At 34.0% G+C, this 72,089-nt stretch overlaps 3 protein-coding genes, 2 long non-coding RNA genes and 1 pseudogene across 6 annotated transcripts in view; 1 reads left to right on the top strand and 5 right to left on the bottom strand.

Annotated features, from left to right (window-relative positions):
- LOC115989338 (receptor-like protein 56) overlaps positions 1-3,170 on the bottom strand; it is a 10,244-nt gene extending 7,074 nt beyond the window's left edge. Inside the window, exon 1 of the mRNA XM_031113006.1 lies at positions 2,702-3,170. Within this exon, the coding sequence (XP_030968866.1) occupies positions 2,702-3,089 (388 nt within the window). The 5' untranslated portion in view covers positions 3,090-3,170. The remainder of the gene's footprint in view (positions 1-2,701) is intronic.
- A 7,043-nt stretch (positions 3,171-10,213) lies between these two features.
- LOC115990009 lies at positions 10,214-10,672 on the bottom strand. The gene has a single exon (XM_031113872.1). It carries the CDS (start codon positions 10,670-10,672, stop codon positions 10,214-10,216), a length of 459 nt encoding a protein of 152 aa, XP_030969732.1.
- Positions 10,673-21,828: 11,156 nt separating this feature from the next.
- Positions 21,829-27,195, bottom strand: LOC115990008 (annotated as a pseudogene).
- Positions 27,196-28,636: 1,441 nt separating this feature from the next.
- Positions 28,637-31,243, bottom strand: LOC115988757. The gene is made up of 3 exons (XR_004091635.1): positions 31,154-31,243; positions 30,790-30,953; positions 28,637-28,924 (listed from the first exon to the last, which is right to left on the bottom strand). It is a non-coding gene; the product is annotated as an uncharacterized LOC115988757 (long non-coding RNA).
- A 2,798-nt stretch (positions 31,244-34,041) lies between these two features.
- LOC115988657 (receptor-like protein 56) lies at positions 34,042-44,087 on the bottom strand. 2 transcript variants are annotated; one of them, XM_031112246.1, is made up of 5 exons: positions 43,712-44,087; positions 38,172-38,327; positions 37,848-37,922; positions 36,590-36,736; positions 34,042-36,325 (listed from the first exon to the last, which is right to left on the bottom strand). In XM_031112246.1, the coding sequence occupies exons 1-5, from the start codon at positions 44,085-44,087 to the stop codon at positions 34,128-34,130; spliced, it is 2,952 nt and encodes a 983-aa protein (XP_030968106.1). In that variant the 3' UTR covers positions 34,042-34,127. The 2 variants fall into 2 exon arrangements, with proteins under 2 accessions (XP_030968106.1, XP_030968107.1); XM_031112247.1 differs by lacking the exons at positions 37,848-37,922; positions 38,172-38,327; positions 43,712-44,087 and adding exons at positions 36,866-36,940; positions 37,189-37,316.
- Positions 44,088-69,614: 25,527 nt separating this feature from the next.
- On the top strand, positions 69,615-70,549 carry LOC115988660. Its single transcript, XR_004091607.1, has 3 exons — positions 69,615-69,788; positions 69,865-69,953; positions 70,189-70,549. It is a non-coding gene; the product is annotated as an uncharacterized LOC115988660 (long non-coding RNA).
- Positions 70,550-72,089: the final 1,540 nt, after the last annotated feature.

Here is a 72,089-nt window from a genome sequence, read left to right as displayed (position 1 = left end):
AAAAAAATAAAAATAAAACAAGATCGAGTTCGGAGTGGGTGGCTTCAGATCGGCTTCAAACCACCGCACGAGCCCCAGGCCGCGTTGGTGGGGTGAGCTCTTTCTCTCAATCTGATCTGAGTCTCTAGGATTGAGATTGACGTGTTTGGGATTTCTTAACTTCGTTTTTGAGTATTTCAGCTTATACATGAGACTTAAAATTTTTTTAAATTTTTTTGGTTTATAAATCGAGTTTTAGAGACTTAATTTCCAAGTAGAAAGAGAATGTCATATCAAACCATAGAAATTGAGTCTTTGAGACTCAATTTATAGGCCAAAATCAAGTCTCTTAGACTCGAAATGCTAGTAAATAATATAGTTTGGGAACCGAAACTGCTAACTATATAGTTGGAAAATTATGGTTAGTTACACATTTTCGCTGGTTAGTTTTGTTCAATGATATATCCTTTAAACCCAAAAAAAAAAAAAAAAAAAAAAAAAAAAAAAACCCAAAGTAGTATAACATGGTATTTTTTCGTAAGAATATTTCATTTAAAATTTATTAAACTTTTAATTTTAAAAAATTCATTTATCTTATCCTTTCCAAAACCGACCAAAAGAAAAGAGTTTTTTTTTTTTTTAATTATTTTTTTACATTCATATTGTATCTTTTTGTAACTAGTAAAAATGTTGTGTTCATTCGTTTCTGTTCAAGATTTTGATAATATGAAATTTTTTGTTCTCTATATATTATAACAAATAAAGAAGAAATTTCCTTTTTGTTTTTGGTTTTTGTTTTTTTTTGTTTTTAGTATTATAAACAAATATGCTATAGATAAAATATAATGGGATTTTTCCAACCATGATAGTTAAAAGAAGGTAAAGAAAAGTAGAGTTTTGATGTTATATTTAACCCCAAAACCACTGCATTTGGAATCATTCTCACTAATTCATATCCCCTAAATCTTCAATTAAAATCTGAATTTGGATCTATTTTTGAATTTCGAGGCTAATTTGTCAAAATATTTAATTAACATGTTCAAAAAAAGCAATACATATGAAAATGGTCTTAGTGGTAAGTTAATGGATTTTGTTTTGGAATTTAGTTAAAATCTTCAATCAAAGAATTTTTATTTGGTATTGAGTTGATTATTAAATTAAATAGTCTTAGCAATTAATTATTCTCTTGTGCACACCTAGTATCGAAACCATTGTTTTACAAATTTGACCGACCAACTGGTTTAATCGAGAATCAGATGTCAGTCCGGTCAGGTAAAAACCGAAAATAACCAAGGAATAACTAGGAAAATCAGTCAAAAACCGGGAACTGGAGGCAAATCCAGTTTTGCCTTTGGTCCGGCTTAACCATGATCGAAACAAAGAAATACAAATGGAAAAAAGCAATTACAATAAATATTAAATGTTAAATCAAGATGTTGGTGCAAGTATGATCACTAAAACTTCATAAAAACACCTCTTATGAAAGTTACATGCAATCATGTTCTAAATTATCTATAAAAATAAAAAATAAATAAAAAAGATGAAAAATGAAAATTTAGCATTAACACCGATACATTACTTGGCTTTGCATGTTTCAAACGTGGTATAAACATCCAAGAAAACAATAATAAGCGAATAGGATAGAGCGCTGTCCCAGTTGCACTGTCAATGCTGCAAAAATAGCTGACACAATGATGATTCATTACTTCGACTAAGGTCCAACAAAAACGATGTCCGACTCTAATTTTCAATTTGTTTTTTATTTGAGAATTTTATTTCATCAATATCTATATATATATATATATATATATAGCCAAAATCAAAGAAAATTCAATTAAATTTTAATTGGATTCTCAATTTTGAGACACGCATCTTATTTAACTTTTAATTTTGTATAGGTGAATTATTGTGCGTAAAAATTGAAGAGTCTAAATTTAATTATATTATAAATTAGAATTTAATTAGAGTCCAATTCTTCACCATATGTCTATCTAAGTTTTAAATTTTTATGATAAGTGAATTCTTGGATGCAAAAACTGAAAAGTTTAAAACTAATTGAATTCTAAATTTTTTATATATATATATATATATAATGAGAAACTATATATTTTAGAAATTTTATGGTTTAAAGAAAAAAGTGCAAGCTAATGTCATATATAACTTCAACTTCTAAAAAACAGTATAATTTGAACCGAATAATTATGATTATTTTTAATTATACGGTGCATAAACACGTAGCTACGTACACAGTAGTTAAATATAATGTGCAACTGCTAGAGCTTTGTAGGCTTGTAATGCTTTTTTATTAAGAGGACCAATTTATCAATTAAGAAAAATCTGTCATTACCATCTTAAATTTATAACTTCCAACTGCTAGCTAACGAATATTACAGTAGCTATTCCCATGCTCTAACAAAATCAGCCAAAATAATTTTTTGATAAGAAAAATGATTTCCTTAGTTTAAAATTTTGGTTCATAATCATTGTATCTATGAATGAGAATTTATATCTAATCTAATGATTAAAATGACTCCTCTAAAATAAATTCCATTAGTCAAATTGAGAGAAGTCGTCCAACTATAATATTTTTAATTTGATTTGGGATATGTAATCAAATCTAATTACCATGGTCCAAAGCCTTTCCTATATTAAGCATAAATGAGTGTGTGTGTGTGTGTTTTTGGAGTGGGTCGTATGATGGTAGAAGCAAAGGCTCACGTACCTTCATTTCCCAACCAACCAGCAATTCCGTTTTTAGATAAATCAAGAATTCTTAGCTCCTTAAAAGGCTGCAACAGGGACATGTTTAGGAACCAACTCTCCCCTTGGTTTATATCGGAGAGCGTGAGATTGATCATGTGACCAGTGGTGGTGCTACAGTTGACCCGCTCCCAACTACAACACTCACTCTTTGTCTCATAAACCCATGTTGGAAGAATGTCATAATTAGTGTGGGATTTTATAAATGCTTTCAATTCTAGGAGACTCATCCTCTCTTCCTCAATACAAGCTCTATGCTCATGAATTTGAACAAAGAGTAGTAAAGCCCACAGCAAAGACTTCACTAAAGGCCACCCCATTGAGAAATTTTGTGAAACACCTACTTTCATTTATAACTAAACCAACTTCTGTGTAAGTACCCAAGACAAGAAAGTTATAAGTCCATTGCCTTTATATAGAGAAGTTGGAAGTTTTTTTTTTTTTTTTTTTTTTTTTTTTTTGAGAATCGAGAAGTTGGAAATTTTTCATATTTAAATCCATAATTTATATGATAAACTTTTCGTTAAGTCTTTGGGCATAATAATCTCGTGGGCAGTATGTAGGCGTAATTGGCGTCTTTGAACTTTCATGTGGGCTCTACATCTTTTTTGGGTGAAGGCGGGCTCTACTCTTTGTTTATTCATAAATCACTAATCGGTACTTTCTATTTTATTATTTTCTGTTTTAATGGGCTCGCATTCAAACAAATCTCTGTTATACTTTTTATTTGATTAGCTTTATTTTTTTTTTTTTTTTTATTTAGAAGTATTAGCTTTATTTATTTTGGAAAATGATGCTAATGTAATTATTATTAAGCATAATGATGAAAGTAGCATATTTTCATACGTGTTTTAATAAGTATTATTATTTATTCAAAAAAAAGTAGGGATGTTTATCCCATATTGATTGTTTGTGTCTGGTGTTTGCTATTTATAATCCTAATTTACAATTACAAAAGTTAGGCCCTTTTGTAATTGTACTCTAATTATATAATGTAAGGACACGATTTCGTAACGAACCGTAACAGTGTTGGGTTCGCACGTAAAAAGACCCAAACAATATCATTTGTAGAGCGTGGGTTTGAAAGGCTAGGCCTTGGTCGCCAGGCGGTGGGTTTTTCGTGGTGTTCATACATGGTTCAGTTTTCTTCACCCCTAAAGTCTTTCTCCTGGAGGTGGGCTGGGAGGCTCTGGTTTTTGGCCTTTTTTCCCAGCCCACCTCCAGGAGAAAGACTCTAGGGGTGAAGAAAACTGAACCATGTATGAACACCACGAAAAACCCACCGCCTGGTGACCAAGGCCTAGCCTTTCAAACCCACGCTCTACAAATGATATTGTTTGGGCCTTTTTACGTGCGAACCCAACACTGTTACGGTTCGTTACGAAATCGTGTCCTTACATATAATATATTATAAATTTAGTTTAAAACACTAATATTACTATTTTCATGTGTATTTCTTTTTTCTCAAAAATTTCTCTTTAATTTATATTCATGAAAGAATATATGTTACCGATTAAAACTCTTAAAATACATATTGATAATCACAATGAAATACCATATTAAACCCTTAAAAAAAAAAAAAAAAAAACTATCATAAACTTTATCAAAAAACACATGCAATAAAGTCAATGCCTTACAAAGAATAAGAAAATTAAATACAAAAAATGTTAATTCAAGAACCTAATTTCAAATTATTGGGAAGACATCCTCTGGCCATATGTGTATATCGTTTTCATCTTTAGCAAATCTAGTTGGTTCATTTGCTGCCTCAAGAAGGTTCAGATCCTATTACCATACATATATATATAAATATATATATATATATATATATATATATATAAAACCTATGCAATTTTTCACATAAAGAAAAAAGAGATTGAAAGATTAAACTTGCTTAATTACCCAAGAAGATCAAATAACCAACCAGATGTAATAAAGACCAAATAAAATGTAACTCAAATGAAGTATCAAAAAGAAAAAATATATAAACTAATACATAAACTCAAAGTTACAGATAAGTTCCTATTAAAAAATAAAAAAGTTATGGAGAAAAATTAAAAATAACAGTTAAGGAAAAGAAATTGAGAGAATAAGGTTTAATACATGTGCAATGTTAACAAAAAGAGTGAAGGTATAACCAAAAAATTAACCACAACTAAATTTTTGTATTTACCTAAAAAATTGATAGAAATGTATAGAAAAAAGTCGATAAGAATAATTTTTGGAGGAAACTTTGTTCAAGATAAAATAGGTGTGTCTTTTTCCTACGCTGGGCCCACTGATCGAATAATATGTGACACGTGTACTGTCACTCTATGAGATAAGTACTAATCTTTTTGTTTTTTTTTTTTTTTTTTTTTTTTTGGGATGAGTACTATTCTTTTTGTTTTGCTTTTTGGGAGTCCTACTCCTGGGAGGTGATTTCTACGAAGTTTCTGGCTTTTCCTTCAGTCACATTTTTGCTATTTACCCCTCCCTTAGTCCCTTTTCTTATGCAATATTGTGATTTAGTCCCTTCAGTTTATTGTGATCGACAAAATGTAATGTTTGTTCACTACTAACCAACCAAACAAAACCCATTTAGTTTCCGCTAGCATGGTACCACTGCACTCACCCACCAACCAAAGTAGGCGTCCATTTATTTTTTGGTACCTTATTTGATTTTGATGGAGGGTTTTTCACACTAAGAGAAAGTAACTTTTTTTTTTTAATAACATATTTTTTTAATTATTATTTTTGTGTGTATTTTAATAAGTATTATTATTTATTGAAAAAAAAAAAACTCTATTTTGAAATAAAAAAATTTCAGTTAAAATGATCATTGAATATTGAAGGCATACTACTACTGTCATTTGTATCTATTAACCCGAAGAGAGTATATGTCAAGTAAATATTAGTCATAAGATTTCAGTTATATCTAAACTTTTTCATGGTATTTTTGATGAAGAAAATTCAGATTTGCAAGTGCCTTTGCTAGAAAGAGACAACATGTTATTGTAACTTAGATGCAGAGATTTAAGAATCTTAAAATTTTCTCGTCAAAGTTGTTCCCTTTTAAATTTATTGTAACTTAGATGCAGAGATTTAAGAATCTTAAAATTTTCTGGTCAAAGTTGTTCCCTATGGTAGCGTTTGAATTGGGCTAAAATGCGTCTGCGTTTTAGCCCTTTTTTTTTTTATTATTTTTTTTAAAGCTGGTTTTGTTGACTTTCAATGTGTGAACAGTGTATTCGTGTATTGTTTACGGATCCATAAATTTCATTTTTTAGTAACTTTTTCATTAAAAATGAGTCTCACGATACTATTTACACATTTAAAAATTATTTTGCTACAGTATTTTCAATTTCAATTTTCAATTTCAGCAAAAATAAACTCAATCTAAACGGAGCTTATGTGTTAGTTGTTGGGTGCGCTGCACAGCTGCACCATATATTTTTTTTTTTTGACATAAGTGATATATATTTTTTGAGAGGAAGATATAAGTGATATTAATTAATTGTTAAGTGTTAATATTAAGAAAATTTACAGGGTTTTATTAACCATATAGTGAATTCCATATCCAACCTCATTTCAATTTGATTAACAGAATGAAAAATGAAATATTTTAATAACAGCTCTGTCTCTGATATATATATATATATATATATATTAAAATTAGAACTCATCTAATTTATTAAGAATATGAATTCAAATCCATGTCACAGCCAAATATGTTGACCAATAATATATATATTGACTTTCTCAAAAAAAAAAAAAATATATATATATATATATATTTTTTGAGAATCTTGGCCAATAAAATATTGACCAACTGTAATCCTAATCAATCAACGTATCTAACACTTAAAAGAAAATTCACGTGAACGTGAAGGGAGAGAGAAGGAAATTGAAAGATCGTACAATGATACATTTACATAGCAACCAACCATTTGACATAGATGACAGAACACAGAGGAGAAAAATGAAGATCATGAGGGCGTTTGGGAGGCCGTTTGGATTCAGCGTTTTTCGCTGAATCCAAGCTGCGTTTTTTTTATTTTTTTTTTTTTTCCTCACTTCACGTGTTCCAGGGATAATAAGCACTGTAATGCACTGTAGTAACACTGTTTATCACTGTTTATATACTAAAAAATATTAAAAATAGGTCTTACGATACTATTCACACATTTAAAAATTATTTTATTACAGTATTTTCAGTTTTCAATTTCAAAAACAATAATCTCAATTCAAACGGAACCATGTGCATGGACAATGGGTCAAAGCAGAAAAAAGAAAAAGAGGAAAAGAACAGAAATAGAAGACTTGATTTTTGTCCTGCCACTCCAAACGCGCGGAATTGACTGGCAGAATTTGTTGAATGGCTCGAATTTTATCTGACGTGTTGTAGGGGAATTAATTGTATCATGACTTTTATGAAAATTTGCGTATCCATGAATCATGATGGTAAGAAATTAACAATTTTGATAACAGTGCCGGCTCAACAATTTTAAACGGAAATTTAAAATGGAGTCTTTTTATATTTAAATATTAATTAAATAATATATATATTAAATTTTTTTATTTAATGAGAAAATATATATAATGAGAAAATATTTATAAATAAATAAAACATAATTTATAATTAAAAATGATAATTTAACAAAAAAAATAAAATTTAAAGTATACAACAATAAAACCATGTTATTGCAATTTTTTTATAACTGTGACTATTTCAAAGTCTAAACTTACATAAATAAAAATTAATTTAATATATAATTCAATAAATTAGTGTCACTATAATACAAATAAGTGAATATAATACACAATAAATTATTAATTATTAATTGGTATTGTGAGTACACAACTCGCCATTAAGCAGTTATTGTCCGCTTTGGGGAGCCAGTCCCTCACGGTTTTGTCACGAAGGGGTGGGAGCCGAGGAGTATTGCCATGAAGTGATTTACACCTAGGCTCACCCAAGTCCCACATCGCCTAAGTAACCCTCCCACTCATGGTTTATAAGCTTCTGGAGCAACCATGAGTGTACCACTACTACACATGTGTAGTATAATATAAACCATGAGTGGGAGGGTTACTTAGGCGATGTGGGACTTGGGTGAGCCTAGGTGTAAATCACTTCATGGCAATACTCCTCGGCTCCCACCCCTTCGTGACAAAACCGTGAGGGACTGGCTCCCCAAAGCGGACAATAACTGCTTAATGGCGAGTTGTGTACTCACAGGTATAATAATGAATAAAGTGAGAAACCGCGTTCAGATTAAAAAAAAAAAAAAAAAAGAGTGAGAAACTGTGTTGTAGGGGTGTGCATGGGTCGGGTTGGGTCGGGTTGAAGGGATTTTTTGACCCAACCCACCATGGTGGGTCAAAAAAAATTCAACCCTACCCAACCCATCACATAAGTCCAACGCAACCCAACCCAACCCACATAGGTCGGGTTGGGTCGGGTTGAACCCATGGGTTTGACAAATTTTTATTATTATTATTATTAAATTGAGTAGAAAAAAAAATATATATATATATATATTAATATATTAAAAAAACCTAAAGGTTAGTATCAATATAACTCCTTAAAGGCAAACAACACTAATGATTAAACAATAACAGTAATTTATTAGGATTTGTATGAACTAATTGACTTTTATATAGGATAGGAAGAATTGTCTATTTGAAAAAATTTATTAATTATATAATATATTTTATATATATATTAAATTAGTATTAGTAGGAGAAACTGAGGAAATGCTGCTCTACAGCTGTTTTTTTTTATAAAATTATTAAATATAATATATATATATATATATATATATATATATATAAGTGCCCTACAATTGATTTAAAAAAATTATTAAATATAAAATATATTTTAAATATATATTAAATATGGGTGGGTCGGGTTGGGTTTGGCGGGTTTGTAATTTTATGACCCAAACCCAACCCGACCCGCCATCAAAAAAATTTTTGTAACCCAACCCAACCCACCAAGCCTTAAAAACCGACCCAACCCGGTGGGTCGGGTTGGGTTGGATCGGGTTTGATGGGTCGGTAGGTTTTCTGCACACCTCTACTGTGTTGTATAACTATGGGCTGCACTGTGCAGCCTGTGCTGCTGTGCGCCTCTGCAGCAGCGCAGATCAGCAGTCAGCAGATGTGAGATGTCCAGAGTCCAGCCTGTACTCTATCACCCTATGGCTAAATTTTAAGGCAAAAAACGTGTCCTACCATTGCAGAAAAGGGTCCATTTAAGAGAGGGGCAGAAAAGGATTCTATCATAGCAAAAAAACATGTCCCATGATGGGACTCTCATCAAACAATTATGCAGTGAAATAAACTAAAAAATAATATAACTTAGGCTAAATAAATAGAAGGGTAACGAAATTATTAGTATTTTATTACTGATTTAAAAAATATTTAGCACCCATAAAATATATATATATTTAGCAACGTGCCACATATATAACTTATTGTTTCAAATTCTTTCGGTACCTTTTTCACTATATTTTTCTGCGTGACCCTGACAAAAGAAAGAAAAAAAGAGAAATCCAAAGCCACAAATTGTGTGAGACAACCACAATTGATGACTACGTGAGTGCAAGCACACAGCTACAATTGTTGATTGTGTGAGTGCCGTGGAAGTGGGAATTGTTCTTACATAATACTTGAGTACCGTAAACTCAAGTAACACATTGCAATGACCTCAAGTACCACAGTTTGGTGCGGTATTTTTTATGGTACTCAATTTTCTTAAACTCGAGTTTCATGTCAAACTCAAACTACAGACACAAGCTATTTTTGCCTAAATGGAAAAGTCATCATTTTTATTTTCAGAAAGGCAGAAAGGGGAAGAAGATTACCTCTCGTAGCTGGGAATGGAAGGGAATCAACAAAGAAAAATTTCAGATTGACTAACTGAGTTTGTAGAAAAAGATCAAGAATCAAGATATGAAGATATAGAATATTACATTAGGGGTCCGTTTAAGCCATTCGGGGTAAAACACTTCTTTGATAGCCCCAGCAAGTTTAAGCTTCGCCACTTCATCTCTAATCGCGTTGGTATGCTCTTTTGACGGGCGACGGGGTGGTTGCTTCTTGGGAATGATGGTCGGGTTGACATTGAGGTGGTGGCAGATGAAGGCTGGGTCGATCCCGGGGGTGTTGCAGGCATCCCATGCAAACACGTTAATATTTCTTTTTAGGAACTCAATCAGTTTTTGTTTCTCCTGGAGGGGCAGCCGAGCCCCTACTCGGAGGAACTTCTTCCAGTCGTCATTAATGACCACCTCTTCCAGGTCCTCACATTTCGCCTCCCCGGTGGTTGTGTTAGGGGGCAAAACCGGAGTCTTTAGTTGCTATAAATTCTCTTCAGCGGAGGCCGAGGACCCCACGTCAAGCCGATGTGAGACAGCCGCTACCACGCATTGCCTCGCTGTGGGTTGGCAACCACGGATTTCCAAGACTTGGCCCCCTAACGGGAATTTCACTTTTGGTGCAACAAGGAAGTGACAGCCCCTAAGGTATGGAGCCAGGGCCTACCGACAATGGTTGTATAGGGAGAGTAGGTGTCCACCACGATGAAGTTCACCTCCACTATTTCCGAGCCGGTCTGGATAGGCAGCCTAATCATGCCCTTTGGAATGACAAGCTTCCCGTCGAAGCTCATCAGAGGGGAGTTGTAGGGCATCAAGTCCTCCAGCTTTAACCCCAGCCCCTTGTATAGGTCGGGATACATAACCTCAGTCGCACTGCCGCCATCCACCATTACCCTTTTCACATCGTAGTCCCCGATTCGGAGGGTGATTAGCAATGCATCATCGTGGGGTTGGATGGTCCTGATCTTATCTTCCTCTGAAAAGCTTATAACGGGACGAAAGCTCATCCTGGCCCTCTTCGGCCCTGGTTGGGATTCCTCGACAGGCAGTGGAGCCACCGATAACATTCATGCAAGGCGAGTGCCTGTTCTCCCTGGCGCGGCCACGATTACGCTGATCATTCCTGTGGGTGGCCTTGGGGCGGCATCCCTCCTGGCCTCTTGATGGCCTTGGTGACTGCTAGAATGATGCAGAAGGTGCTTTAGCCTCCTTTCCTGGACTAGCTGGTCTAGGTGGTTCCAGAGGTTCTTGCAGTTCTTCGTAGTGTGGCCATGGTTGTGGTGGTATTGGCAATAAAGGTTCTTATCACACTTCGAGGGCTCTCCCGCCATCTTATTTGGCCACCTAAAGTATGGCTCGTTCTTAATTTTCTCTAAAACCCAATGCACTGGTTCTCGGAGCACGGCATTGACAGTTCGCGCATTGGTTGTTCCGGGTTGCCCTACTAAGTCCCTCTTCGGGTGGTTGCTGCCATACCGGTCCAACCTGAAATCCCTCCTCTCTTGAGGGATAACCTTCTCTTTTCCTCTTCCCTGTAACTGGTCTTCCTTCATTCGCTTGTACTTGTCGATCCGATCCATCAGTTGATGTATACTGGTGGCGGGCTTACCAGTCAGAGACTTCTGCAGGTAGTGATCGGCTGAGAGACTGTTTTTAAAAGTGATAATGGCAACGTCATCAAAGTTGTCTTCCATTTCATTGTACGTCTCCCAATATCTGTCCGAGTAGGCCTTTAAGGTTTCTCCATCATGTATAGATAACGACAACAAAGCGCTTAAAGGCTAAGGGGCTCTGCAGTTCGTAACGAAGCGGGAGCCAAAAGCTTAGGTCAGCTGCCTATACGAGTCGATGGAGTTCTTCTTCAGACCATTAAACCACCTCATCGCCATCGGTCCCAAGCTAGACGGGAAGACCTTTCACGTCAGCGCCTCGTTCCTAGAATGGACAGTCATCCTTTGGTTGAACTGGCTCACATGTTCCACAGGGTCTGTTCTACCGTTGTAAACGGCAAAGGTTGGCTGCTGGAACCGTTGAGGGAGTATGCCCCTTCTATGTGGTGCGTGAAAGGCGACTTGGAGAGTTGATCCAGTGCCTTGCTCATGGCGTCGTTTCCTAAGCCTCTAGGAGATGGGCTTCTGCACCTACGCCTCTGATAACGTTCTTCTTCGTGGGAGAAGGTCTCGCTTGGGGGTGTCCTCGATTTCCGTCTATAGTCGTCGTCATTTTCATCATCGGAGGGCGCGTCAAGTCTGGAACGAGATTGTCTTTGCTGTGCATGGTACAACTTTCTTTTCAAATTGTCTATCTCTTATTGCATGGACTGCCTATCGTTCTGTTTTTGAGACATATGGCTCCTGACTTCCTCCTGTTGCGGGGCCCGGTTGTTATTTCGTCTCTGAAGCACGTGGCTACCTGCACGAGAGTGGCTCCTGCTGGTTTGGGTGGTGCTTACGCTTCCCTCTCGAAACCTTATGTTCTCTTTGTTTCGGTCACACTCGGGGTTGGGGAAGTTACCCCGTCGTTGGGATTTGGCTGGTTCGAGCTGATGGGAGCCTGCTTGATGAGGGCCTGACTCTACCATGTCGGATTGTTGTCCTTACTAACACACAAGTTCTTCCCACAGACGGCGCCAATTGTAGGGTGTTCGTTTTGAGCGCTTTTCCTATTGAACGAAAGGTCTCAAGCCCAATTGGCCCAATACAATGAATTTTTAGAGAGTGAGCCTAAGAACTAAGTGTTGATCTAAACCACAATCACAATACATGGTTGGGTGTGGACGGACCAATGAGGAAATGGGTTCAAGTCTGGAATGTGGTCCCCGAGTGTCTCGTCCGAGGAGCTTGATGTTCCTCTTCTTCTACTTCTAGTACTAGGTTCCTGTGGTTTTTCAAGACCATGCAAACTGCTGCCATTTTCTCATTTTTCTCTCTTCTTCTCCCTTTCTCACGATCCCCCATTCTTGGGGGGTCTTTCCCATTATATACTTCTTTCCAGTTGATCTTGACCCTCCATCTGTTGATTGTGCAGGCCATTTGTAACGACCCAAGGAAAAGCGCTAGCCACATCTGCGCTATACCTCAAAAGGACTAGTCACAATTGAGGCTCCTTGTAGTTGTTAATAAAGCCTAGTTCAACCCAGTAAATACCCAATGTGGGACTCATCACACACCTACACACATCACACAATCAATCAAATTGGGGTATCACAATCTCCCCCACTTTAATTCCTAACGTCCTCGTTAGGGCCCACTTTGTGGGGTAGTGTCTCCGAGCCCACACGGGATTACCGGGTCGGCTCTGATACCATATGTAACGACCCAAGGAAAAGCGCTAGCCACATCTGCGCTATACCTCAAAAGGACTAGTCACAATTGAGGCTCCTTGTAGTTGTTAATAAAGCCCAGTTCAACCCAGTAAATACCCAATGTGGGACTCATCACACACCCACACACATCACACAATCAATCAAATTGGGGTATCACACCATTACTCGAGTGCTCATCCCATCAGCCACCTTCCTAAACCCTCTGTGAGTTGTGGCAACAAAGGCCATACTGTTCAGGGGTCCTTTCATCATTAATGCTACCAAGACGTTAGTTGGGTGTATTAAATGCGGAGGTGACAGCTTTCCTTAAATTGCCCCCACTCCATACCCCCGTGTGCGTCCTGTTGTACTCGTCCTTTCTTCGGAGAACGCTTTGGGAGGCTACCTTTAATGGTGTGCTGTTCTTTCCCACTGGATTCTGGAACGCCGAGGACAGAATCGTTCTTGGCAACATCTCTAGACCATTTGGATTTTCAGCACATGTCCTTGGACATTTCTCTCCTCAGCGCGGGTCCTGGGCTTAGCATAGAGCGGGCCAGAGTCGCCAAGTTCTCTGGCCCCACAGTTATCTTTTAAAGAAATTTTACATTTACAATATTTTCACTATACTTTCACAACAAATCATATGTGGTAAGTTGTTATTGATTCTAATTTGAACTTACCATTAAATTTACTTTTCTTCCTACCAATTAATAATAACTAGTAATAACTTGCCACTTAAGATTTGTCATGAAAGTATTATGAAAATGTTGTGGACATACATTTCTCTATCTTTTATAACTTTTGTGTATTATCTAAAGCTCTTTTTTAGTACTTTTTGGCCCTAATGATACTAACTCATGAGTAGGTGCTAAGGGTAATGGAACGAATAGTTAACACAATTTTAGCAACAAATAGCTAAGACTTTTTTCTTTTTCTTTTTTTTTAATTTTAGTAATAGTTAAGACTTAGGAGAAGGAACTATGTGTATGGATATATGTCTCCCATGGGTTATGTGTAATTGGGTTCCGCCGGAATTCATTTGCATGTTCATTTAGGTTCTCTGCAATTTTATATTTTTGTTTCTCACACAAAAAAAAAAAGAAAAAAAAGGTTCTCTTCATTTTTATTTTCTTTGGTCTAGTAAGTTTCAAGTAAAGCACTCATCGAATTTTCTATTTAAGTATTTCTGTTTTAACGGGTTCAGAAAAATCCCTGTTACGCTTTTTTTTTTTTTTTTTTTTTGACAAAAATGATAAAAGTATATTGGTAAAGAAGAAAAGTACTCGTCCCATTACCCTGAAGTTGCTGCAACCCCAAGAAACAAAACTAAAAGAAAGAATAGAGAAAGTATCTCCTGAGATGGGCTCACGAGATCCATATCTCACTGACATGTGGGTTCTACGTAAGAAATTAAAAAAAACTGTCAAAATAATAATTGCTCTCTATTTTCCCATAAAACTTTCTTAAAATAGTTTATTAACAAATATACTTACAGCATTTGTTAACATTTCTCTTTCTATGAAGTATAAATTTCTATCATATTGAATGAAATTAGCAGATTACACCAACATACGTAATAAATGATTTTTTGAATGATTGATTGATGACACATCACTAATTTATTAACAAACTTTATAAATGCAAACACATGTCCCGAACGATCACACAGAGATGTGGCTTGATAGTAGAAGTCCTTGTCCCAACTAAGGACAACCCTTCCATTAGGCCAATTAGGTCATTGCCTAAGGCCGCCAAGCGGAAAGGGGCTCCAAAGTTTTGGTAAAGAAGGGTAATAGAAAAAAAAAAATTAGTTTCAAATGAAACTCCAAAAAATTTGGATAAATTTCTTATTAGTAATAAACAAAATACAACTCAAAATTTAGATGAAAATATCACAAATGAGCAAGAAATCCACCAAAAAGAGTTAGAAGATAATGAAACAATACAATTGCAAGATAACAATGATGTTCAATTTTGCAATATAACAAATCTTGTTAATGAATTTCAAAAGAATTTAGAATAAAATGAAAATAATTATGAATATGTCACAAATTAACAAGTTCATCATAATGATGTTCAACTAGAAGAAAATGAAAATAATAATATGTCGAATTACATTCCTACAAATATTTATGATCTAGGTAATTGGAAAAATATTGACACAAAATTAAGAGATTTATTAGTAGAAAGAGGTTCATTTAGAGTGGATTAGTTGATTAGCTATATTATCGATTGAAAATGAGATGTTAGAAGAACTTGAATACAAAATTTTAATTAGTCAATTGCATTTCAAAATGCAAGAAAAATAGATTTTAAATGAAATATATTATAATATAGAAAATATTAAATTAATTAATACATAAAAATAAAAAAGTGCCCCATTTTAATTCTCGTCTTAGGCTCCAAAATGTCTAGGACTAGAATGGTCCCAACTCCCAGATATGAGAAGTTCAAGCGATAGACCTAACAAGGCCCGTGTGATACATGTGGTATTACCCATTACCGTCACATGACGTGGGTTGATAAGCCCACACTAGAGACCCTCCATTTTACATTCAGCAAATAAATAAATAACACACATGTCCCAGACTAATATGCCAGCCAATTTCATGTGGCCTGATCCATCAACGTACATAACACTAAAAAAAATAAATAAATATTACACATAAACGTGATGGAAACAAGAAGGATGAAAAGATCATATACATTCACACACACCAACCAACCATTAATTTGACAAAGAACTAAATTGAAAGAACAAGGAAAGTTCATATGTGTGGAGTCCGGAAACGCAATTGACGGAGAAAAGAGAGAGAAGAAGAAAAAGAGGTGAAACCTTGCTAGAATGATTGTAGTTGAAATGGCTGGTATTTAAATTGAAAGAGAAAGTACGTGTAAACACGTTTGTACCGTAATTTTTGCCACAATATATGTGCAATTGTGGGTTGTGGAAAAAATGTCTTGAGTCCATTTGAAAGCGATAGTTCACCGATTAAAATTGCATATATCATCCAAATGTGGTAACAATTGTGGAAAATGATGTCATCCTAAAAGAACTGAATCTAAAATGTAGTAGGGGCATAATCGTTCCCAGCTTAGTGACCAATATGAAAATTGCCAACCTGTATTGATCAATATGGTATAAAAATACCAATTTCAATGATGATTGCCATATACTTAAAATGTTAAAAAATAAAGGGTAAACTGCAAATTACAACTTTAAAGTTTAGGAGTATTTGAATTTTATTCCCTAACATTTCAAACTTTAGAATTTACTCCGTCTTGACTTTGAGTCCTGACTCCATCTCTGTTCGTAAGGATAAAAGCCAGTTTGAAAATGCCGAGCATCTATATTCCATAGCACACCCCGTGTGGTCTGCTTCTATGACCAATTGGCCATTGTGATTGTAGTGATTATAGAGGAACAGATTCCAAGTGGCCTGTTTCTGGGTGCCAATTACATTCTCATGACCACGCCTCGATTTGTCAAATTTCTACGGCCATTTGTCTTTTATTGCAGGACCAAAGAGAGATGGTCAAAAAGATTGTTTAAAAAATTGCCTTACATTTAGTCAACTTGTTAAAAGATAATATGTTTGGTACGTTGATTTTGTAGTATTATTTTGATGTGGTAAACATGCTATTCAAGACTTCAAGTGACTCCACTTTTTCAAAAATATAGAATATGTGACTTTGAGTAGGGGCAATTTTATAGCGAAGTCTTAAGATTAAAATCCTAAAGGTTAGGAATTTGAAATGAACAATGAAAAGTTTTGAGCTGTCTCTACATATTTTGTGAAAAAAATCTATTACAATTTAGTGTTTACAACTCAAATTTCAATTTCCCAATTTCTCTCCCATTCTTTTTACTTGTCAATATTTAATATTTGACTAAATATATTACATATTGACTCTCTGACTTTGATTAAAGTTCATTTCCTCTAACTTTATTTTTATTTAATAAATTTTTTTAACTTTCAAGTTTATTCAATTCATGCCTCCGGTTAGTCTCCATTAGAATTGTGTCGTTAGTAACCTCCAAAATAACATAGTTTCCATTTTTTTAAAAAAATATGAAAATTAATACTAAAAAATATTTTTTGAAAAAAGTAAAATAAAATAAAACTTTAATTTAAATATCTTTCATTTGAAAAATACACGAAAATAAAAATCAAAGATATGCTCCTCCTGTTACACGAAAAAAATTTAAATCCCTGTATTTGTTCTTTACCTTTTAGTTGACATTCCAACCAATTTTTTGGATGCATGGCAACAAGCCAACAACCATGATCAGCTTGCCTCCTTCCACACAATTTACTTCTTTGTTTTGTTCGGAACTTGGGCTCCACAATATTTTTGAATTCAAGCAATCAGTTGGATGATTTCTTTTGTATTGATTGGCGCCGCAATAATTTTGGCCATCTCTCACATTTAAAGCATGTGTGTCACTTTTAAGAAGAATTAAAGCTACTTTTTTTTTTTCCCCTCATTGCAAGAAACAAATTCCTTATTCCTTTGACCTTGATGAGAGGTGGTGTTATGTCAAACATTTCATAATTTTTTTAATTTTTTTAATTTTTGGGGTAGAATATCAACTTATGCCGTCTACTTCTGATACTGTACTCTTTATAATCAGACTAAGATATTAATTGGTTTTGTTGTAGGCATGAATTAAGCCCCTAGTATTTTATTCAACCATAAAAAACTTTACCAGTTGAGTTAACTGAAAACTACAACATTTTGTAAATCTATTGGCATGTAAGAACTATATTTGCAAACAGGCGTTACACAAAATAATAAATTTTAAAATAGTGTGCCTTCCTTGTAGGTTGTGTTGTGCACTAAAGTAAACAATGAATAGTGGCATCTTTGTTAACACATCAATAAATTTTTAATACACCTAAAAATTAATATTGATAAAAAAATTTCATCTTCATAATGTTTTTATTATGCTCATTGATTTTACTCCAATTTCATTTATTCCCTTAGAAAGGTTTTAAAAATCAAATCAAAAAGAGAATATAAGAAACAAGAAGGGCAAATTACAACTTACCCATATGTAGTTTGATCGAAATTTAAGTTGCCTACCTATGATTTAAAAGTTGGCACTTTGCCCACCTGAAGTTCACTCTGTTAAGCTTTCATTACCAACCTTTGTACTTTCAGCGTTAAAAATACAAAAAAACATAAAAATCAAGATTTAAAAGTATATTTCTTAAAATGGTGAAGTTTTGGCTTAAGAACATTTTTCATCTTCATAAGAACATTCTCAAACCTATCAATCCAAACAATACTCTCAAGGGATATTCATCAGTGAATGTTTGAATTTTGCATGTCTTGACTTATGGATGTTGTGCAAATCACTTATTCGTAATTCACAACAAGATAAACATAGAAATCCTCTTGAAAGTACAGAAAATGCTAAAGGAGTACAATATACAAAGTGGAGTCTTACATGGAGTATATCACACCAGCAACTTAAAAAATAAGTACATTTCTGACTTCTACATCCAAAATTTAAAAATTCATTATTTCATAAAAATTTGAAGTAATACTAAAATTATGATGAAATTAAAAATCATCACATCTACCGCTTCTATCTCATCTTCATCAACTCTTGGTAATACCCAAAATGAACTCCATTCAAGTACAACACTAGAGTTGGAGATGAACCAGTTGGATTAGATGGCTCAAAGCCTTAATCTCCCCATGGCCTCTCTCCCAGAATATAATAATTTGGTTTTGTGTAGCCCAGAATAAGTTTATGATATCAAAATATGCCTAAAAATTAGTTTTTAAGAGGCTAACATATGTGATTTGCACAACATCCATAAGCCAAGATAGGCAAAATTCAAACATTCATTGATGAATATCCCCTTGAGAGTTTTTTTTGGATTGATAGGTTTAAGAATGTTCTTATGAAGAGGACAAATGTTCTTAAGCCAAAGTTTCACCATTTAAAAAAATATACTTTTAGATCTTGATTTTTATATTTTGTTATGTTTTGTGTGTTTTTAACGGTAAAAGTACAGAAGTAGGTAACGGAAATCAAACGGAGTGAACCTCAGGTGGGCAAAGTGCCAACTTTTAAACCACATGTAGGTAACTTAAATTTCGACCAAATTATAGGTGAGTAAGTTGTAATTTACCTAAGCAAGAAAATGGTTTCTCTTTTTTTTTTTTTTTTTTGGTTGATCGGATTGAATCAATGGTCAAATTCATGACGTAATAAGCAATTAAATTTATACTTATTTAATAACATAAATAAATTATTTATATTTTAAATTAATAATAATTAACAATATCAATTGAAATTTTTCAAAAAATAAAGTAATTTTCTAGTGAATCATCTCCCCTTTTTACATTAAGAAAATAGAAGTAACAAAACATAATTAGTCAATCTAGTAATAAATTTTTGAATCCATATTCTATAACTTCAAACCACCACTATGCCGAATACAACCATTATGATGGCGAGTTCAAAAAAAAATCTCAAAGATTGAGTCAAGGTACAAAATTTTCACTTAAAAAGATTGACAAATCAATATAAGAAAGGCAAGTTATAGAACGTCCCACTGATACATTTTACATAAGATTAAGATAAAAAATGAAGAGATAAGAAGCTAAAACTAACCCCCTCTCTTGGAAGATGGTACAAAATTAATTCCACTCAAATTAATTTACTAAAATGAAACAAAATTAAAACCAATCTCACATTTCACAGGAAATAAAAAGAAATAAAAATCAAAGTGGACAAGGCCAAAATAACAGAAAATTAAAGTAAATAAGAAAAAAAAATGCATAAAACGAGTAATTCCTTCAAATCCAATGACCAACACCTCCCAATGCAATGACTGTAAGCATGAATTGGATTAGATGTAAGAAATCTAAAACAGTGGAAGGAAAAAAATAATAATACCTACAGCCATGTTTTTCAAATGATTTGTAGAGAAAATCTCACTGCAAAAGAATGAGTTGTGAAGGAAACTTTTCTAGCTTACGGCCTATTCCTTAAAAACTCTTCGATCAAAAACACAATTTTTTAAAGGTTAGACTAGGGTCCCTTTCAATTTAATGTGTGTTCTCTTTAATACTCCTGTCATTAAAAAATTTAATTAAGAGTTACTTATCCCGCCTGAGAAGGTACCTACAAATGTACGCCAGTTTCTATAAAATGGAACACCTAGCATGCGTCTTTTCCATTCATGGAAGACCTACCTTATTTTATTTGTTACTGTATTTTTTGACGCATCTCGGTTAAGGATGCGTGAAGGTTGTAGCCACTTTCAGAATGGCTTTCCTTTGCAACAAGAATGGCGCGGCAATCAAGCAGCTCCTTAAGCCGGTCTCTCACCCACTTAGGATTTTTAAGTGTTTATTCACTAATGACATTTGAAGTGATGTTAACAAATATACTCCTAAAAGAAGTTCTTTATCTATCACTCTAAAATAAATCTAAGTATATTGTAATTAATCAATTAGAGTAAATTGTATGAGGACCACAATAAGTCTCCTAACATTCTCTCACTTGGCCCACATGGCATTTAAATAACTTGATGAGTGATGATCATTGCATTACAATGTATGGTACTATGTGAGTACTTTATAAGCCATCAATCCTTTATGAATAGACTACCTATTAGCCATTCAAGTCCCCCTTCATAAATCCACCATGAATAAAACTCCCTTTATATTTATACTTTATGTGCACAAAAAAATATTTTGCCTTATTCTTTATAAATATCCTAATAAAGGCCTAAATGTAAAGAGAAATATTATGTTTATAATATTTTCACAACAAATTTTAAATGACAAGTTGTTACAAATAGTTATTGGTGAACAACAAAATAATTTCAGTGGTATGTTCAAGTTAAAACCAATAACAAGTTAATAACTTACCACTTCTAATTTGTTATGAAAGTGTTGTAAAACAAATCAAATAAAGAGAGATTAAACATCAAATAAGCTAACAAGTCCCACATGTTCTGCGTGATCTTTATATGGTTCTGCCAACAGACCTTTAGTTATGACCTTATGGGATCAATAATCAATAGCTCATGGACACCTTTTGTTTCTTAACATTCTCTCTAAGCTTACTTTGGCTTTTATTATTCTTAGAGAAGAAAAATGCAATCAAATAAATTGTGACAGAATTTTTAAAGGTCTTGATGTAGAATTGAAAATCTTGAGATTTGTGATAAAAAGATTTTAACCATAAATAATGCAAGCGTTGTAGCTTAGTATTCAATAAACTCCACGGTAGATGAAGCAACAATTGTATATAGTAATTCTCGAAGATATATCACCTCCAAAAAATAAAAAGGAAATTATATGTTGTTGTAGACTTTCTTGTCTATACATTCGGTAAGATTGGAATTTGGGTAACCAATCACCTCCAACTGATTAATATGCATGGAAGTCAACCTGTAATCATTGGTTCCTTGTAAGTATCTTAACCTTTTTCGCCACTTTCCAATGATCCAAACCAGGGTTGCTTTGGTATCAACCTAATGAGATACTGAGTGTTGAAGTAGACTTGTGTGCATACTTTCACTACTTTTGGGCAAAGCAAAATGAAAATAAAATTGTTTATCTTCTTCCTCAAAACCTTTATGGCCTGTTTGGAAGGAGGGGGGAAGGAGGGGAGTAGAGTAAAATTGGCTAAAAATAAGCTAATTTTGTATTAAATCTACTTTACTCTACTCTACTCCCCCTCCCTCAATCCAAGCAGACCATTAATGATATAAACAAAATATTTTATCTTACATAGTCCAACATTAACTATAGTTAGTCCTCTACGTAATTGAACAAAACTCAACATAAATGAAAAGAGACATTTAAACTCCTATAGTCTAATCATATATGTTAAATGTTTCCCTCCAAAATACAACGTGAGAACCGGTTTACCTTCAATAGTTAGTTCCATGAGCGACCACTACCATGACCCCTCCCATGATCTCGAAAACCCCCATGACCTGATTGTTCGATATTCATTGAAACAGTCAAATATAGAAACCAAATTCACGCACTCACACATGTACACAACACAATGAGCATGCACGTGTGTATACACGCGCATGTCTAAGAATATTCAAGCTGGCCAACTAACCTGACAGGGGAGGAGGCGGGCCACGCCCCATTGCAGCCAAATCAGAACTGACCTTCTGTCCAGCTTCCTCAAGTATGCTGATGAGTTCCTTTGCAAATCTAGCATTTGCAGCAGTGAAGAAAGTACTGTATGCAGTTCCTTTTGCCCCAGCCCTTCCTGTTTGACCAATGCGATGAACATAGTCCTCAAGGGATCCAGGGAAGTCATAATTTATCACATATTTCATGTCCTTCACATCTGCCACGAAACAAAAGAGCATTATAAGTTATAAGAAATAAATTAGGCCAACGATTTCTCACATCAGAAGCTTATTTAGATCAGAGAATCTATGACCTCAACACATTTCTGCATGTATTCTAGTGTGTTGTTGTAGCAAATAAACACAAAATGTCAGATGAATACCCCCAGAAACCATATTCTGGCAACAATTATGCACAGAGGGGAAGTGTTCAAGGGCAATATCCAATATCCATGGACATGAAAACAAGTGGCTCAAACAAATATACAAGTAGGATCCATGTGACAAATAACACCAACTTACGTAAAAAAAGGTGTTCATGAGACAATTTAGAGACCACTAAATATAGCAAAGCAATAACTAAAAAAATGAATCTTTCAAAATAACAGAGTTCGAGCATCAGGATAGAAAACATAACAAATGAGTGCAAATAAAAATAAAGGTAAATATCCAACATACGCAGCAAAGGCCAAAGAGCTGAGTGAAATGGTTTGCATCTGTTTAATCAATGAAAACATGATTAATACTAAAAATGTTCCTAAAAAAAACCGCTTGTAAGATAATAACGTAAGATACAGCTCGAAAGGAAGAAATCCAATGGTGGATAATACCATAAAGCCTATCCAATAAAATTAAAAGAAGACTTAAATTAGGGACAACAAGAAGATCAGATAATAATTTCTTTCCAAAATGAGATGCTGATGATGAGTGCTATTAGTAAATTGTTTACCAACACAATTTCCTGTACTAAAATAGAATTTCTATCAAGTCTTTGAACAAGCTTTAAGAGTTTTATCTCCATACCTAGACCATGAGCTGCAACATCCGTAGCAGTCATTATAGGACTCTTGCCAGCTTTAAACTCTGAGAGGACCCAATCCCTCTCTGCTTGACTTTTATCTCCATGAATTGAAAGAGCTGGCCAACCAACCATGCGAAGCAGCCGGGTGATCTAATCGCATCCTTTCTTGGTATCCATGAAGATCAATATTCAGCTGCCATCCATGATATCCTCTAGCAATTTAACCCATCTGGAAAATCAAACCTATCAGTAAAATGTCTACATCAAATCTCATATGATGAGATCTTGAAAAAATTAGAATATACAAGAACAAAATAGAAATGGGGCCTACTTGTTATATTTTTGGTTTTCAGAAACAATGTCAATGTGCTGGCGTATAGCTGCCGTATAGCATGGTTAGCTTTCAAATCTTGAGATCCTATTATCACCTATGCAAAGTGCAAAGATAAGAGCCAATCACATAACATGATCGCACATTACAAACACATACACATACCACAAAAGCTGGAACTTTCAAAAAGGGCATAAGCATTAAACCTGGGAAATTACCCTCAGTTTCAAGAAAAAGGAAAGAGAGGGAAGGAGTAGGGGGAAATTCACCAAAAACAAGCTGCCTCAAAATGAGTAAAATGACATGAGTTATGACTAGCAACTACATACATCAAAAGTATAAAATAAAAACAAAACACAGAAAAGAATATATCCTAACAGAACAGAAGAAATCCCACAACTAGGCAGTAGCAATATTAGGTTAGAGCACCTTACTTTGTACGGGTTGTAAAGAAACTGTCTAGAAGCTTATTTTAGGCCAGGTAGCACTCCAGTACAAAGTTTGACGAACTGGGTGAATCTGCATTGAACAAAACATTAGGAGGGAAGTAAAGGGCCCATCACATTGCCATCGGTGATACTTAATAGTGGATTAGCTGGCATCTTCAAAATACCACATTTGTACTACTTGAAAATAGGCATAAACATTACAAAGTGATCATTAAAGCAATCAATATCCCAGGACCAGGGTCAATATCTCATGGACATTATTTTATTGGCCTCAACAAGTATCCAATAATTTTTTGTTAAAAACAAGTCCAATTACTAGTTGGACTCAAGTCAAAGCACAAATTTTAACAAAAAAAAAAAAACCCAATTTAAACTCACATGTCTATAAATCGTACACAATCGATGTGATTCATACAATACATATATATGTATCATCAGATTCATAAGCATGGTCGATACACACCTATGATACCTACTATTCATATTATACGTATTGCACAATACTAACAAATATGTGCACGTATATAATTAAATGTTGGTAACTTTAGTCTTTAAAGCCAATAGCTTTTCAAGTAAACAAGAGTATATGGCTAATATTATAAATAGGCAACATAATTAAGCGAAATATTGGAGGGTAAGCAATGTTTAGAGATTTCCCCTTGTTAGTGAAAATTTGAAAATTCAACCAATGATTTACACTCTTAGGTAGGTTTCAGTAATAAAAATATTGGATTTTGAATATGTTTGATGGCTGTTAGGTGTTAAAATAGTGGGTTGAACAAGAAATAAGATAAACACTACACAACCACATAGGCAGCCATACCTACGTTGTCTGAAACAATCACAAGGCAATCACACCCTCAGGACTCCTTAAAATAAGCTTCTAAAATTTTATTAAAATCAATCTCACTATGAATGTTATTGACTAAAATAAGGGAAATTGCTAAATCCAAAATCTTTTCCTAAAACACTAGGACTCCTAAAAAAACACTGACTACTAATAACTAGAAAAGGTACTTTAGAATTTCTAAACCAAATACAAAAATGACTCAAAACACAAAATAAGACTCATGGGCCTTTCGTAGAGACAAGAACAGTCATTCCTGAAAAAATGGAATTTAACAGATTGCCCTTATTCTACAATAAGCAAGCCTTAGTCCCAAATTTTTTGGGATTGGCTATAGATTCTCAACAAATTAGTCAAAGTAGGCCACATGTATTCTCTTATGGGATTTATTCCAGTAAAAATTAATTAAAGTGGCCTACGAAATGTTCCAAGAAGGCCCCACATCAAAACGAGACCACAAATCTAAATCTATCTTTTTTTTTTTAATCTTGCTTTTCCTCAATCTCTTTATTGTCTACATCATATCTTCCCTTTGGTAGGGAAGTAAGCAAGAGGCTTCAATAATGATATGGCCTTCGAAAACTCCAATAAAATAAAATAAAATAAAATAATACAAAAAATAATCTAATAAGTTCTTGTCACAAGCTTAAGTTTTATTGGACAAGACCTGCAATTAAGTACTAGAAGTCAAATTGGGATTCTAAACCAACAATTAGAACTTCCACACTGTTCAAGAACTCAGTTCAGCCAAGCTATTTCAGATCAGACATCTGCTAATTTGCCCTTCTTTTCTAACAGATCTAATCCATAAATGAAAGCAGGAGACAGAAAGGCATGAGGAAGAGGAAATATGAGAGCTAGGGGAAACAATCATCTGTCAGAAATTATTTTTGTAACAGAGATAAAAGTACAGTAATGATCATGACATAAGTTTCAAACAGCAAGCCACAATTCAAACCTGAGAAACAAGCTTTCGAATCTGAGGCTCAAAACCCATATCTAACACCCGATCTGCCTCATTCAACACAAGATATGTAACCCTTCGCAAGTTTGTATGATGCGAATCCAACATATCAATCAACCTCCCAGGTGTTGCAATTACAATTTCAACGCCTGGTCCAGAAAAGGAATAAATTTGACATTAACAAAATCAAAAAGAGTAAGCAACTATATAAACCTACGCATGAAAGTAATAAAAAAATAGCTAAGTCAACTTACATAGTAACTACCTATCACAGGAGAGCCAATTCATGGAAATCAAAATACAGCAAGAAATGAAAAGTTGTCTACAACTCAATTGACAACCTACCTTTCTGAAGATCACGAACTTCAGGTCCCTTTGGAACCCCACCATATATGCATGTATTTTTAATTTTTGATGATGCACCAAATTTAGTACATTCATTTTGTATTTGAACAGCAAGTTTAGAGGTTGGAGCTAATACCAACACAATTGGGCCATCTCCAGGAGCTGAAAAATATAATGGGGGATCAACGAAACATATTTCCAGAGATTGACAAAATATAAACAGAGGCATATCAAGATCATATTAAGAATAAATCAACCCAAACATTACACCCTTACAAAGAATTGGCTGGGCATTAACATGGACAATGGCAGGCAACAGGTAGGCAAGTGTCTTCCCAGACCACGGCCCCTTGGAGCCATTGGCCATCCTTGAGCTTGAATAGGGGTAGGTTCGACAAAGCCAGCTTTTGTAATCTCTTCAATAACATAATCTGTTGTCAAGTAAGTATAAACATTATCTCACCAATGTCAAAAAAAGAAAAAATAACTTGCAAGTTGAAGATAAGTCAATGACCCACTACTAGATATGCAGGATTTGCAATACAGTTTAGATATTACATGTCAATTAAAATAATTAGAATTCCAACCCCCCAGTGATAAAAATCTCTAAGACTATGAAAGAAGATTTCTAAAATTTATAAACCTTGAGAACTATTGCACAATCATTATAAAGAAATGAATTTACACATATATTCTTTACATAAATCATACAAAGCAAAAATTTTCAACATCAGACTAAGAAATAAGGCAGTGGATAGGTGTGAATCATAATTTATAACAAGAATTAACATACCACAGGCACAGTATGGTCCCAACACTGCTCCTTCCAGGTTGAAATGAATGTCTTTATAGAGTAGTTACTAATTAGCAATTGCAAGATCAGCTTCGTTACAATTGTTAGCCTCCTCAATCTCCTTGGCATTATCTACTGTATCAACATCTAGTTCTACCTCTTTAGACACACTGCAGCCTAAACCTTCAGGTTTTCTTTTTCTTTTTTGATGATCCACTACAACTCTTATTGTGCCTTTGGACAGCTACTGACTCGGACAGAACTAGAATTATCATCACTATTTTCATCATCATCAGAGCTTGATGAAACAAATCTAATGTGCTTGCCACAAAAATCCTTCTGTACAGAAGAGAATGATTCAATACGCTGAGAAATAGAATTCAAAATGGCAGTCTCAGAGTTCATCGCTTTTGGGATGCATCCCCAAGCTTTGAACACGTAAGCAAATTATTTCCTTGCTGGCAACAGAACGCTTCTTAGCAATAATTTTAAAACATTTTATTTATACGATGATTCTCTCTGTTTGGTTTTAAAGTGGACAGAAACCAACATGGATAAATATTTACCTTTCACAAAATTTGTGTATTCACGTAGCATAAGAAATTTTAAAATTAATATCCATCAAAGTTAATATTTAATATTTTTAAAGAGGTAAAAAAGAATAATAAAATAAATGTTTTTGACCAACAAATATTAATAGCATAAATTAGTAACTATTACACAAAAAGAAAATATTTAGGTTGAATTTTTTAAGAGATATTGAAAGGGAAAAAACAGAAGAAGCAAAATTAAAAACTAATTCTAACTTTTCTTAAAATATATATATATATTTTTTTTTTTTTTTGAGAAACACTTTTCTTAAAATATATATGTGAAAACTCAAAATTTTAAAAATTTTCTTTTGAAAGATTTTTTTTTTTTTTTTTTTAGTTATTGAAAGAGCGTAAAAAAAAAAAATTCTTTTTTCTTTTCCTTGTTTTTTGAGTAATTAAATCATGTAAGATTAAATTAATTAGTTTAGAGCTAATACTCTTGACTCTCATGGGTTAAAGCAAACCCAATATTAAAAAAATTCTAAGTAAATTAAAAATTCTTTAATTTGATTTTTAATTTATTAATATTCTTAATTAAATATGCATAATCGAAATTTGGATAATGAACGGCTTTGAATCTCTTGAACATAAAAATAACCTCTGCTATTAATATTACTTCATTTTAGTATTTTACTTTAAGCTAGGATTCAAGAGGCTTTTAGATCTAGTTGATGTGAGTGGGACCATGCAAGAGCTGGTTTGAAAGTGGATAGCAAATTAATCCCAGTCCAGCCCACCAACCTAAACATAATAGTAGTAACCATTATGGGTTTGGCTATGCCATTTGATAAAGGTAATGGTCAGCAATTGTATCCTAAGATCATTGAAAACAATGAAGCAGATAGCTTATTGTTATAATAATTTTCAGTTGTTATCTTTTAGTTGAAGATTGATGGCTTAGCCATCAACCTGAATGATTTGGGCTAGTTGTGACCCTACCCTCTATGAATATGATCTCCTTGAGTCCTCACCTAAAACAGAATATCTTATGATACAATATTTATTACATGAAAAAGAGAAAGGAGTCATCTGCTCTTCAATTAGCAGAGCAGATGTATCCAGTTGCGACTTGGTGCTATCTTTTACTGACAATTATCAACATTATCCTTTGCATTGAACAACAACGATTTAAAGAACTTCAAAGAGATTTGACATAAGGATAAACTAAACTTCATGGAAAAAGAAAGAAAATATTCATTTATAGTAATCTCTAAATTTGAGAACAAGTGTTAAATAATTTAGATACTAGGGATAGGTTTCACTCGAATAAACTGTTTGAGAATGGCTCTCTCCATCAATGCGCTTCTTTTCTTCAGGATCTTTTGGTTTGATCTTCCTTTTCTCTTCCAACATCCACTTGAAAAGTTCACGCTGCTGATCCTCTGGAATTGGTTCCCGCAACTTCACAGGTTTTGTGACGGATGATGAGTGTAAGGTTTTTTCAGCAATAGGAGCAGTTTTAGCAGGGGAGATTGAAACTGGAGTTGCACCTTCTTCTTTTATGTGCTCATCTTTCTTCTTTGTCCACACAAAGAGGCAGGCTACAAAAGTTCACAGAAACTCGTAAGGAGCATATTTAGAGCCCAAGAGACAACTTTTTGATAGGCTTGAAGACAGTTTTAACAGAAGCTTAAACTAACAACTTATCTAGATTAAAAAATAAAAGACTAACAACTTATATAGAAAAATTGCACACAAACAGAGGGGCAAAAGACCAAGTTTGACCACAAACCCAAATATAAATACCTCTCAAACTATATAGAACCATAACATGTAAAGAATATATTTCCGTTATGAGACTGCTCAGTCTACTACAATGTCAATGTGACGAAACCAGTTTTACCAGTTTTAAAAATGATCACCAGATGTAGGACCTATATATTAAAAAGATCACACCCAGTACACAAAGATCACACACTTTTGTGGGGTTGGAGAGTGGTGATTGGTAGGCATCTTTGCACCTGCTTATAAAGTCATTAATATTTGTTCAACAATTATTTAAGTAGATAAGCGAGTTTGAGGAAATAGAATATGTTGCTACTCACCTATAAGTTCCTAATGAGCCAGTTGAATGAATCCATCCAACTTACTGTTACAGTATGCAAGATACTATGCAGTATGCACACCCTAAGGAATTGATACTAACTTTGTCTATCCAACATATTGTTCATCTTCAACATGGATAAAGCCAAAAATTACTGGTATATGATTTTAATCATATCAAGGAGTAGGGCGTTAGATGACCAGTTAAAAATTATGCAAGAATTGCATTCTGTGTCTTTTTCTCCCACCTACTAATTATTATACTTAGAATGATAGACAAACAAGTCTTTTACTTGATCATTGGCTGTTTTCCATGATAAATAGCCAAAACCATTACTCTGATTAGGCAACCATAAGGCTGTACTAATAAAATGAAGAATGCCATGAGCTATTACTGTTACTCCCATTTTAACAAAACAAGAAGTTCCAACAACAACAAACTCCAGGATTTCCAAAATGAAGGAATATGCATCCATTTATAAGGAGCATAAGGCTGTACTAATAAAATGAAGAATTCCATGAGCTATTACTGCTACTCTTACTCCCATTTTAACAAAACAAGAAGAAGTTCCAACAACAACAAACTCCAAGATTTCCAAAATGAAGGAACATGCATCCATATATAAGAAGCGTGCATCAAAACCTGTAGTGAACTAAAAGTTTAAGTTGAGAAATAATCGTTTTTATCAATAGAAAAATAACAACTGACACAACTGAGACATGGGATTCAAACAGTGATTTTGCCTCTACTTCAACTAACTGGGAAGGGGAGGGTTGGTGGGAACATTGCCATTTGGACCAAGGATATCAAAGGGGAATCATAAATCCCACACAAGACATAAAATGTTTATTTCCCCTCTAATAGGAACAGTATATGAACCCCATACTTATCACCACTCTTTACACATTTGCGTTCCTAGACTCTTTAGTGCATATTAGTAATTAGATGTCACATATGACATAACCAATTAAGATCTAAATCCACAAAGGCAAGAATCAACATCTTATCACAGAATTCCTCAACTAAGGAGAATCATAAATCCCACACAAGCCCAACCATGGAACACCAAATCTCATTTAGTCAGAATTCCTCCATTCCCATCAAGGATTCCTCCAAAAATGAGATATTTAAAACCGTAACCCTTTATCCTAACAACAGAATACCCATCAACAATAACATCATGAAAAGCACCCGATAAGCTTAAAAAACAAATCTTTTAAGCTAAAATCTTAAAACCCATTACACCTTTTTATAAATTTAATCACTTTGCATATGAAATAAACACCCACATATACTAATGTAGATAGGAAATTAAGATAAACAGTGAATTACAAAGCTGAAGAATAAGAAAAAGAAAGGGACCTCCAACAGCAAGATTGACAGCCACGAGCATAGGCCAGAGAAAATGACTCTTTTGGTGGTGGCTGAGGTGGCAGAGCTGAAGACTCATGAGTGACCATTGCTGATGGTGAAGAAACTAGCTCGTTGGGTTTTTGTTTGGTGCTCTTGAAATTCTTTCAGTTGTGCTGTTTGTGAAAGACGACAAGCAAGCAGTCAATCAATCAAAAGTCAAATACTAGAGCGCAAATACTGAAAGCAAAAACAACAAAAGCACTGATTCACTGAAGTTGCTTTTGGAATCCCTTATTACTGCTTCTCAAAAACATAATATATATATATATATATATATATATTGTGGAAAAGGGTAGAAATTATTTGATCTTACATTTTTGGGTTTGTTGATGTCGAGCTTTGGACCTTCGCTCATCGTTGCTTCAAAAGTTCTTTTCTTTGTCAACGATCGACACTCTTTTTTGATCACCTACTACAAGACTCGATCTGGATCTTCTCCATTTTTAAATCAAATGGTGAGTGTCGATTTAAAGGCTGAGATTCATTCCAAAGAGATCTAAGGCTATAATTTCGCCACCTCTTGTAAAATCAGTAACTCAAAAGGTTAACGTTAGTTAGTTAAAAAAAAAAAAAAAAAAAGGTAATTACGGAATTGTGATTTGGTTGAAATTTAAATTGTTTTTTCGTAATTTGAAATTTGACATTTTACCTATCTTATATTTTACTAAAATTTAAGTTGTTGGCATGTTCAATATTATTTGATTTTGTATTTTTATGTTTTTTTGTGTTTTTAGAGGAAAAATATATAAAAGTGGGGAAAAATTATATATCTAGCCATGTTATTAATAAAAATGAGTTAGAAAGCTCTAACTAAGCTAACCTAAGGTGAATAGAGTGTCAAATTTCAAATTACAAATAAACAACTTAAATTTCGATCAAACCACGAGTGGATAAATTGTAATTTGCCAAAAAAAAAAAAAAAACTATGAAGTTTTCTGCCAAAGGCCTAAAGGAGAAGGAAAAGAAGGAAAAATGAGTGTCCACTGCTGTCAGAGGCATCATGATCAAAGAGGCTGGTGGTTGCGGTCATGGTGGTTGGCTTTCAGAGGATGAGACCATCACTGCAGAAGTCCACCACTGTCATTGCCAGCAACTCCAATGGCCACAACACCACCATACCTAATAGTTTTTAGAGAAAAATCCAAAACTTAATGATAATGATAACGTTGTTTTTTATGTAAACCAACGTTAACCTGTAATGTGTTTAACTTTAACCACAGTTATTTTTATTTTTATTTTTTTGAGAACAACCGCAGTCATGTTGATGAGTTCAGTAATAAGATTTAATTGAGGTGGCACATTTTACACCTTAGATCTATTTTAAATAGATCTTGTCCATGAAATGGATACGCTCCATTTCTCTTTGAAATGAGGATCCAAATCCCTACAAGGCTACGCACTCTAAAATTTTGTCAAGTATCTAAAAAAAATTTTGTCAAAGAATTTTTTAATTATTTTATCTTGTTATCCCTTTTTACCATACGTTTGTGTTTGTTTCCATTAAACATATTTTTAGAAGATATTTTCACCAATTTTTGGTGTTTAGTTGCACTGAAAACATTGGCTATTCAATTATTCAATACATGAAAAACAGTGCTATCTTTTCTTAAACTATACAAGAAAATCTAAGATACATGTTAGTCCATCGAATTAGCTGTTGGTAACCAATGACAAAAAGATTGAGTTTTATTGAGTTCTCAATGTAAAATTATGAGTCCAAGACAAAAGTTATTTGTGGAAGAAAACTAAGTTTATGTAAGTTTGATTGCAAGTTTGACCGATCGAGAGATGAGTTCAACCCTTGTTTGATTCAAAGTTCAACTGATCAAGAATTGCAAAATCAATTATTTCAAGTTGGACGTGATTTTTTTAGTCAACTGTACATATGGGTTTTTCAGTTTTTGTAACCTTAATGAAGAGTTTATATAAAGGCCCATTAAGCACGACTTATAAAGAGGATAGAGAGTTAGAAACCCTAAGTTTTTTAGAGAGTTGATCTGAGCCTCCACTAACAATCAACACTGCTGTCATAGTGTAGATTAAAGTTGCTTGTCCAAATCTCAAAATCACAAACAAGGAGTTTTAGGGTTGAGTCTTTTTTTTTTTTTCTTTTTTTTTTAAAGGGAAGATTTAGGGTTAAGGCTAGTATATAAACTTCAATTCTATTCTAGTGGGTTAGTTTACCTTGGAATTGATAGGTTAAATCCCTCCAAATTATTACTGTGAAACGGTATGTTTCATAGGTTTTCTTGGATCACCTTATTGTTGTCTTATGTTATTTTCGTTGAATTTACTATTTTATTGCTTTATTGGTGACATATTTAATATGTGGCAATTAATCTAGAAATCAATCTAACGCTTTGTTTGTTTCAATGGGAAATTTTGTATAAAGATAATTTTTCGTGTTTTCTAATGTTTTGTAGCATCAGAAGAAATGAGTTAAGGCAAAACTATCTTTGGTTAACAAAAAAAAAAAAAAAAAGGACTTATTTTTAGAAATTGTTTTCCACTTATTAATTCATAATTGATTAATTATTTGAAGCTAATAATTTTGCTGTAAAATCAAGGGGTCTAAAAAGCCTAACTTGACCCCTGGAGAATTTTTATGGAAAATTCAACCTTTTTTGAATTTCAATTTTTTCAAAAACAATAGAGTCAAACACTTATTTTTCTAAATAAGAATAATTTAAATTTGCTAGAAAATTTATGATCTGATCTTACTCGTATCCAATTGTGATATATTTATGCTTAAGTTTTTTTTTTTTTTTTTTTGAGAAAGTTGTTCTTAAGTTAAATGATAATTAAATAATAATTATTTTTTGCTACGGTTAAAGTGGACGGATTCAAATCATAGAAATTTAACCAACAATGGAGGAGGCAATCCTTAGGCCACAGACTATTGGTAATCAAATAATTATTAATTCATTGAAGTCATTTTTCACATTTTTCATATATCAATGGAATAATCACATAATTCTTATCATTTTACATTGTCTGCTTCTTTTTCTTTTTTCCCCCATGACATATGATATAATCGTAACTAATTTTTCTAATTGTTAATGATATTATGTTATATACAGCCAAATATATTTTACACAAGGCCCATATAAAAACCTTTCCACGAATGATTTTTAAATGGAATTATAATAGACCTGCACATGACATTGGCTAGTCACAAGAATTACAACACAAATGAAAAGGTACTGCAAATGAGCTCCTTGTTTCATAACAGAGCATGATAGCAATTATTCATAACACAGGTAATTATCAATAGAAATTGAGTACATCTAATGACGCATACAGCTTGTCAGCCCTTTTAGGGTATTTAAAGCAAAATAATAACACCAGTACATACGATCCTCAACCAAGTTGAAGCATCGTTTCCGCCAATGATGATTAATATAAAGAACACTGACTACACCCAAAAAGAAAATAAGGTAAGATACCAAAAAACTCATAAAGAAGGCTAGAAGATCAACTTCATACCATTTGCCGTCACTTGCCTCTGAAGATTTTTGTGGTGATGGAGGTGATTCATCTATAACAGTGCAACTTTTCTTTAGTGGTGGACCACAAAGAAATGGATTTCCTTCATAGCTGCTCTCTCCAAATGTTGAAAATTGTTTTTTCATGTCTGGAACTTTGCCTGATAAGTTGTTGTGAGCCACTGTGAAAACTGCCAGAAACGTTAGATCAATCAATACTGAAGGAATTTCTCCACTCAAATTGTTTTGAGAAAGGTCTAAGCTCTCCAACTGAGTTAAATCTGAGAATGTTTTTGGAATAGAACCATTTAATTGATTGTGGGACAAGTTCAATGAAAAAATTGAAGATAGTCGTCCTAGCTCTGGTGGGATTTCACCTGTTAGCTTGTTGAATGACAAATCCAATGTAGACATCATATCAAGGATGAGACCATGGTACAAGTTAGACCTATATTTCGTCAAAAACTCAATCTCAATTGGTATATTGAAATGAAAATTTGTCCCTTCAATTTGACGATCCTTGTTTAGAAGATATTTATATGGGAGGAAAAATCCAGAGGACCCAATAGAATAATCTCCGTAGACAAATTCACTAGCAGCTTGCTTCCCGAAGGATATATTGTAAAAGCAATATGGTATTGTCCCAGAAAAAAAGTTCCTAGAAAGATCCATTATGCTTATCTTCTTTAACCAACAGAGCTGCTTTGGAATCATTCCACTAAACTGGTTGCCACTCAACAAAAGTACTCTTAAATTAGAAAATCTGTCAATTTCTTTAGGGATGTTTCCAGAAAAGCTATTATCTCTAATGTCTAATGTCACAAGATTTGATGCATTGAGAACAGCTTTTGGTAGTGATCCTATGAGATTGTTCCCTCGCAAAAGTAGGTGCCACGCATGTTCTAGATTCAAGCAAGTAGGTAACAATCCCGAAAGCAAATTATAAGAAAGGTTTAATGTTGAAATTTGTCCACACGGAATCTTACCCTCAAAAAAGTTGTTACTAAGGTCAATAATCATAGCATCACTATTATTTACCATCCATACAGGAATTATACCCGACATGTGATTGTTGCTAATATCTAGGTAAATAACTTTTAGTTGTACCACTGGAAGAGTACCTGTGAAATAATTATTGTTTAATTCCAAAGAAAAAAAGTATTTTTTGAAGTTCTTTGAAAAAATTTCACCGTGAAAGTAATTATTAGATAACCTCAAAATATCCAAGCGGGTGCAATTGGCAACCAATTCCATTGGTACCTCTCCAGAAAATTTATTGAAGGACAAATCCAAATTCTCTAAATTACTCATGTTACCGATTGAGGATGGGAGATTACCTTCAAAATAATTTCGAGATAGATTTAGAGATTCTAATTTTGGAATAATCTTTCCGATATTTTCTTGAAGCTGCCCATCAAGGTTATTGTCAGAGACATCCAACCAACGAAGATCCATGGAGCGATATGATGGCAAATGAAATTGACCTGCAAAGGAGTTACTTCGAAGACTCAACATTTGTAGTCTAGTATTGTTTTCAAGCAACCAAATGGGGAAGCTTCCATTCAACTTATTGTGAGATATATCAACAACTTCCAATTCATGTTGGTCGAAGAGAAACTTAGGAATGTTACCGGTGGACTTATTTAGACTACAGTTAGATAGTAATAGCACCTTTAATTGAAATGATGGGTCCCAATTGGGGTTTTCAATTTCGATATCAAGCTTGTTGTTGTCATTAAAAAGTTTAATCACCTTAAGCTTGGAGTGATTAGCAAACAAGCTGAAGGAGAATAAACCTTCAAAAAGATTATAACTCAAATCAATGTACTCAAGGGATGTCCAGTTGGCTACAGGAGACAAAGACAAGTTTCCACTGAACCGGTTGTAAGATATATCTAACAACCTAAGAGATGTCAAATTGGTTAAGCATGGAGGAAGGATTCCTTCAAAGTTATTACCACCAAGATCTAACTCTTCCAGTTTCTTCAGTGCACACATTTCTGTCAAAAGCAATACGATTAATTAGTTTTGTCTATCCTAAAAATCTCCTAAAATAAGAATCTATAAAACAAGTGAATTAGTATATGCGATCAAAATAATTAATTTTGACTCCTGAAAAAGTGAATGATCAATTGTTTGTGCGTTAAGTTGCAACCAATTAGATCTATTCTATATCAACCTTTCACTTTTCCTTGTTTTTACACTCCTATTCAATTTTAGAAGATTAACAAATTGTCAAATTCGATTTCATAGTAGATTCTTACCTCGAATGGGTAAAGTTCTATTTAGTTTATTAGAATATAATGATAGAGCCTTGAGTGAAGATAGTGCTCCAATATATGGAGGGATACTTCCAGTGAAAGAATTTTCACTCAAATCTAAAATCTTCAAATTGCTGAAGTTTGCCATATCTACAAAGAGAATTGATGTAGATAGTGTCAAGAGAAAATATTTAAAATGGCTCATTGGCTTATACTAAAAGAGATTACATATCATATGAAAATTATTCTTGCAGTTAAAATAGATGATGGAATGTTTACCCTTGAATGGTAGGCTTCCATTAAGACCATTTCCTTGCAGGATGAGGACCTCCAAGTTGTTTAGATTAACCAGCTCTACGTCATCGGTAAAGAGATATGAATTTATCAAATGGAAACTAGCAGTACATATGGAAGATCTAGTAAAATAACACATTTCATATTGAAGCCACACTACCACAATCATTTACAGATATCAAGCATTTTGTGATTTTTAACATGAAGAAAGTAAATCTCAATAAAGGTAAAATTGGTTATAAAATCTCAGTTTTTTTCTAAACTTTTTCATGGTATTCTTGAAGAAGAGAATTTAAATTTGTACGTACCGTGGCTAGAAAGAGGCCCTTCCATGGAATTGTAACTTAGATCAAGAAATTTAAGAACTGGGAGGGCACCTAAGAATCTTAAAATTTTCTTGCCAAATTGATTCCAATGTAAATCTAAGTGCCCTAGCTTACTCATTTTAGACAAACAATTGGATTCTGTAAAAAAACATATTCAACCAATTGTTAAATCCATGAAGACAATGGGAAAAGAGTGTCATAATATGTTATTCAATTGTTTGTGAATGATCAATTGTTTGTGCGCACAAGTTGCAACCAATTAGATCTATTCTATATCAACCTTTCACTTTCCCTTGTTTTTACACTTCTATTCAATTTTGGAAGATTAACAAATTGTCAAATTCAATTTCATAGTAGATTCTTACCTCGAGTGGGTAAAGTTCCATTAAGTGGATTAGAATATAATGATGGAGCCTTGAGTGAAGATAGTGCTCCAATATATGGAGGGATACATCCAGTAAAAGAATTTTCACTCAAATCTAAAATCTTCAAACTACTGAAGTTTGCCATATCTACAAAGAGAATTGACGTAGATAGTGTCAAGAGAAAATATTTAAAATGGCTCATTGGCTTATACTAAAAGAACTTACATATCATATGAAAATTATTCCCGCAGTTAAAATAGATGATGGAATGTTTACCCTTGAATGGTAGGCTTCCATTAAGACCATTTCCTTGCAGGATGAGGACCTCCAAGTTGCTTAGATTAACCAGCTCTACGTCATCGGTAAAGAGATATGTATTTATCAAATTGAAACTAACAGTACATATGGAAGATCTAGTAGAATAACACATTTCATATTGAAGCCACACTACCACAATCATTTACATATATCGAACATTTTGTGATTTTTAACATGAAGAAAGTAAATCTCAATAAAGTTAAAATTGGTTATAAAATCTCAGTTTTTTTTCTAGACTTTTTCATGGTATTCTTGAAGAAGAAAATTTAAATTTGCACATACCGTGGCTAGAAAGAGGCCCTTCCATGTGATTGTAACTTAGGTTGAGAAATTTAAGAACTGGGAGGGCACCTAAGAATCTTAAAATTTCCTTGTCAAAGTGATTCCAACTTAAATTTAAGTGTGCCAGCTTGCTCATTTTAGACAAACAATTGGATTCTGTAAAAAAACATATTCAACCAATTGTTAAATCAATGAGTGTATTCATTATCCCAATAATCATAATATGAAAATAAATAAGCAAATGAATGATCTATCAAGAATCGTATGTGATTTCTGGTACAATCATTACGACAACCTACATTGTTGATATGTAAAGTTTTACGATTGAAAACCATATGTAACTTTGAAAGCAAAAGAAGGTATGTGCACTTATCATTTAAATACGATGTGCGGGCTCCTGTTTCTACCTTTCTTATATATGAAGTGAAGATCAAGTGTACATGACTACATCAAAGCCCAATGATATACATATTATCGGTAGTAGCTATTAAGAGCATTTCCAATAGCTTCTCCAAATTTTTGTATTATTTGGAGGGTAAATAATTACAGTTACATTTATCTTTTGCCTACCTACTTTTTCAAATACACTTTCCAACAGACTTACTATCATTTTTCTATCTTATTAAAATATTAGCTCTTCATTATTTCTTTATTCTTTCTTTTCTTTCCTTTATTCCTATATTTTTCAAATTTCTAATGGCTATATTTTTAAATTGCCATCGACAACATTTTCAAATTTTCCAATAGTCATATTTTTCAATGATAATATTTCTTAAGAGATTTTTGTTCTTATTATTCATTAACTTATAATTAGTTTCCTTAAAGCAAAACTTACCATACTTATCATTAAAAAAAGTCCACCACATGTTTAGACCATTTACTTTTTTCTTATTATTCATTAACTTAGAACTAGTCTCAAAGCACGCGCTCACACGCGTGCTTAGAGGTTTTTCAATTTTTTATGTGAAGGCTAATAATTTGAATCTATTATAATTTGGTATTACTATATTTTTCAATCACAAAAATACATAGGGGTGATAATGGGGAGATTTAAATTTATTAGGTAGAAGTTTGAAGTTGTTTGTGTGACTAAAATCTGGGTGTACGGTTGGTTTTTTTTTTTTTTTTTTTCAATAATGGTAGATGTGTTTTTGTTGTTGTTGTTGTTGTTGTTGTTGTTGTATAGATTAATTACTTTTTGAAAAAAATTTCCATACTTATCATTTTTTTTTGTTGGCACCATACTTATCATTAATGGTGAGTTTGGTTCAGCTTTTTGAAAGTGAGCTTTTTCCAAAAAGTGGAGTTTTCAAAAAGTGCATAATGGAAAAGTGCTTTTTGAAAAAGCTGAGTATTTGGTAAAAACTGTTAAAAATGCTTTTTGAAAAAGCTGAGTGTTTGGCTTGCACTTATAAAAGTGGCGGTTTGAGTGGTAAATTACCAAATATGACAATGTATATATAAATGAATTTATTTGAATATACTATTACAATTATTTTTTTCTCATCAATATTAGCTAATAATAATTTATCACTTAAGATTTATTGTAAAAATATTGTAATAGCATTTCTCAATTTTAATTTCTTATTCTTTATTTCTTTTTTCTTTTCATCCGTATTTCCTTATTTTTTTTCCTTCTTTTTTTTTCCCTCTTTTTTTTTCCCCCTCTTTTTTTCTCCTTCACACATGTACCCTTACTTTTTTTTCTTTTTTTCCTTCTTTCCTCTTTTTTCCCTACCACTTCCTCCACTCTCCAAAACATTCTACACAGAGCCTCTTTTTTCTTTCCTCCTTTCTCCCTTTTCTCTTGCCACACAGAGCCTCCCTACCACTTCCTTCACATATTACTGGGAGTACCCAATACCCACACTTCAAGAAGACCAATACCCACACTTCAAGTACCCAGTACCCACACTTTAACTCTGCTTTTTGAAACACAATGGGCAATTTGGGAAGAAGACAAAGAAGAAAGAAGAAGAAGACGAAGAAGATTGGTCCGGATCGGTCAAGAGGAAGCCGTGACTTTCTAGCTACAACCCAAAATGCACCTTAGAGAAATCCCTCTCTGTCGAAGCTTGCATGGTTGAATCTCTCTCATTTGATTTCAAGTGTTCTGCTACCATTGAGTTTGTATTTTGATTTTAATTTTGGGTTTGGGTCATGGGTTTTCAGTTGATGGTTTAATTTTAAGTTATTTTTTGTGGATTTTGGGTAGATCATGTTTGATTTTTTTTGTATTTTGGGTTTCTGTTGTTTTAACGGGTTTTGGTGGGGGTGGTTTTAACGATTGATGGTGGTGGTGGTTGGGTGGTGATGGGTGGACGGTGTTTGGTGGATGGTGGGATCTGCGTTTTGGTGGTGGTGCTCTTGCAGGTTATGTGCGTCTGTGTGGGTGTGTTTGTGTTTGTGTGCATCAAAGGAAGAAGATAAGGACATCTTTTGATTTATTAAAGGGTAATTTGGTAATTGCCCACAAAGTCCAACGGATAGTTGATCAACGCGCATGGACTTTTTCGAAAATGCAGCTCAGAGCTCCTTTTCCATCCTGCGCATTCTCCTCACAGACCCAAAACGCAACTTTTTCCAAATAGTTGCATTTTGGTCTCAGCCAAACAGGCTTTGGACATTGGTTTTTTCCAAAATAGGCTTTTTGGGCTTGGAAAGTGGAAACAAACAGGCACTAAAAAGAGTCACCACCCACCACACAGTTAGACTATGCTTCTCTCTTATTATACATTAAATTATAATTAATTTCCTTAAAAAAATTTAACATAATTATTATCATAAAAAAAAAAGTCCATTCTCTACCCTACCTTTTTGGTTTCATTATAGACACACACAAAGAAGATAAGAAAAATCCCTGTCCATTGCCGCCTCTTCACCGCCGCTCAATCGGTGGAGATTAGTCAACTTAGATCAATTTAACTGTGCATTGCCGCCTCTTCACTGCTGCTTGTCTTCCTCCCACTACCGAGTGCAGGCAACCGAGATTGGGTCAAATCGATTTCTTTGTTGTTGATCTGTTGTTTTTGTTTTGATTTTAGTTTGTTATTCTAATTAACTTTGTCTTTTTCCTGTTCTTGATCTGTTGTTGTTTTGATTTTAGATTTGTTGTTCAAATTAAATCTATTTTTTCCCCGTTTTTGATCTATTGTTGTTGTGGTTCTGATTTTAGATTTGTTCTAAATAAATTTCTTCTAATATTAGATTGTGTTTGAGTTTTGTATGTGTTACCGTTTAGATACACTTGAGAGAGAGAAATGAGTTCGGTTAAGAAGGGAGAGAGTGAACAAAGAGGAAAGGAGGAAAGAGAAAGAATATTTTTTTATTCAGCCATGTACTTTTTTTGAGAGATTAAATAATGTTCTGGATGCTACATTCAATATCAGTAGCAAAAATTTAATCAAAATGTTCTAATTATAGAAAAACAAATAAATTCAGTTTTTTGCACTTAAAAAACGCACAAACAGGCTTCTCAAAAAAAAAAAAAAAAAAAAGGCACAAAATTACCGAAGGGCCTAATTTATCCACAAAATCAGATCTGCCTAAACTAGAATCCACATCCATACGAAAAATGGCAAATAAGATTTATGGGGACCTTTCTATGTTGGGGGGACTTACACTATGGCCTAGGCCTAGGACCGGCCCTACTTTTAAAGGAAAACATTTGGAATTCGTTTGCAATATTGGTGTATGGGCCGCAGTTGGTCTGCCATGGGAAGTTGCCGTTGGTCCGATGGGCTTACCAAAGGAGATGGGTTGCTGAGAAAGGTCTGGTTGAGAGAGACAGATAAATTGGGTTCTGAGTTCACTTAACACGTGTCTTTCATCCTTTTGAAAAATGGAGAGAACTGGAGGTTTTGTAACGGGAGGGGAGCTGGACCCAAAATTAATTTCCTGGGTTTAAAATTTTGGTTCATAATCATTGCATCTATGGTCACTTCGTCAATATAGAAAGACCTTTATAAAAAATAATATCAAATGCTCTTCTCGTCATATGGATAAAAGGCCTTACGTTTGAGGCTGCAGGTACGTAGCTCTATATATATAGTTGACATTTTTATCATGTTGTTAAGTGAAAACCACGTTGATATCCTGATGAATTTGGCTCCCAATCATGGGCCATATAAATTAAACGACTATACAAAATTAACCAATCATTCAGATTTATCACAAGATGAGAGGGGACGGGAATTAATTGAATGAAAAGAACTCACATCAAGTTTAGTAGAAATTTCATCGAACGTATGACACCATTGGCATGCAATACCAAAAGAACAAAAATTGACGAAGTTATGATAGTAGGTAGGATGTATATTTTCTGCTGGTTTGAATGTGGTGCAGCTTTTGATAGTCCTAAAATTTTGGCACTACAACACTGTTTATTAAGATGCTTCATTTCTAAACAATGCTTGACTCAAATTGGGTTTGATGGAGATGGAATTGAGTCGAGAGAGGAAGAGATGAAATCAGATATAAATAATGAGAGAATTCGTAAGGACTACTGTTACACCATTTTATTTGGCTTTAACAAACGTTGAGAGAGGGTAATTAAGAAGAAAGACGGAATGACATTTTTTAAGATGGTGAAACGAAAATAAAATTTGCAAGAAATAAGAAGAAAGAAAGGAGCTAAAACAGAGACAGGAAGGTGGCATTATAGGTACCTGAATTTATGGCCGAGTCCTCCTCAGTCCTCACGGTGTAATTGATTTTTATTTTTAGAAAAGTGAAACTGATTTTTATAATTAATAATAATAAAAAATTTATTTGTATAATATACTATTAATTTGAGTAATTTTTCTCAAGCTCATTCTCAATTTCAACACGTGTTGTTGTCCTATGCTTTGATGAACTATTTTTTTTTATAGGCTTGATGAACTATATTTGTTTTCATTAGATGCGTGTGTAGGGGTCTAACTTGGCTTCTATTATAAAGTTTCAACCTATAACGTCCGTTTATGATAATTGTACTTTTTTTCATAAGATCAAGGCACCAATTAATTTTTGGTGTAGGTGGGGATTGAACCATTGATCTCTTATTTAACCATCAGAAACTTTTATCAATTGAGCTAACTAGAACACACAAAGTTGAATCCCAACTTGGTGGATGTACAAAATGATGATATGTGTCCTTTACACAATGCATATGACAATGACTTGTTATCTTTTAAATTTATGTAAACCTATAATGTCATATGGCAAACAATGATTTGTACACATCATAAATATTTGACACATCATAATGAGCCTCCTAAAATACTTGAAAATTAATTACGGTTATACATATTTGACATATGTAAAGTTTTGAATCTAATTATATCTAAACAAATTTAAATCTAATAATTAAAAAGATTTTTCCTCTAAAATAAATTTAATTAATCGAATTGTGAGAAGATGAACAAGTACAATATTTTTAATTTGATTTGGGATATTTAATCCTAAGCAAGACATAAATAGCTCGAAGTTCTTGTGTGTGTGTGTGTGTGTGTGCACGCGCATATGTGTGTGAGTGATAGTAGAAGCAAAAGTTCACATACCTTTATTTCCTAACCAACCGGCAATTTTGTTGTCAGATAAGTCAAGATTTCTTAGCTCCTTGAAAGGCTGAAATAGAGATATGTTTATATACCAATTATCCTCAAAAGTTTGCTCTTGGTTTATACTGGTGAGCGTGAGCTTGATCACATGACCAGTGGAGGTGCTACACTTGACCCGCTCCCAACTACAACACTCACTCTTTGTGTCATTAACCCATGTTGGAAGAAGGGGTTTGGTATGATTAGTTTTGGATTTCAGAAAGGCTTTTAATTCTAGCAGACCCATCCTCTCATCCTCAATACAAGCTTTGTGTTCATGAATTTGAACAAAAAGTAGTAAACCCCACAACAAAAACTTCACTAAAGGCCACTCCATTGACAAATACGATTGTGAAAGACCTAGTTTCATTTCTAGCTAAACCAACTTCTATGTAAGTACTCAAGACAAGAAATTTATAAGTCTATGGGCCTTTATATAGAGAAAGTTATAAGGTTTTCATATTTTAATCCATAATTTATATGATAAACTTTTGTTCAAGTCTTTGGGCATGAGAATCTCATGGCATGTAATTGGCTTATATCCTTTTTATTCTACAAAAATATCCAATTTTTCCAATGGGTTGGTTAAAAGAATTTATTATTAGTGGAATCCTTCATTAATGTCATACATCTTGATTTAGTCTAGTTTGAAAGATTGACTTGTAGATCAGTCACAACTCGCAATGTCTATCTAATCTTTCTTCCCTAAAATTGACTAGTTTTCAGTTGCTTATGGAATCCGTTATGTGTTTTTAACAACGTAATATATGTTATAAAAAATAAAAATAAAAACAAAGATAGTGGCATGGTTTTAGGAAACTTTTATTAATTTGAGATAAGTTCGATTTTTTTTTCTTTCTAATCATATGTTTTACAAAATCTTATACTAGAGATTTTTTTTTTTTTTTTTTTTTTGAGTAATGAAAAAAGATTTTTGCTAATTGGCGAGAAAAAAGGACTTATGGGTAGGGGTGTCAATTCAGGTTAGCGTGTCGGGTTCATGTCGTGTCGAGGTAGGGGTATTCGACTAAATGGTTGAACCCTAACCCGACCCATTTAATAATCGTGTCATGATCTTTCAACCCTAACCTGACCTGTTAATAAGGCGGGTTGACCTGACTCAACCCATTTGACATACTTAATAAACGAGTCATGTTGGGTTGACATAAATGTAACACAACCCATTTCAACCTGCATAATATTAAATATAACATCCATCTAGAAATAATTTTTTTTTACATCCCAAAAAGTAGTGCATACACTTCAAGTCTTTAACCCACATTCAAAATAATATAGTTCAACAAAAATATAATATTCATCTAGAAATAAGTTCTTTACACTTCAAAAGAAGTGCATACACTTCAATCCAAATTCAAAATAACAAAGTTTAACAAAAATAAAATAACATAGTTTAACAAAAATATAATATCATTGGAACTCGCCAAATGCTAAGTACCAATATTGAAAGAATTTGAGCAAACAGTAGACTCATCCTAACTATGACCACAATTATCATCCATAGATTCTTTGTTGATGTCTAAATTCATAACATCTCTCACAAGCTCATCAAATTTCATTTGTGTAAGTTCTATGCCAAAAAAAAAAAAAAAAAAAAGTGTTAGTAGTTTTAGGGTCTATAAAGTTTCAATTTTCAATTATAGCCCTTGTAAAATTTTGTAATTACTCACTTTTCTTTTTAAATTTAAAATATATGTTGGATATAAAAGGTATTTGACAAATCTAAAATAAAATAAATATTTATTTGTTATAAAAGGTAAACGGGTTGTGTTAAGTAGGTCGTTTCGGGTTGACACAAATAAATTGACGTGTCAAATGTGTCTATTACGGATTACGCAGGTTGACTCGTTTATGACCCAAACCCATTAAGGCCTAACTCTAACCCGAAAAAACCCGTGTCAGGTTTGTGTTGTGTTCGCGGGTTGGGTCGAACATTGACACCCCTACTTATGGGTTAGTAATTGGTGAGATAATTGCCTAATTGGCGAGAAAAAGGACTTATTTTTTTTTTTTTTTTTTTTTTTTTTTTTTTTTTTTTTTTGTGGAGAAAGTTTCAACCTATGGCGTCTGCTCCTGATAATAGTTTTTTATCATTAGACCAAGGCACCAATAAGTTTTTAGTGTAGGCGAGAATTGAACCTCAGATCTTTTATTCAACCATCAAATAAAATATCAACATTTTAAAAGAATAATGCTAGTTTTCTTTAAATAGTGATAACAATAATGTTAGGAACACCTAATTATAAATTTAAATTCACAACATACTTAAGTGTTATTTTGTAATTGGTGTACTTCTTTTTTTTTTTTTTTTAGCAGCTACTGTAATCATCACAAATTGACATGTAAATATGTTATAAAATTAGGTGTGAGTCTGTCTATGTCGGCGGACTGAAATCAAAAAATTCTCATGAACGACTTTTATTGATTTTTTTTAATACCAATTTTTGCTAATGGACCACTTTGAAAGCCAATTCAGTGGAAAAGAAACCATCTCCGTAATTATTAGTGCCATTAAAATGGTCTGTTTTTATTAATGAAATGTTGCTATCAAGCCCTCTCTCTCATCCTCCCTCCGTCTGTAGTGTGATGGGGCCAACTCGTTGGAAAAAAAACAGTAGAAAAATGATGCTGCTTCGAAATTTGTTTCCTATCAATTTTTCCTTGAAATTATTTGTTGCATCTGATTCACAATTAATATGTTTGGATCAGGAACTGGTGGAGCCAGAATTTTTATTTAGGGCAGTAAAATTTAAGATTATAAGACAAGTATAAAAGAATAAATAACACTCTTCTTCAGTAGACAACACTCTTCTTCAGTCCGAACACAAAACAACCGATGAAGCTAGCTATTGGAAACATGCTTGGGGCTCAAATCATGACAAGCTGTGAGAAGTATCTTGGTTTACCAATGGTAGGAGGCAAATCCAAGGTGAGCACTTTCAGGGAGGTGCAGGAGCGGGTAACAAAAAAAGTGATGGGATGGAAGGAAAAAAATATCTCTAAGGCCGGTAGGGAGGTCCTCATCAAGACGGTGGCACAAGCTATCCCAACTTACTCCATGAGCATGTTCAAAATCCCTAAAAGGATTTGTGATGACATTAACTCGGTATTAGCAAAATATTGGTGGGGCCAAACTCGAGATGAGAAAAAAATTCACTGGATCAAATGGGGAAAATTGTGCAACTCGAAAGATAGAGGTGGGATGGGGTTTAGAGACATCCATGCCTTCAATCTTGCTATGCTAGCCAAACAAGCATGGCGTTTGATCCAAGGAGGCCATTCCTTATTCTTCAGAGTATACAAGACTCGTTATTTTCCTACGTGCTCCTTCATGGAAGCTGGATTGGGCTCCAACCCATCATATGTATGGCGCAGTTTGCTAGAAGCCAGGGATTTGATTACAGCAGCAACGGTTTGGAAGGTGGGGGATGGGAAGAGTATCAAATTGGAGGACCACAGATGGCTACCTCACCCCCCTAAATTCCAACCAAATGCAAATAGGAGTTTGAGGGTGAGTGACCTCTTTGACCCATGCACCAAGCAGTGGCACACACATGTCCTTCACACGAATTTCATGCAATCTACTGTGGAGGACATTCAACGGGTCGATCTCAGGAACACACACTCCAAGGATGAACTACTCTGGAGGGAAAATAAGAAAGGCACTTTCTCGGTCAAAACGGCGTATCAAGTCGCGATCCGGCAACAACAACAGGAAAAAGGGGAGTCTTCATCAACTCGGGATGTTAGGAGGATGTGGAATTGTTTATGGCAACTACACATACCCCCTAAGGTACGGAACTTTGTTTGGCGGGCATGCTCTGATATACTCCCTACCCGCACAAATCTCTGTCGTAGAAAGGTGCCATTGGACCCGGTCTGTGAAATCTGCCAGAAACAGAATGAGACAGTGGCCCATGCACTCTGGAGTTGTCCTATGGCTAGAAATGTGTGGGCGCTGGTGTCAGGCAAACTACAGAAGCGTAGCTCGGAGGCGGAAGACATCTACACTCTGGTGCGAGAATTAATGGCTGTGCTCTCGACAAAGGAACTGGAGGTATGGGCTATGGTTTCCTGGTCCATATGGAATGCTAGAAACAGGTGTATTTTTGACAAAAAACAAGTTCAACCTTGCACGATACTGAGAAGTGCGGAGACACTGTTACAAGACTATCAGCGACTCTGTCAATGACTGCGAACAATGGCGATACAACGCATACGGAACTGTCCTGGAGATTGATAAATATTTTAAGCTTAAATTGTAATTTGTTGAGGTCAACACGTGACCATGGTGATTGTCTTAGTCAGGGGACATGCAGCTGCATGCATTGGCCCACGTATCCCCCACTAGAGTACTCTGGTGGATGGCTATGTAATACTCATACTAATAGTTTTGAATAAAATTCTATCGTTTACGTTCAAAAAAAAAAAAAAAAGAATAAATAACTTAAAAATAAGAGCTTAATCTAAATATATAAAGTTTAAACATCTAATATGATTCCTTTAAAATAAATTAAGAAAATAAAACATAGTTAAAAGTATAGTATTATACCTACAAAGTTGTATACACATAATCTCACTACCTTCGTTTCTTTTAAAAATATATTTAAACTGCAACATTCTTTCTTTATTCTTCTCAGTGTTTAAATTTTGGATGTATTGTAAAAATCAAGAATTTAAAACTATAAAATATTCAAAAAAAAAAAAAAAAAAAAAAAAAAAAAAAAAAAGAAGGAGAAAACTTCAAGGTTTTCTATCGTATAGTACTTAAGTAATTTTTTTTAAATGATTTTGTGATAAAATATGGGTCCCATTAATTTAAGTCTTTTAAGGTTTTTTTTTCTCCTATTCTTTAAAACTTGTTTTTCTTTTAAATAAAGGCCTTGAAGTTGAGTGCCGTGGGAAGTTATTAAAGAAAAAAAAGTGATAAGCCAAACAGAAAGTGCCGTGAGTTCACAACTAATGAAATGATTGAGATTAGGGAGAAATTTTTACATCTCACAGGTCAAGGGTATTATATAGCAAAAGTACAGAGAAAATAATGAAAACTTCCTTGAGGATTAGTAAACTTGCACTTTGATCCTCTTATTTCTAAAATATATAGTAGTCTTGATCAAAATTAATTGTCACCTAAATGTCAACAAAAGTAAAAAAAATCAAAATCAAAATATGCATTAATAAAAATGGTTCAAGTCTCTTTCAGTCTCAAGTTTATTCTCCTCTACTTCACATTCTCCTACTGCCATGTAATTGCTTTTTAGTCAGTCTCCCACTGGGTCAATTTTGTGGTATTAGAATATGCGAATTTAGGATCGACCACTCAGTTTAGTGAATAATATCATTTTGAAGACCGGCTTGCATGACAGTTGACATGATGACTTGTAATTGGCTTATATCTATTTCTTTCTACAAAAAGATCCAATTTTTCCAACGGGTTGGTGAAAAGAATCTATTATTAGCAGAATCACTTGTTAATGTCACGCGTCTTGCTTTAGTCTAGTTTGAAAGATTGGGTTGTAAAAGTCACAACTTACAATGTTCATCTTTCTTCTTTAAAATTGAGTTGTTTGCGGTTACTAATGGAATCCGTTATGTGTGTTTAACAACGTAGTATATGTGTTTCTCCACAAAAAAAAAAAAAAAAAAAAAAAAAAAAAAAAAAAAAAAAAAAAAACGTAGAATATGTTATAAAAAAACAGAAAACAAAAATCGTAGCATGGTTTTAGGAAACTTTTATTTGAGATAAGTTGGAATGTTTTTTTTTTTCTTTTTACGGAAACTTGTACTAGAGAAAACAGTCTCTTATTATCTATATATATATATATATATATATATATATATAAAACCGAAACCTCTGAATCTTCCACAATTTTCCACGTTACAATATTTAAATATAATATAAAAAAAATTTAAAAAAAAACATAAAAACTGAAGACGGGAAGCCACTAAGAAGTAATATATAAATCTCTTAAAACCTAAACCTAAACCTAAACGTAAGGGAAAACTAAACCTGAAACTAAACGTAAGTGTTATTTAAACCTAAACTTAAGGACTAAGGCAACGTAGAAAGCAAATATCAATGTGAGGGAAAAACTCCTTCAATTCGACATGGCCTTTTCTCCATTCATGGAGATGGGGTTGGCCTCTCTTCACAAAGATATTGATTTTTGTGATTATGTGAAAAGGACTTTGGGTGTTCTAATTTCTAAATAAGTTTGAAATTTTTTATATTTTGTTTGTTTTGCTTCTATTTCGTAAACACTGCTTGCCAAAATCTGTTTTGTATTTTTCAATGACTTCTTTGGATTGCCTTTTCAATGGTTCTATTGAGTGGACTCATAATCTCAATGATTTTCTATAGATTATGCTATTTTACCATGTTTTCTTTTCTTTTGTAGCATGCAGCTTATCCAAATTTGGACAATTCCACCTTTCCTTGGTGTCTATGATGGTCATGGAGGTTAGCATATGACTTTTATTTATTTTTCCATATTTTCCTCCCATATCATTACAAATTTCTTCCAATTAAAATTTCTTTTCGAATTGAAATTTTTGTCCTTTTTTTGCTGGTGTTGGCATCTTTTTCAGAATTAATACATTCTTTTGAGCGATATTTAGATTTGCTTATGAATCTTAATTCATTTGCTTAGGAATCTAGATTCATGAGGTCTTGGTTGGCTATGTTGAAACACTAAAATTGTTTGGATTCAATAATATAGTTAGGAAAAATTGAGAAAATAAATTCAAGTGCTGAATTGTAGGAAGAGTAGTAGCATTCACAAAAGGAACTTGACACTTAAAAAAAAAAAAAAAAAATTATGGGAACACCACCAATTAATTTAATTCACAAATTTCACTCTTTCGACCTTATTCTTATTTTTTTTAGAATAACCTTATACTTATTGAAAGCTAATGTAATATATGATATTTAAAATAATTGTTACATATCAAATATACGCATATTCTTACTAAAATATATGTATAAGCTATTTCTATTAATTAAGGTTTCTTATTCGTATATAAACTAATACTATAATGCGTATGATACATATAAATACAATTGTTACAATATAGGGCTTGAGGAAGAGAATTAGACATATTATTCAAGGTTTCCCAACTTTAATTCCAACAATTAGGCATGACTTTCCAATAGGTATATATATTCTCCTTGCAAAAATTTTATTACATATTCTCAAGTTTGGTGGAAACTAGAAAATATGCATATGTAGATGTGGCTCATGTATTTTTTTTTTTTTAATTTTGAAAATATGTCATGTCTTTCCTTATATTGTGAATGTAATTTTTGCAAAGCTATAAGGACTATTCTTTTGAAGGTAACCCATCTTTCTCTTATACTTATCAATTGTGTGTGTATATATATTATTATTCTTTTTGGTTTCAATAATTTCTAAGCTTAAAATCTTCTGAATCTTTAAATTTTTTGGCCTTTCAAAAGTTTAAACTTTTAAATTTTTGGATTATTTTTTGCAATGTCTAAAACTATTTGGCAGATTTCAACAACTATAGAGTATAGCCATGTAATTTTTTTTTAGGGTAGCCCATCTTTCTTTTATATATTTCTATTGTATGATTATATATATATATATATATATTTGTTTTGTTTCATTAATTTCTAACTCTAGATCCTCTGATTTTTTTTTTTTTTTTTAACTCATTGTAACATTCAATAAAGTGAAAATATTTAACATTTGTTAACTATACGGTGCATCGCATGACTTCGGTTATATATATATATATATATATATATATATATATATATAGATTAGAAATCCATATAAAATACTTTTGCCGACTTAAGCAATCCAAGTCCTAATTGGATGCTTATAAAAAAAGTCCTGCTTGGATTCCATAATTATGCTCCACGAATATATATATATATATATATATATATACACACACATGTTTTGTGCCTCAACATTGGTTTTGTAATGTTATAGAGTTCATGCTGAGACAATTTACTTCAGGAAAATTAAGGCTTCTCCTTGTGGTGAGAGAGCTCTTTAGAGTTTGGGTTTTATGAGAATATTTTGATACTTTCTTTGTAATCTACATCTTTTCCTTGAATCATAAAAATTTGTGTATTCTTTTATACACAAATACATAAGAGAGAGAGTCAAACTTAAATTCAAACTCAAAAGTTGATCATTTATCTCCAAATTTGCAAGGTTAATCATGAACATTATAAAAGCAGTGCAAACCCCAATATTTTTTTTTAAAGCTGAGTATAGGTATGAGTTCTTCTTCTATTATTTTCTTCTCCTCTACATTGTTTAAAAATTAAAATATATATATATATATATATATATATTATGGTGTGGGGCCCAATAATTTATGGGCCAGGCCCACTTGCTCATGGGGAGTCCAAAGGCCCAAGCCGAAAAAGGTTATGGCCCGAGCTCAAAAATATAAAGCAAAAATGGGCCGGAGATGCAGCCGAGGACAGTCTAGTCCTCGGCAGACCCAAAACTCCATTGAGAAAAGGGGTATAGGAGCAAATTTGTAAAGGAGATCTAAAATATCTTGGGAAAGTTATCCTTACTACCCTTCCCAGATAAGACTCTGCACCAAACAGAGCCGTATTCTTCAGCTTTATCAACCATCCCCAACAATTCTGGGATTAGACTGATGGGACAAATATCAGTCTTGTAAAGGGTGACCCTACACGTGGACGAAGGACAGCAAACGCAGGCTAGTATAAAAGAAAAAGTAAGTGACTCTAGAGGGGGGCGCATTCCACCTCCAAAAAAGGGGACTCCATGGGGGAAAAACATCAGGAGAACACCTGCACATCACAGAAAAACCCACCGTCGGGTAACCGGGGTAAGACCTTAATGATCCTCGGATTAAGCCCGAGGAGTCCAACCCCATAGGATGCGACACTGTAGGGCTTAAATGTTCAAACCCAACTCCTCTTTCTATATGAGTTCATCTAAAATCAAGACCGGAACATCGCCCCGTGACCAACGGCTAGTTTTTCAAGCCCACTCTCTACAAATCATATTGTGAGGGATCTTTCATGTGCGAGTCCAACGTAATCATTGGGCCGCAAAAGAATCGGGTCCTTACAATTGGCGCCGTCTGTGGGAAAGGCTTGCGCGTTGGCGCGGGTGGCGGTGGAGTCGACTCTCTAGCAAGCAGAGGTTCGTGAGGTTTCCTACGTCTCCGGCAACACACAGCTGTTGCTCCGACATAAACTTCTACTAGGGGCTATGCCTTGCGGTGCCAACGGCACGGGCAGCTCTAGGGGCTTTTGGCCACAAACCAGCTCTCCCCGCCCTGGTCTAGGGGCTTACGTTCGAAACATAAACGAATGTAAAAAGAAACAAAGAAATCTTACAAGTTTTGGACAGAACCAAGGCCTTGCATGGTCTTCGGACTCAAGCCTATGGGGAAACCAAGTACAAAAAAGAAATCTTACAAGTTTTGGACAGAACCAAGGCCTTGCATGGTCCTCGGACTCAAGCCTATAGTGGGGACAAACCAAGGCCTTGCATGGTCCTCGGACAAGCCTGGGGAAACCAAGTACAAAAAGGAAATCTTACAAGTTTTAGACAGAACCAAGGCCTTGCATGGTCCTCGGACTCAAGCCTATGGGGAAACCAAGTACAAAAAGAAATCTTACAAGTTTTGGACAGAACCAAGGCCTTGCATGGTCCTCGGACTCAAGCCTATGGGGAAACCAAGTACAAAAGAAATCCTACAAGTTTTGGACAGAACCAAGGCCTTGCATGGTCCTCGGACTCAAGCCTATGGGGAAACCAAGTACAAAAGGAAATCTTACAAGTTTTGGACAGAACCAAGGCCTTGCATGTCCTCGGACTCAAGCCTATGGGGAAACCAAGTACAAAAGGAAATCTTACAAGTTTTAGGCCTTGCATGGTCGGACTCAAGCTATGGGGAAACCAAGTACATCTTACAAGTTTTGGACCAAGGCCTATGTACAAAGAAATCTTACAGTTTGGACAGAACCAAGGGCACTCAAGCCTATGGGGTAAAAGGAAATCCTTACCACTCAAGCCTATGGGACCCAATGGTCCTCGGACTCAAGCCTATGGGAAACCAAGTACCAAAGGAAATCTTACAAGTTTTGGACGAACCAAGGCCTTGCATGGTCCTCGGACTCAAGCCTATGGGGAAACCAAGTACAAAAAAGAAATCTTACAAGTTTTGGACAGAACCAAGGCCTTGCATGGTCCTCGGACTCAAGCCTACGGGGAAACCAAGTACAAAAAAGAAATCTTACAAGTTTTGGACAGAACCAAGGCCTTGCATGGTCCTCGGACTCAAGCCTATGGGGAAACCAAGTACAAAAAGGAAATCTTACCAGTTTTGGACAGAACCAAGGCCTTGCATGGTCCTCGGACCCAAGCCTATGGGGAAACCAACTATTTAAAAAAAAAACTATGGCATATAAACCCCAAAATCCATCCGAAGAGAACTCCTCAATAACAGTTGGGTTGATCCCTTAATTGCACGGATTCCCCGGTCTACCCTCGAATCCCCAGTACCAAAGGGGTTGATGCGATACGGTGCAATATGTTACCCAAAAGCACAATCAAAGTCCCTCGCTACTCGGCTACCCTCTCGGACGAATTATTTAGAGTCTATCGTTCTCGGACATTGGTCTAGCATGCATTGCGCAGCACTCAGCGGTTATCCCGATTAGTTCCAAGAGTTTAATTTATTGAGGATTACCATTGTTATACTTGATAATATTTGTGAGTTTAAACCAGTAGGAATCTGTGTTAAGGCATTTTTCTGCCCAGAATATCATTAAGGGCAAGCTTACATTTAATATTCATGCACAAAGTAGTTGTTGCAGAGAAGAAAAGTATGTATAAAGAAATAAACACATCTTTTATTAAGACAAAGGAACAGTACAGTGTACGATGAAAAGCTGAAACAAGCTTACATTAAAGCTAACTACGTAAGTAAAGAAAAGTACAAGAGAGTGAGGATAAAGCCGCGGAGGTAGCACAGAGGAGAGGTTGGCTACTGCTGCAAGACCTTATTCTTCCTCAATGCTTTTGCATACCCATAACTCAGGCAGCCAAAGAACCCAACTTGAGCCTCACACCGCTGAAGGAAAGGTGCGGGGAGCCGGAAGTTGAGTAGCCTTCACCAAAAATTTGCCTGCAACAAGGCAGAGGTGCTGGTGGCGGAGAATCTTTCTTCTGACACACCAAAATTTTGGCATGAACGGAACCTGCTTCGGATTTTGACTAAAAGAGGGAGAGACGCCCTTTCCCCTCTGTCGAAACGGAATATTCCCTTGAATTTATGCCTCCTTTGCCCGTACCTCACTATTTCGAGTCTCAGGAGGACACGGCGCCTTTGTGGCGGAGAGAGTTCCTTTTCCCCAACCCTCGCCTCAAGCATGATATACTAAGGGAGGAAACTGAAGGATTTGTGCGTAGATAAAGCAACTTTCTCTCCTATTTATGTAAAAAGATAAGGTGGTGGCATTTAATTCACGCAGCGTCCCAAGGAACGCTACAGACAAAATGTCTCTGGCTCGATTTCCAACGTCGTCTGCAACCCTGAGGTTAAAGGAGTCTCGTGAAGGCGCACCTCGAACACTGGGACGCCAAAAAGTACCGCGTGATCAAAGACTACGGAAATACCTCTTAATTTGTGGGCCCAGTAAATTCGTGGCCCAGGCCCGTTCAGCATAGGGGCCCAGGGATAGAACTAAGGCCTTGCATGGTCCTCGGACTCAAGCCTATGGGGAAACCAAGTACAGAAAATAAATCTTACAAGTTTTACAAGTTTTGGACAGACAACCAAGGCCTTGCATGGTCCTCGGACTCAAGCCTATGGGGAAACCAAGTATAGAAAATAAATCTTACAAGTTTTGGACAGAACCAGGCCTTGCATGGTCCTCGGACTCAAGCCTATGGGGAAACCAAGTACAAAAAAGAAAAAATCACAAGTTTTGGACAGAACCAAGGCCTTGCATGGTCCTCGGACTCAAGCCTATGGGGAAACCAAGTACAGAAAATAAGTCTCACAAGTTTTGGACAGAACCAAGGCCTTGCATGGTCCTCGGACTCAAGTCTATGGGGAAACCAAGTAAAAAGAAAAAGAGATAAAAATCACAAGTTTTGGACAGAACCAAGGCCTTGCATGGTCCTCGGACTCAAGCCTATGGGGAAACCAAGTAAAAAGAAAAAGAGAGAAAAATCACAAGTTTAGTACAAAACCAAGGCCTTGTATGGTCCTCGGACTCAAGCCTATGGGGGAACCAACTACTCGGACGGGGAAAGTCCCCGGCTCAAATACTGTAAAATGTTAAGGCCAATAAAAGTGTTGGGATGATGGTGGGGCACTCCACTATTCGGTAGCCTAAGGGGGCTGTTCATTTTTGCGGGTGATATGTCTTCGAATGATTACTTCCTACACCGCATAGAGCATCCAGTTCTAATCTTAGCCTTGTTTCGGGCAAGTATCGTTATTCACAGGTACGCATTGCTATGTCAAGCAATTCTGTTAAAGTTATGGTGACATCTTTTTATTAGCAAGCATTTTGGCCTTATTTGTCATCGATTCAAATGCTATATTATTGTGCTGAGCAGCGTTTGCAAATTTAAAAAAAAAAAAAAAAAAAAAAAAAAAAAAAAAAAAAAAAAAAAACAACAACATAGAGACAGAACATGCGAAATAAAATAACAACAACTTTTATTAATATGAAAAATTATTACAATGTACAAAGAGGGGCTCAAACAAGCCTATACGAAAGGTGAGCTGCCGAAGCAACACTAACATCCGCAGTACGGATAAGTAAACAGTCAGGTGTCTTTTAAACTCGTCTTCAAAGCCTCTCCAATTTCTGCCTCAATATTGCTCATATTAAGATAAGAACCTTCTTTGGAAAAAGATGAAGGAGAAGGAAGAAGAATTGAAGGAGAAGGAAGAAGAATTGAAGGAGAAGGAAGAAGAAGATGGAGGAGATGAATGAGGAAGATGGAGGACATGAGTAAAGAAGGAGGAGAAGAAGAGAGAAGAGATGAAAAGAAAGAAAAAGGAGCAAAAGAGGGAGAAGTGAAAGTACCAGGATGGATCTGGTGCTGGGAAGACTAAGAAAGGGAGGCGGAGGGGGCCACCAGTGAACAAAGAGAGGAAGAAGCAGAGGCACTCAGTCCCTGCCTCGTTCCTGATTCCTAACACACTGGGGCCATATTAGGTATGCTCGTAAGAGAGCGGTTGGTTACGATGATGGGAATTCTCGACTTAGTCACGCCAAAAGTCTGACGTGATGAGCCTCTGCTTCGGATTTTGGCTGAAAGGAAGGGAGGATAAATCTTAAGTCTCTGCCATTCTTGCCCTGACCGAGCCATTTCGAGCTTCGTTAGGACATGGCGTTTCTGGGAGGGGAATGGTTTTTTCATTGCTTATTACTATGGTGAGTGTGTTTCAGGTTAAGGTATAACCAGAGTAAAAGTAAACTCCGGAAGGAATCTCAGGGTTTCAAATTTTGGGGGGATTAAAGGGATTCATCTGTGGGAGAAACAACTCCTGTTCCTCCTCTTTATATAGGGGACGAAGAGGAGAGTACTTAATGTGCTCAGATCTCCAAGGAAATCTGCAAACAAGAATACGCTCGCTTCGTTCCCCCACGCCATCAATAACCGTTACATCTGGGATGTCTCGTAAAGGGAAGATATTAAAGACGCGCTTCGGATAACCAAACGGTATAGGCGCATCGTGAAGGAATTAAGAGGAGCATCTTGTAAACCGGTACACTTCCTGGGCAGGTGAAGAGTCGCCAGCGTCAGTCAAAGGCTGAATTAAGTGAGTCATAATAAAGGCTTGGTATTACCAAAACCCTCCACTCCAACCGGGATGTTGGACAGCAGGGTTTTGAGGGGCTATTGTGGGGCCCAATAATTTATGGGCCAGGCCCACTTGCTCATGGGGAGTCCAAAGGCCCAAGCCGAAAAAGGTTATGGCCCGAGCTCAAAAATATAAAGCAAAAATGGGCCGGAGATGCAACCGAGGACAGTCTAGTCCTCGGCAGACCCAAAACTCCATTGAGAAAAGGGGTATAAGAGCAAATTTGTAAAGGAGATCTAAAATATCTTGGGAAAGTTATCCTTACTACCCTTCCCAGATAAGACTCTGCACCAAACAGAGCCGTATTCTTCAGCTTTATCAACCATCCCCAACAATTCTGGGATTAGACTGATGGGACAAATATCAGTCTTGTAAAGGCTGACCCTACACGTGGACGAAGGACAGCAAACGCAGGCTAGTATAAAAGAAAAAGTAAGTGACTCTAGAGGGGGGCGCATTCCACCTCCAAAAAAGGGGACTCCATGGGGGAAAAACATTAGGAGAACACCTGCACATCACAAAAAAACCCACCGTCGGGTAACCGGGGTAAGACCTTAATGATCCTCGGATTAAGCCCGAGGAGTCCAACCCCATAGGATGCGACACTGTAGGGCTTAAATGTTCAAACCCAACTCCTCTTTCTATATGAGTTCATCTAAAATCAAGACCGGAACATCGCCCCGTAACCAATGGCTAGTTTTTCAAGCCCACTCTCTACAAATCATATTGTAAGGGATCTTTCATGTGCGAGTCCAACGTCATCATTGGGCCGCAAAAGAATCGGGTCCTTACATATGGTTTTTCATGTAACTTTAAAAAAATTATTTTATAGTTTTTCATTGTTTAAAGTTTAGACCCATTAAAATTTAAAACTTATTGTTTTATGGGTTTGTGTACTTTTTTCTGTTTCTTATATTTCTCTTTTGAATTGTTTCAATAACTTATTCTTTAATTATATATCTTTTTGGCATTTTGGAAGTTTTAACAGCTGACTTTGTGTTAGTTTTTGCAATATTTGAACATGTTTAACAGATTTCAATGACTATAGAATGTATTATTCTTTTGAAGGTAATCACTTTTTCTTTTATATTTCTCTATTGTGTAATCATATACATTAATGGGCCTGCTTTTCTTTTTTAAATCAAAATTAAGAATAATGCTAATGACTACTTAGAAAATTAGTTTCCTTGCCAACTCAATGGAAAGCGGAAAAGAGACTCTCTCACCCTCCCTCCGTTTGTAGATAATGGGGCCAACTGATGAAAAAGCCCATAGAAAAATGATGCTACTTTGACATTTATTTTGATTAATTAAATAGTTTGTAACTCTAGCATTTTTTATTATTATTAATGATGAGCAAAAGTTATTGAAAATAATTCGATAATTAGGAGAAGGGAGATTTAGAACTTAAGTATCTTCACTAGAAAGAATAAAATGTGTCAATTGAGATATAAAGGAAATTGAAAAGATCATAGAACAATACATGTGCACACCAATGAATCATATGACAAAAAACATAAATTAATAAAACAAAAAAGTAAAGTTCATATGAGTGGATGGTGGGACAGAATATATAAAGGGAGACGTGATTGATAAGGAAGTGGAAAAGAAGTAAAAGAGGTAAAATTTCTGCGAATTCAAATTATGTTTACCATCTAGAATTGTCTAAACACGTGGAAATGACCGCCACATGATAAATTAGCAAGAATATTTGAAATGCTGGCAAGGATCGATTGAAATGTTGCAAGGGACATAACCATACTAGTTTAGTGATTTATATGAAATCAGTTGACCTTACCGATCCGTGGAGTACAAATCCATTAATTTTGATGATTATGACATGTTTCATTTAGTTTTTTTTTTTTTTTTTTGGTGGATAAATATTGATTTTAGTATGTGAAGAATGTATATTATATGAATTGAACTGTGGTCCAAGAATTGAACTATGGAGAAAACAAATTTGGAATAGGAATAGATCTATTTACAAATTTGATTTTATATTTGGCTATCAATACCATGATCATAGATCTTTGTTCAAGTTCGATAATTTTCTCCACCAACAAGCGTTTGTGTTACTAGCAATGTGCTGGGAGACTATCATCACTATGAAGGAAGGATTAGACGCATCCTCCGCCATTGATTAGCAGCTTGCTTGTCAAAAGTGCTCATATTGCAGCAATAGTAGCAATGTTGGAAGTCATAAATGAGCAAAATCGGAGCTATATCATGTGAAAAGTCACACTCTCTAAATATAATTTGAGATCTATATATATATATATATTGAGCAAGAGAAAAAAAATTATATTATGATTAAGCTCTTCTATTTATACACTAATCCAAGACTAAAAGAAAAGGGGAAATATCACTAACTCCCAAAACCAGAGCTAACGGCTTTGTTACAGTCTCCACTAATTTTACATTTGACCAATTATACTAACAAACTTCTATAAGTCTCATGTGATCTTCTCGTGAGTCACTTAAGACACGCAACACTGTTCTTAATGTACATGTGCACACATGTATATTTGAAGCATTTGACGATATATACCGTTTGCTTTAATAACATGTTTTCATCATTAACCGATGCCGTTTGATACTCAAGTCTTTTCTTTCCTTTAACATGCCTATAAACACCCTGAGCATTCAGAATCAGGCGATTGAGAGTTGAGACCCACTATGACTAAAAAAAAAAACACATCCTAAATATTGGCTGTCTCAAACTCTCCGAATTAAGCAATATTTTTTGTTTGAATTATGTTTTCATTTACATCCTAAAAAATGAGAAAAGTTTACGAAATTAAGTAACATTATAGCCTAAAACATATGCAACGGAAATGCATTTGCATCAGTTAAATAAATTATATGGGTAATCAAGTGCAGCGGAATAATCTTATAGAATATTTCTAACTTTATTCAATAAAATATTGCATGGAGGATTTTTAGTGGGCATTATAGAAGAATCATCAGTGGATGTTATTGATTACTAAAGAAAAGACACGACAAGACATGGAAAGTTATGACCAACACCTAGTAGAAACGAGAGATTGTGATTTGTGTAATTTAAAAGATTCAGTAGAACACATTACACACTTCTGCACAAAGTGAAAGAATTTGCAAAAGAATAAATGATAGAGGAGATATTGCAATTATAAATACCATAGCAAAAGATTATTAAACTTGGACCCGTCTGGCCGGTCAGATTGGAAATTCAGCGAACTGACACTTAGATCGGACTGGGTGTTTAAATAGGCCATTTATACACAAAATCTAGTCTAACCAAGGCAAACCTGACCGGTTTGTGGCAGCCTTTGTAACTCAGATAGGTTTTTAATGTTAATGTAATAAAATTTTGTAGGCGTTTATTAATGATGAGCAAAATTGTGAATACCATAGCAAAAGTTGTTTCAATTTAAGAAAATTAAATATTTTAATAACGATTAATATGTGTATATTCTTTTAGAATTATTTCTTTAAGAGTCATAATAAATGTAAACTAATTTATAGCCTAATATGTTAGCAGATAATGTATTCACCAATTACAGCCTTAATCAATCATAAATTGTTTCTATAAAAAAAAAAAAAAAAAATCAATCATACATATATTTCTTTCCTTATTTTTGTTTTATAAATAATTCAATAATTGAAAAAAAAAAAAAAAAAAAAAAGGGATTGGGAACTTAGATATCTCCACTAGAAATAATAAAAGGAGAAAGTTGAGATATAGACCTCTTGGCATCAATTTACATATCTTAAATGATGGGAGAATGAAGAAAATTAAAAAGATCATACCAAGATATAGCACACTAATGAATCATTCAGCAAAGAACATAAATAAATAAAAAATAAAAAAGTAAAGTTCATATGGTTGATGGTGGGAGAAAGAAAATATAAAAGGAGACATGATTTATAAGGAAGAGAGAAAGAAGAAAAGAAGTACAAGAGCTGAAATTTCAAAGAATCTAAATTGTGTATACCATCTAGAATTGTTAAACTACGTGGAAATGAACAATACAAGACAAATTAGGGAGATTCTAGCATTTTACCCCTAATTTTTTTAAAAATTGGCAATATGCCCCTATTTGCAAACTATATAGGGTCGTGCCCTTGTTTCGATACTCGATTACCCTAAAATCGAGTTCAATTAAATACTCGATTCGTAGAAAATCGAGTTATGCCCGATCAAACTTTAAAAAAAAAAAAAAAAAAATTGCATAGAACTCGACTTTCAGGAAATCGAGTTCCATGCAAAAAAATTTTTTTTAAGTGTGATCACCCCATATTCAGGGAGCCCTATAGTGGCGTTTTTAAGCCCTATAGTGGCGTTTTTAAGCCCTATAATGATGTTTTAAAGTCATATAGCGGCGTTTTCATGCAAATTTTTATAAGTATGATTGTCCCATATTCAGAAAGTCCTATAGTGACGTTTTAAAGCCCTATAGTGACATTTTAAAGCCCTATAGCAGTGTTTTAGAACTTGACTTCCCTAAAATCGAGTTCCATGCATTTTTTTTTTTTAAATTTTTATGGGGCATAACTTGATTTTCTACGAATCGAGTATTTAATTGAACTCGATTTTAGAGTAATCGAGTATCGAAACAGGGGCACGCACCTATATAATTTCGAAATAGGGACATATTGCTAAAATTTTTAAAAATTAAGGGCAAAAGGCTAGAATTCCCGACAAATTAGGATGAATATTTGAAATGGTGCAAGGAACATAATCATAATTGTTTGGTGATTGATATGGAATCCTTTGATCTTACCAATCGATACAATACAAATCCATTAATTTTGATGGCGATGGCACATTTTCTTTTTCTTAAATATATTTTTTTAATATGTGGAGAATGTAAATCGTGAATTGAACTGTGGTCCAATAATTGAATTATGGAGAAGATAATTTGAAATAAGAATGGATCTATTTACAAATATAATTTTATTTGTCCAAAGTTGAATAATTTTCTCCTTTAGCAAATGGCTGTGTTAATAGCAATGTGCCATGACTATCATCACTGTGAAGTAAGGAAGAATTAGAAGCTGTAAGGATTTAGGCCCCTAGAGAACACAATATTTTTAACCTAATTTATATTTCCAGTAGTTACTTAAATTAATTATTTAGATCTAAGTTAAACATTCAACACGTGTCAAACACAGCGGAAAAGTAAACTTAGAAAAACCAATGAAACTACTTGTTTCAAGGTAAAAAAACTTTGGGGGAACTATCCCAAGAGAATAATCCACTATATCAAATTGAGATTTATAATCATGCATACCAATTCGTAGTAAATCTAACACAATTACCAAACTAGGCTCTAAACTCCACAAACTTCTTTGATCTGGATTTGTTCTCACATGAACCACCTATTCATGCCTTGATCTTTAGTACACTTGATAGTTGAAGGCTTGGCTACAACTTTACTACGCTGGTACTAACAATATGGATTTGATCTCCGGTAGGTGCTTAATAGAGTTAGAGGGTACAAAATCTCATAGATCTTACATGAGTAACTCGATCAAGACTTGAAAAACGTGTATTATGGTCAGTTGCTTTTTTTTTTTTTTTTTTTTTTTGAGAAATTTTCAACCATAGCGTCTGTTCCTAATGATTACTTTTTATCATTAGACCAAGACACCAATTAATTTTTAGTGTAGACGGGGATTGAATCTTAGATCTCTTATTCAACCATCAAACAATTTATCAACATTTAAAAAGAATAATGCTAGTTTTCTTAAAATAATGATAATAATAATGTTAGGAACACCTAATTATATATTTAAATTCACAACATATACTTAAGTGTTATTTTGTAATTGGTGTGCTTTTTTTTTTTTTTTTTTTTTTCAATAGTTACTATAATCATCACAAATTGACGTGTAAATAAATTGGCGTGAGTCTGTTTATGTGGGCGGACTGAAATCAAAAAATTCTCATGAGCGACTTTTATTGATTTATTTATTTATTTTTAATATCAATTTTTGCTAATGGACTACTTTGAAAATTAGTTTCATTGCCCATTCACTAGAAAAGAAACCAGCTCTTTCTCTGATAATGGGTGCCAATAGCCAACATATTAGAAAAGAAATTCCGATGAAAGTGATGATGTTTTGCCATTTGTTGCCTGTCCATTTCTGTAACTGTTAGTGCCATTAAAATGGTCTGTTTTTATTAATGAAATGCTGCTATCTAACTCTCTCTCTCTCTCACCCGCCCTCCGTTTGTAGTATGATGGGGCCAACTGGTTGGAAAAAAAGCATGGAAAATTGATGTTGCTTTGACATTTGTTTCCTATCAATATTTTCTTGAAATTATTCATTGCATCTGATTCACAATTAATATGCTTGGATCAGGAGTTGGTGAAGCTAGAATTTTTATTTAGGGGAGTAAAAATTAAGATTATAAGACGAAGTATAAAAGAAAAATTAACTTAAAAATAAGAGCTTAATCTAAATGCATAAAGTTTAAACATCTAATATGATTCCTTTAAATAAATTAAGAAAAAAAAACAATGTTAAAAGTATAGTAATATACCTAATCTTACTACCTTCATTTCTTTTAAAAAAATATTAAAAATGCAACATTCTTTCTTTATTCTTCTAAGTACTTAAATTTTGGATTTATGGTAAAAATCAAGAATTTAAAGCTATAAAATATTCAAAAAATGGAAAAAATAGAGAAAACTTCAAGGTTTTCTATCGTATAGTACTTAACTAAATTTAAAAAAAAATTATTTCCTGGTAAAATATGGGTCCCATTAATTTAAGACTTTTATGTTTTCTTCTATTATTCTTTAAACCTTGATTTTCTTTTAAATAAAGGCCTTGAAGTTGAGTGCCGTGGGAAGTTATCAAAGAGAAAAAAATGATAAGCCAAACAGAAAGTGCCAAGAGTTTCTAACTTATGAAATGATTGAGATTAGGGAGAAATTATTACATCTCACACGTCAAGGGTATTATATAGAAAGAGTTTAGAGAAAATAACGAAAACTTCCTTGAGGATTGGTAAACTTATAGTAGTCTTGATCAAAATTATTTGTCACTTAAATGGTGTCAACAAAAAAAATTTTAAAAAAATTCATAATATGCATTAATAAAAATGGTTTAAGTCTCTTTCAATATCCCAAGTTTATTCTTCTCTACTTCACATTCTCCTACTGCTACTATGTGATTGCTTATTAGCAAGGAAGTCAATTCTATACTGTATCGGCTAGCAATTCTTTTCAGAATATCCCTATGTTTTGTACCGAAAAAAATACCAGCTGTACTGGCCATTCCGGCCGATAAATGGATACCAGGCTAAAACGTGAAAAGCTTTTTTGTTTTTTTGTTAATTTTGACATTTTTCAAGGGCAAGATGGTGAAAAACTGAGTAAGCTAAGAAAACCTAGCAAAAAGAAAGAGAAAAATGAAAAAAAAAAAAAAAAAGCACAATAGCTTTGCAAAATGAGGTTAGAAACTTAGAATCACCTCATGCACTCACTGAATCTTGAATGGTAAAGAAATTGTAAGTGGAGAAGAAAAGAGTGAAAAGATGCGAGGAACGTGTGATTGAGATAGAGAGAGACGTGTATTTATTGTTTTTTTATTGAAAGATGTCAAAAGACTCAGCAATAGTTTTCTTATTGAAAGATGCGAATGCTAGTAACTGAGAGAGAGGGAAACGCATGGAGAGGAAAAAAGTAAAAAATGCAACAGTACCTATGAGTGAAAAGATAAGAAGACATTTATTGTTTCTTGATTCTTTCATTTGAAGTCATAGTTTTTATATTATTTAATTTTTTTCACCTTTGACAACTAACAACTTCCCTACCCAGACACGTTAGTGACATCACCATCACTTCATTTTGTATTTTTTTTTCTTATCTACTACTTATAACTTATAAGCTTAATTAGTATATTAGTAATTACAAAAAAATATACTAATAAAAACATTATTAAAAGGGTATTAAATTTATTTATTTTAAATGTTATGAATATATATATATTATTTTGCGGTAAACCCAAAATGGTACACCAGTATTGACTGATATCCGAAATATACCGTACCGTTGGCCAAATCGGTATAGCCTCCGGTACAATATTGACTCCCTTACTTATTAGTCTCCCATTGGATCAATTTAATTTGTGGTATATGCGAATTTGGGATTGATTGCTCAATTTAGTGAATAATATCATTTTCAAGACCGAATTGCATGATAGTTGACATGATGGCTTGTAATTGGCTTATGTCTATTTCTTCCTAAAAAAGATCCAATTTTTCCTAAGGGTTGGTAAAAAGAATTTATCATTAGCGGAACCAATCGTTAATCTCACGTAATTTGCTCTAGTCTAGTTTGAAAGATTGGGTTGTAGGAGCCATAACTTGCAATATTTACCTTTCTTTTTTAAAATTGAGTTGTTTGCAGTTGCTAATGGAATCCATTATGTGTGTTTAAAAGAGTAGTATATGTGCTTCTAAAAAAAAAAAAAAACAGCGTAGTATATGTTATAAAAAAAATAATAAATAAATAAAACAAAAATCGTAGCATGGTTTTAGGAAACTTTTATTTGAGATAAGTTGGAATGTTTTTTTCTTTTTACGGAAACTTGTACTAGAGATAACAGTCTCTTATTATATGGGCTAAACCGAAGTACTGAAAAAGCATTTTTTGTTATGTTCTGCCTTTGCCTATGTATTTCGCTGATTGGTGGGAGACCAAGGACTACTGGGTCTGCTTTTCTTTTTTAAATCAAAAGAATAATGCTAATGACTACTTTGAAAATTTAGTTTCCTTGCCAACTCAGTGGAAAGCGAAAAAGAAACTCTCTCACCCTCCCTCCGTTTGTAGATGATACCCTCCCTCCGTTTGTAGATGATGGGGCCAACTGATGAAATGCTACTTTGACATTTGTTTCCTATCAATTTTTGAAAATTTGCTTCATCTGACAAATTAGTGATTTGACATTTCTTTCCTATCAATTTTTGAAAAACCATTGGTTCGAGTGAAAAAATAGCTCTCACCCTCCCTCCGGCCATTTGAAAATTCGCAGCTTCTAGTAAACTAATGGTATGTTTGGTTTGGGTGAAAAAGGAGTTATGATTATAAAAATTTTCCATTATGCTTAAGCCATCCTACGGTGTGAACTTTTCCCTTCCCAAATATAAGTTTTGTCCAATGTACCCCATCTCACTCTTTATATATATATATATATCAACAGCGGAGCCAAGGAGAGGGGGCCGCTGCCCCTTAACCTACCCCAGAATTTGTATATAATAGTATAATACTAGAGTTTGATGTTAGTAGCCTAAATTGTCCCTCTACACATATCAGAAAGCATGTTAATTTAAGAGAAAAAACAATCATCATACTAGTTTTTGTCTTTTCCTAGCGGGCTACTTAAATAGTTAAATTCACTATTATAGAATTTCTTTGCTTCTCACATGGTCACATTATTTTATTTTATTTTTTAAATAAACAGTAATACTTATTAGAACACACACGAAAATAATAATAATGTTTTAAACTGGTATTCACAATATATAGTACAAACTACAAACTACAGATTGGTACTTTTTAGACATAAAAAAGGTCAATGATGAAAAAATTGAAATCACCTTCTTTTTTGTGTATAGAACATTAAAAAAAAAAAAAAAAAAAAAAAAAAAAAAAATCTACTTTGTGTTCTTTCCATTTAGGATGTAAACCACAATGTAAGATTTAAATTTTTTTTAATGACCCACATGTATGAGATGATGTGCTAATTTGAGAAATGTTGTGAATTTTTATTGTGTCCTTGATATGACTCATATTTTCTTCTAATTTTTCACAATTTCATACTCTTTCTATAAATCTTAATTTTAACTACTTAAACAAATAAAGAAACATATGCTTAATTCTACAAAAAATTTTAAAAGAATTCAAGGCATTGAAACATTAATACAACTTTATAGGTATATCATTATATTCCTAACACTCCTACGTTAATTTATTTTCTCAATTTATTTTAATTTCAACATTATGTATTTAGATTTTTTTTTTATTTACTATAATTTGATTATTTTTGTTTTCTTTATTTGAATGATATGAAATATATATACATGTAGTTAATTGAGCTTATGAAGAAACATGATCATAATAATGAGTATTGAGGTGTCGTTTAATCTTGCCCTCCTAAGTTGAAATCCTAACTCCGCCACTAATATATATATATATATATATATATAGTTATATGTTTAAATGTTACGTTATAAATTATAATCAAAACTTCATAAAGTTTTTTTGCTTTATGGGAAAACTATAAAGAATTATGTATATTTTTTCTTTTTATTTATTTATTTCGTTTTGTAAAAATAAACGTAGAGAGAAAAATATTGAAGGTATGTGTAAAAAAAGTTATTTTTCCTAACATTTTTAGGAACACAAATAAATACTTGAAAGTAATTTTTTTTTTCCAAAAAATATTATCACCTGAAAACATTTTATGTTGGTTGGAAAATACTTTCTTCTGAAACAAACACAGCCTTATCCTTTTCTGTTTTAATAGGTTCAGTCAAAGAGTAGCTCCGTCCCTGACTACTATGGTGCTGTTTGGATTCAGCGTTTTCCGCTGAATCCAAAGCTGCGTTTTTCCTTTTTTTTTTTTTTTTTCCTCACTTCACGCGTTCAAGGGGGCAACTAACACTGTAGTAACACTGTAGCAATACTGTAGCAGCACTGTTTACACACTAAAAAATATTAAAAATGAGTCCCACGATACTATTCACCTATTTAAAAATTATTTTGTTACAGTACTTTCAATTTTCAGTTTCAACAACAATAAGTTCAATCCAAACAGACCCTATGTCTTCTTCTTCGACCACTGCCCCGTCTACTTCGTTGACCCAGCTACTACCGCTGCTGCTTCCTTTTGTTTTACCTTTTTTAGTTTAAAATTTTTAATCATATCTTCATTTTCTGACTTTTCTCGGTTTCAGCCACACGCATTTTTTTATTTTTTTATGTCACTTTTGCATCTTTTTATTTACTTATGTCAAATGGGTAGGTCTACTAACTATCGAAGGTACTTTCTAAACAAATTTTACTTGAGTAAGGTACGTACACACAAATTCAGCAAGAAAAATCAGCTTAAAAAAAAAAGAAAAAGAAAAAAAAGGTACGTACACACAAAATTTGACATCATTTTTAATATTAGTTGAAATGACAAATTTTTATTGGTTTTCATTTTTGTAAAGTTGTAATTTACAATTATTTTGTGTTGACTTTAATTCCGTGTCAAATTTTATTGTAATTTTGTTCAATCTTTTGTACCCTATATTTTATGTGAGATTCTTGTAAAGGTTGTGTGTGAGAAAGAGTGTGTGAAGACTCAAGGCAAAGTGAAAAGAAAGAAGTTTTCGCAGGTAACTCGCGAGAAGCTTTCCCGCGAAGTAAAGCATGTGCCTAACACATGACTAGAATACAAAGAGTCAGGACAAGATGATGACAGCTAGTTTTTGCGAGTGTCTCACGGGTAAGGCCTTCCCGCGAGATATCTGCGAAACATTCTATTTTGTCAATCTATCATATCTGATACACACTATCTCTATCCACACTATATATACCCACATTACTCACAGATGTTGAGGAGTGCTTCTGAGGGAAAACCCTACTCATAACCCTTGAGAGTTAGAGATTGTTATACCCATAATTCTCTACACAATCTATTATGGTTTTTCCTCAACTCCTACCTCTCTATTTCCATATCCTTGAGAGGTTGATAGCCCAAACACTTACCACACCTATTCTGAGTGTCAAGTGAGGTTTTGGTGCTGTTGGGAAGTACTGGAAGAAGCCAAGCTTTGGTGGATGCAATCGGGGGTATTGCGGAATCCGTAGAGCTAGACAAGACACGGTTCCAAGAAGCCTTGTCAGAGGAGTTTGGAGGGCTTAGGTGCAGCGGGTAGATTAGGCTTGAAGGGTCTCTTGCTAACCCATGTATCCCAACTGATTTTCTAGTGGATCGATTACTAGGCCTGTTCAGGTACCGACCGGCACCGACGAAACCGGCCGACGCCGAACCGATCCGACCGCTTCACAAGCCCACCGTAGATGTCCGGCGCGGTGGTCGGCGACGATCTGGACAAACCGAAGACGTCCGGTGCGGCAAGCGGTGGCTGTTTTGCACTCCGACGAGAAACCGCACCGCACCGGTATCTATATAAATACACACACTATAATTTAACATGTATGTATCAATGTTTACAGTTTTTTATTTTTATGTTTCAGTAGATTGAAGAAAACCCAGAGAAGCCATGAAAGCAAATGCAAGGAATAGGAAGAAGAAGAAAACGGCGCTGGACTTAACATAAGGATAGGTTTTTTTCTTTTTCTTTTTCTTTTTATATATATATATATATATATATATAATCTGGCACTAAAACTACGTCGTTTTAGGACCTGATATTAAATTTTAATATCAGCTCCAAAACGACGTAGTTTTATCATCAGATTAAAAAAAAAAAAAAAAAATTTTTTGGCCTTTAATTTAAAACCCTAAGTTTATTCGCTCACCCTCTCTATATCTCTCACTCATCCGCCTGCCTCTTCCAGTCCCAGTAAGTCAGCAACGAAAGTCCTCAACCTCCGTCGCTTGCTGCCGCCACTTGCTGCCACCGCTTACTGCCACCGCAATCTAGTGCTTGATGCCGTGTTTTTTGGAGTTTCACCCTCTCCTCTCTCCTCTTTGTCACAATATTTTCAAGAGTTTCTAGTGATGATTCTGACTTCAGATGCTCTTCCTTGCAAATGTAATGCTTTCTACCAGGTTTGTTTATGTAATTTATTTTCAATGGTTTTGTTTGATCTTTTATAGGTTTGGTTTAGTTTTTTTATTTGGGTTTCTGTGATTTGAAATGGGTATGTTTGAGAGAAAGATTGTGAATTTGTTTTCTTTTGAACTTTGTTTTTGGAATATTTGGGGTTTTTTTTTCATGAGTATGATGTGGTTTGGGTTGTTAATTGCATTGTGTTTGGTTCTTGAGAAAGTGAGGAATTAACCGAACTAACCGCACTGAACCGGTATTTTGCACCGCACCTTGTGTAGACCGGTTCCCACCCCTCCACAGGTGAGGTGCGGTTAGGGATGAGCGAAAACCGCTCCTATAGGTGCGGTGCAAAAATGCCCCAAAAAACCGGCCGCACCGCACCGTGTACAGCCCTATCGATTACCACTTGGAAGGATTTCGCCGAGTTTTTCGGTTTCCTCTTCGATAACACATCGGCGTGTTATCTCGTGTTTGCATTCTTTTTCCCTACTCTTTTAACTTTCATTTTACTGCAGTGTTTTATTGAATATGGCTTAGAGCAGTTATATTGTTTATCCGCTCGCATTTACTCTATTCTGCACTTAGTATAAATTAAAGTAAAATCAATCAAGCCGTAATATTTAATTTGGGAGTCAAAATAGCTCGTGTTTTAACACATTTCCGAGCTTTCAAATTTGGTCTACAACTAATATCATATTTTTACCTACTATTAACAATTTGTCATACAAGCAAATATCAAATTTTTGGTGTCTCTAAATTTTATCTTTTTGACTTAATATGTCCTCCACCTCACGTGTTTGCTAAGCATATATGTGTAATATTTTATTCTTTCATGTGTGTTTTCTGGTGATGTTTTCAAACTATATGCATGTTTTTTCATAGCTTAGATTAAGTGGGTCAAAGTATACATTTTGTTAAATCAATTAGGTCTTCTCAAAAAGATAAAAGTTAAATTTGTTAGGAATTACGATGGTGTGAACATGTAAAGGTTTCCTTTTATTAAACTCTTAATAATTGTTATTAATTAATATTAACTAATACTTAAGTATTTCGTTTCCTTAATCAATACGCAATGGTTATTGAATCACTAATACAATATTGACTACTTTGATCAAAGTGCAAAACAAGAAGGAAAATGCAATGAAAGGACCATAAAATTATAAATAAATAAAAACATTGTATTTTATTATTATTATTTAGTTTTATGTGGGTGTTGTTGGACTTTTGTGAAGCCTGGAGAACTAGTAGGTAGAAATGGCTTTCGAGCTTGAATTATTATGAAATGTAAGGGTTGTCCAAATCCAGTTGGATAATTTTTTCAAAATCCAACTTGATAAGAGGGGATAAGAAATTTCCAACCTATCACATGTGTAGAAAATTCAACCCAAGGGTTGGGTTAGGTTAGTGAATTTTCCTTAGACGTTTTATCTTTTACAAAAAATAGTCTAAACTTCGTATATATGCACAAGTACAATTAAAAACAATTGCAGTTATACGGTTTAAATTATGCATTTGCTTTAGATGAGGTTCAAATTATACATGATATTAGCTTACACTCTTAATAAACTCACCAATGACTACACCTACGTTCAATATGTTTTTATTAGATGTAAATTTTGATAACTTTACCATTGGATTATAATTTCTTCTTATACCCGCCATACTTGCAAAATTTAGAGAAAATCA

This window comes from Quercus lobata, chromosome 5 (genome assembly GCF_001633185.2).
Source record: "Quercus lobata isolate SW786 chromosome 5, ValleyOak3.0 Primary Assembly, whole genome shotgun sequence".
NCBI lineage: Eukaryota > Viridiplantae > Streptophyta > Magnoliopsida > Fagales > Fagaceae > Quercus > Quercus lobata.
The sequence above is the reverse complement of the archived record's forward strand: the minus strand, read 5'-3'. Positions and strand labels throughout refer to the sequence as shown.

Excerpts from the sequence above, each read along its gene's own strand:
- LOC115990009 (XM_031113872.1), bottom strand. The coding sequence starts at position 10,672 with ATGTTATCGGTGGCTCCACTGCCTGTCGAGGAATCCCAACCAGGGCCG.
- LOC115988657 (XM_031112246.1), bottom strand. The coding sequence starts at position 44,087 with ATGGAGTGGCCTTTAGTGAAGTTTTTGTTGTGGGGTTTACTACTTTTT. Across the intron at positions 37,923-38,171 it reads AGGGCCTCTTTCTAGCCACG|AGCTGGTTAATCTAAGCAAC; the intron begins GTATGTGCAAAT and ends CCGATGACGTAG. Across the intron at positions 36,326-36,589 it reads TAGAACTTTACCCATTCGAG|AAATGTGTGCACTGAAGAAA; the intron begins GTAAGAATCTAC and ends TGCTTTTGACAG.